Raw genomic sequence first — 60948 nt, 5'->3', positions numbered from 1 at the left:
TGGAAATTTTGGTTCATGGGTACTGTTCACGCAGAATCTCCAGAATTTTTGTTCAACTTTGAAAAATCATAATTAAATCTATAAAAATCCAAATTGAGTGCTTCCAAGTCTCACTGAAATATTATTAAGTTAAATTTAAAGGAAAAATAGTTTCTGGAACCAATTCTACGCCGAACAGTACCAGAATTGTACGGAAATCGACACCCTTCCAAAAGCTTAACACTGTTTCCAGATTTCAAACCCTAACTTTGAAAAATCACCATAAATCGTACACATATCCAAATGAAGTGTTCTACTCATGGATTTAAAGCTCACAGAGTGTACTTTAAGCATGCCAAATTTCAAAACCAGATATGAACAGTAACTAATTCGAAAAAGCCATCAAATCAGCACGTAATTCTTCCAATTTTCACATAGATCTAACAACCAAACTCCCTTCCCCACTCATCAACCATTTTGACCAGCCATCAAAAGGGAGAGAAGACAGATTTTTCAACCTTAAAAGAGAAGGAAAACAAGACAAGAACAGATCTAGAACCAAGATCTCACCTTGAATCCTTGATTGATGACCAAAGTTGATAGCTTTTCCTTGGTTCTCCTTCAAAACCCTCTCTTTTCCCTCTTCCTCTCACTTGGATGAAATTCCATCAGCAATTAGGGGGAGAAGAAGCTCATTAATGTGTACAAAATATCCCACCAACCATCATTAATGTTATGCCAAGTGTCATTAGCCTACTTAATCTTAATCATCTCTCTTAATTAACTTAAATCATAATGTAATTAAATTCCAAAGTCAAGATCCTCTCCATTGGTAGCTTGACACTTGGAAAGCTTTAATTACCATCCATTAAAGGCTTGACAAGTGGTGACTTGTGGCCCAAGTAAAGTGCAAGACTCTGATTAATACTTTATCGGTGCACTTTTACTCCGGGTTTAACTTCTTTTCTCTAATTACAGTGCTCTGGCCTCTGTAATTATTTTCTGTCAGATCCATAAATTATCTTTAATTCTAGAGAGTATCTATGACTTTTCTTAGCCCATAACACTTCCTTTAAGCCTTGCATAAAATTCATTTACTAAAATACCCTTTTATCGGCAAAACCGGCTCTTTAATTTCTTAAAGCCACTCTACTGGCCTTTTGGTTGCGGGACTAATTTTATAAATTAGTACAACCTTTCAACCATTTAACCTCATTTTTGTATATACTTTTGAGGTCTCTTGCTATTTCAAATAATTACCTCAAACGCTATACTTTTTACCGGTCACAATCTCATAAATTCCATTTAAGGGGGTATTTTCATCTTTTCTCTTTATAGAAGAGTCTTAGAATATTATTTCCCATTTTCTGGGATTTTCTTGGAATTTTCTGTACACTCTTCCATTTTTGCCCTTGCTAGTTATAACTTTTTGAATTTACGGTTTTACCCCTGCTTAAGCCTAACCTCATAGAACCATCTCTTTGAGGTTTCTAACTTACCCATTGGCCTGTATCTAGCCTCTTTTCTCTTTTTGGGCCTTCGAGACTTTACTGGAGCCTCTAACCTTAATTATACTCGAGCCCCTGAAAACTTTTATTTTGCAGTTTAGTCCCTGAAACTGCTTTAACTTCCTTTCTCGTCTTTGGGACTTCTGCTCACAGGGGTCTGGTAACCTATTTAATTTAGGCTATTTTTGAAACTTCTAGGCCTAAAAGTCTGGATGTTACACTTAGTGAGATGCAATTGAACTTGACACAAGTGAAACAAGGAAGTGTGGCTAAGTGCTATCAAGGAGATTCACTACATTCATCATTCATTCCATAATAAAATCATAAAACCATAAACAATAGTTATCTTTCCTTAGTTTATAATAGTTAATTCAATTCTGCCACTTTCCTTGGTTAATTTGTAAATAACACCTAGTTAGTTAGTATTTTGTAATAGGCTCTTCAAAAAGATCGACACCTAGGTTAGTTGCCCTATAGTGCAGTTAGCTTAGTTATTGTTTTGAGAGCCCTATGACAGGCCTCATCAATTATAAAGACACTAAAAAACTCAAAAAAATGAATCCCAAATTACCTTCTAATATAGGAAAATTATATATCATAGTCAAGATCATGAATTTAGAGATTTTTAGAGACAAACTGCACCTCAAATGGAGGTCTTACGTGCCTACACGTGTCACATCCTGAAAATTTTATCTGGGGTATAGGGAGTTAAAAATCAGGATGAGGGCCAATATAGAAAGTAGACAGAGAGATGAAACAATTTTTGATGTGAAACCCCGATAAAACTCGAGCTAGCAATTTTAGAATCATCGGTTTGAGAAGGGCAAAACGAAAAAATTTGAGAAACATTCTAGAAAATTCCCGAAAAATGGGACAAATATAAGTTATAGGTTTTGGAACCTCGATAGAGGCCCTAAAAGTGAAAATCATGTGAAAATAAATTATTATGGAATTTTCCAAATATGGAGGTTTTTCCGAAAAATAGTGAAAAATCGGAGGAAAACAATTATTTAATTAGTTAAAGGCCTCAATAATTTTAGAAAATTTATTTTCCCATAAATAATTATGGGAATTTATAAAATTAGTTTTAGGTCTTGAAAGCATAGGAATTAATTTTAGAAAATTTATTTTCCCATAGATACATTAATAGAGGCCTAATCAGGGGAAATTCAAAATAAATAGTTAGAGGTGGAGGAAAAATTTTGAAAATTTCCAGATCATATCCTTATATGAAAAAAGGATTTTTGATAAAGAGAAATAAATTTTTGGAGGCCTAGAAAAATTATGAAAAGTTATTAGTGATAGTAACCGATAAAGTTCCAAAATGGTCTAGGATTATGATTCGGTTTGTGGGCCATATTTTTGGGCCATCCTAAACCGTTTGTGGGCCGTACATTGAGCCTAATTAAGGCCTAATTTTGTGAATATTCTAAAGCATTCAAATTAATTAAAGAAAAACCCAATTTTTATGGATAAATCTTGGAATATTCTAGTAAAAATCCACATGGCATGATCTGAATGTATCTTGCATTGGATGGTAGCCAAGTAACCCCCCTTAGGTAGCATTTAGTCATCTAAAATGAGGAAAAATTGGCAAAAAATTTTGCCTATAAATACCCCCTTAAAATACCTAAAAATGGTAGGAAAATTAGAAAATTAAAGGGAGGTTCTGCCACTTTGAAAACTAGACTTGTAGACCAAATTTATTATGTGATTTGGGGCAAGGAAGCAGCAAGTTTTTGTCAAGAAATCATTAAGGTATGTCTAAGCCTTGCTATAGTTAAGGTTAAAGTTGGTATTGGTTAGGTTTTGCATGAAACTTTATGGTGAAATGTTGCCTCTATTTCGGTCTAAATGCTTGGTTATTAGAGAAGGATAGAAACCTTAAATATGATGTGAAATAAGCTTGTTTAAATGGTGTTTGGATTGATTTTTGGAAGAAAACCAAGTTAGGTTTTCTTAAGCATCGATTTGGCTAAGAGGATATGCTTAAGGGAAGTGTTTGGGTTGATGATTCCAATAGGTTTAAAATGTGTTTTTGTGTAGGGATATGCTTAAGGGAAGTGTTTAAAATCATTGGAATCAAAAATGGAATTTTTAGAAACTATATACTCCTATTCGGCCAAGGATGTTTGATAAGGAAGGCGTTTGATTCTTAAAAATCTGATTGGATATTTAAATTCTACATGAAAAATTATGTAAAAATGATCCAAGAGATTATTGATTCCAAAGGAGGAACAATTTTGTTAAAAATCAAAGAAAAGGAGGGAAACTAGAAGGTTTATGGTTAAGTAATGTATTCAAGTTGTATAATTGCTAATATGGATTGCAATTATACTTGAATTTATAGGTTTTGTGAGAAGAACACAAGGAGAGGCTAATTACATCAAAGAGGCTGAAAATATCCAAGTGTTGAAAGGTAGCATTGAATTATAATTTGAATGTTCATCTTGCTTGTTTAATGTGATTATGTTGATTGCTTTAGTTGAGGAACTTGTACTATGATAATTGTTAATTTGTTGACATTGGATTTTGCTTTGGCCAATGCGTGGAAATATGTCAATGTGAAAGTGTTGATGTTCCTCTCTTGTTATGATGCAAAACATGATTTTATGTGACTTGAGGATGTCTTGAAGTTCCAAAGCATACCACATTATATCTTGCTTGATTTACATGAGAATTATAGTTCATTACTACTAAGATTTTTATGAAATCTCTTTCCTTCTATGTCAATTTATGTCTCAAATAGGAAGTGGCTCATCCATGGACAAAGGCAAGGAATTGGTGTTGGGTTGAAGGAATGATATGAATTATGTAATGTTACATGATGTTATGTAATATTATGATAAACTTTATGATGATGTTGTAATGGAGTATGGTTAATATTATGTTATATCCATATTTGTATGATTTGCCATATCATTGGAATTATTGATACTGGACTGGTTAAATGAAGTGAGGCAAAGAAAAAGAACAAAAATTCAAGAAAAGTATGATAGGGGATAAAAATGCCTTAATTAAGGGCAATCTTGTACCATATAAAATAATGGGCAAATGAACGAATCTAGAATTGAAATCTGGTAGTCTTACAGATCTCATATCTCATTTTTAGCTTTAAATCAAGTGGTAGATCACTAAATTTGGAGTTTTATGCTAAGAGATATGCCCTTCCAAAGTTGGGCTAAAATACTGAAAATTCAAAAATTGGCCAAATGAACAGTGCAACTTGTCAAATTTTCTAGCTCTATTTCAGATGAATATGAGTCCAATGAGTATTTTTTTCCTTTATATGAGGCATAATAAGCTTCGCATAGAAATTGAAACCACTCAATTTCAATTTTTCTACATTTAGTTGTGAATTTTCAAAGTTAGCCCAAAATTCTGTAAACAGTGTATAGAAATTTGAAAATGGAAATCCTAAAGTTGAAATTTTCCATCCTTAAGCTTGGGGAATTGACTTCTAATGGTTCCAATTGATATATAATAAGGTAAATAAGGAGGTATGACAACACACGTCCTGGGGAAAATAAATCCTAAAAAAAAAAGAAAAATCTAGCAAAGCCTACTCTTATTATCAACGTGTGAATGTCACATGTTGTCATGGAGGTCGCCGATGGTGACACGCGCCTGACCTTTGGCATTCACACACCATCGCTTTTCGAGTAATGGTGTCCATGTGGTTAACAACGATTTTGGCCTTTTTTATTTATTTATTTATTTATTTTGTTCTTGGGCGAGAACTTTTTTTTGGCCTCTTTTTGTTTAAAAAAAATGTTAGGCCTTAGGATCTAGTTAGGCCTGACGCAAAAAAAAAAAAAAAAATTTAAAGCCACTTAGCAAAATGCAGCGTTTTGCTAAGTAGAGGAGGAGACCCCTCTAGGTAAAACGATGCCATTTCACCTAGAGGTTGTCTTCAACCTCCAGTCGGGTTATTCTAACCCAGTCGGTGAACAGGGTCAGGTCCATCAGACCCGACACATTCTCTCCTCCATAACTTCGCCGTCTAATGTCAATTTTTTGCATTCTATATATTGTTTTCTTAGTTTTTGCATCCTCTATGCAATGTGATAGGTTTTTGGAGTCTAAAACCTTGATTTTAAAGAGACCCAATTTTGAAAAGAATGAACTTTAAACATTTAGATGCAAAACAATAAGTCTTATGTCTCCAAGTTTCCTTTTTAAAGGTTTTCCAGTTATTCTAAAAACATTTTCTTGCACTTCTAATGTATTTAACAATACATATGTTAATGGAAAATTGAGCAGAGGCATCATACTTGAAGGAAAAACGTAACTCACAACTAGGAAACAACATATATAAATAGAAATTATAGTTGGAAAAGTACAGAGAGGATTTTCTTAATATTGACTCATACCTTGGGCAAGCTCTGTCAGCTCAACCATTCCTCTCCTGAAGGGGAGTCTCTTAATAGTGACTACCTATCTCTTAGGTTATTTTCTGTCATTCCTTACTTCTCCTCTATATCCATTTTTCCTGGAGAAATCATCTCAATGTCTTAACTTTGATTGGACCAATTCTAGTAAGCCGTTACTTTCTAGGTAAGGTTTTCTTTCATAATGGGCTTCGCTTGAACCAATGCTCTATTAAACCTTTTTCAAAACCTTTACTAGAATCTCCATTCTGTTTAAACACTTGTCAGAATCTTTGCTTTGATACCAAAATGTCACATCCTTCCTTTAACCCCTTAAAGTAAGTATTGGAAGCGTTACGATTCAAGCGATTCGTGAAATAAGCGTAAATTGAAATTTTGTAAGTTAATTCTCAGGTTACTATTCACTGGTTAAATTCCAGATTTTCAGTCCAACTTTGGAAAATCATAACTAATTAAAGAAAAATTGTATCCAGGTGGTTCAAAATTCTATTTGAAGCTCTTTTAATTCTCTACAGGAAAAAAAATATAAAACTGAACTTAACCCTTTCCAATTTGTACAGTATATTCATTGAAGTTTACTATTTATTTGGTCAAAACTATACTTTCCAGTTTCTCTGCCCTAACTTTGATCAAGCATAACTCTTAGTGCACACATTCATTTTAGGTGATCTACCACTTGTTTTAAAGCTCAGGATGTGTACTTTAACCATACCAAATTACATGGGCAGATTCAATCATTTGCTTTACTTCCACTTTGCCTCAATTTTGTTGCTCATTTAGGGATAATTTATCCCTTAACATGTATTAATAAATCATAATTACTTATTTCCAAGCATAATCTCATTCCGTCAACCCATAAACTATTCCAATATAGAATCATAGCCAACCATACATACCATCATCATCATTTACCATCACATACCATCAATGGCGCATCTATAACATATATTGTTATATACATTATACAATGTAATATAACACAATTCTTAACTTCTCTTCCTCTTTTCCTTGCTTCCACTTCATGCATCCTTTGGTTGATTATTATCACCTATTGGGGTTAGTTAAGGGAAAGTGAGATTCGGGAGAATCTCAGTAGCAAACATTACCATCAATACATGTAAGATGGGTGCAAGTGTATGACACGCTTACTTTATCTAGCTCATGCTTACTTATAACATTTTCTCATGCTCAATGTTTCACATAAACATGTGTAGCCATAGAAAACATCAATGAAACAGAGCATCATAATTGCATTTACATCACATATCATCATTAAATCACATAATACACATCAACACACAAGCATACAATCAAGTGAAACATCCTTACTCTTACCCCTCAGAGTATGCGTTCAGAAGCAAAATGGATATGCGGAAGCTTTACTTAGGCCCAAAAATTAAAATTTTCCTTTAAGTCCTTGGTTACTGTTCACTTTGTATTTTTTTAGATTACAGGTTCAACTTTGAAAAATCATAACTAATTCTACAAAAATCAAATGGAGGTGCTCCAAATTTCTACTCAAAGCTCTTTCAGTTTTCTTTAAGAGAAAAATATCAAATTGAACTTATCTCTTGCCAATTCATATAGTTTAATCTGTAAAGATTATTGTTTATTTGGTAAATTCTGGAACTTCCAGATTTCTTGCCTCAATTTTGGAAATTCATATCTCCTTGTGTACATATCCAATTAAGGTAATCTATCTCTTATTTTAAAGCTTGGGATGTGTAATATATCTCTGCCAAAATGTGTGGCTTAATTCTTTTATTTGGTAGGTCAAACTGGAGCTGGAAACTGACTGCTCCAAGACCTACGTTTTATCCCTTATACAATTCTTACTTTAATTCTTTTAAGAATCCAAGCATGTATAATTCAATCTCATGCATTCTAATTATATCTCATACTTATTCTTACATGCCACCAATGTTATATACAACTAAATTACATAAATTGGCATGTTTCATAATTATTACATAACTAAAGAATTTAAACATCACATAGTAATACTAACAATTCTCTACTTCTTTGCATCAATCTCTTGGCTTCTCTTCATGCAACCATTGCCTATCATGCTTGACCTAAATGGTTGATTAGGGAAGGATGAAATTTGGGAGAATCTCAGTAGCGAACAATACCATATTAATCATGCTAGATGGATGCTAATGCATTATACGCAACTTGCTAATTCTCTTGTTAATTAGTGACATATTAGCATGCTTAATGCTGCCTATTTAATGCATGGCCATGAAAATATAATCTACTCATCATAAATAGCAATTATAGCAGTCAAAACATGTCACAACATCAACCAATCTGTAGGGTATTGAAAGACGACGCGCAGCGGAAAAATTTTAAAACTTTCAATCCCTTTCCGGATCTACCGATCGCGTTTAAGTCAGGTAGTAAGAAGCATTACCTTTAGGCGTTCGATTCCCTGTATGACTTGATGATTCGGCCGTTCAGGATGCTTCTGCTCGCCTCCTGTGTCGTTCGAAGTCGACAACTCCGGTCGGCTTTCTCTACCGGTATCCACACGAGTAGCCTTCAACCTCGAACGGCGTGCCAGCGCCTGTGTCCGTCTAGGGTTTTAGGAATCCGTCCTCTCTCCTCTCTTTGCCGTCTCTTAGGTGTTAGTTCTCTCTCGCTTAAACCCTAGCTCCTCATATCAAATATATAGGATGCTATATAGGTTTAATTAATAATATTTAATTTCGAAATTAACTCTAAATTAATTCCGAAATTAATACAATATCAAATATTGCCTAATCAGATAAGAGAACAATTAAATAAATATAGTTTAAATTAAATCCGTCCCACAGATTTAATTCACTTATTTATTTAATAAAGAGATGACGGAATTTATATATATTTAATTTATCCTTATAAATTAATATCTCTTATATATATATATACGAATTATATATATATATATATATACACGTCCACCCTATTTATTCATTGAATCTAGACATATCTTAGATTCAATGAATCTGGACATCATAACTCGTGTTGGGCTATTTTGTGTGCGACCCTGTAGGCCCATATGAAGTTGGCAGTGGGCCATTAACTATAATGACTCACAAGTCGTAAGCGGTCTCTAGCAAGACATCACGACTACCCAAAACATATGAGGATCATTGAACGATGCAGCCTTTCATACAACCATATCACGTCCCTTTTGTCACACGACATTTTGGTCATGGATGAGGCACGGAGAACGTCATCCTCCTATTCATGACCGTTACTTTCTCGATCCCTGAGTAGTCCGAGTATAGAAATGGAACTACCTTTCCATTATAGTATGGCCATACATTTCTCAGACTCACTCATCGAGGGGCCCAGTAATGTCTCTCTACAAATGTGAGGGACAAATTCCATCTTGACCATTCACATTCCTCCGCATGAAAAACCACTAAGCCTGAACACAGTCTTTATGATCACTCGGTCAAAAGTGACTTTTGACTAGGTCAAAGCTAAGCGTTTCTCATGTAGGAATCCATGATGATCTCAGGTCAAAGGGCATAGTGACGTGGTTTGTATATGAGAGAAGCTTACGACTTAACCCATGCAGCTCTCTCATAGCGGGTCGGTCCAACACCTTGTACTCTTACATGTGCCTATGACTTTAATTTATATCTCTATATATCTTTAAAGTCATACTGGTCTTATTTCATCTTTGCTCCCACATAGATGACCGACCAGGGACATTTAGGATAAACCATGAGTTATCCAAGGATAGTTACCACAGAAAACATGCAAATAATATGATAACGTAATTGATAAATTCATAAATTAACAATGTTCAAAACATAATGATTGACCCCTAGGGCACAATTTCCAACACAATCATCATGTACATATCAATACACAAGCATACAACATCAAGCAATGTTAATCAGTAAGTTCACTACCTTCCATCATAAGTTTTCTCTTGTTCTTCAACTTGCTCCCTAAGCTTCCCAACCATCTAGCTTTCGATCAACCACATCTAAACCTTCTCTTGGATGTTTCAAGGTCCTAATCACAGCCACAAGGGTCACATTACTCACTAGGACCAAGAGATCATACAAAGTTCAAGATTTGCTTCGCGGGTACTGTTCATCGGTATTTTAGAATTTTTGCTTAACTTTGAAAATTCATAATTAATTATAGAAAAATCAAAACTAAGTGGTTCTAAGTTTGAATGAAAGATCCTTAAGTTCTCTTTAAAGGAAAAATAGTTTAAGGAACCAATTCTGTGTGAAACAGTACCAGAATTGAACAGAAGTTTCCTACTGCTTTAGTGATCTGTTTCCAGATTTTAAAGCCTAATTTTGAAAAATAACCATAAATCGTACACATATCCAAATGAAGTATTCTACCTATGGATTTAAAGCTCAAAGAGTGTACTTTAATCATGCCAAATTTCAGAATCATATGCAAACAGTAATTAATCAAAATAGGCATTAACACAGGTGCTAGAATCACCACATACTTTAATCTTGAAGTTTGAATCTTGTTCCTTCTTCTTGGCCTTCACCCCTACATTTTTCTTTCTAATTTTTGGGAGAATTAGAAAGAAATTGTAAGGGCAAACTTGTGCCTTGAATGGACCATTATGCCTTGAATGGACCATTATGCCCTTGAAAGCTAGTAGAAATTGTAAGGGCAAACTTGAAACTTCAACTACACTTTTACATCTTCAATACATCATCCTTTATATCCTTCTAGAAGAGAGCTAGGTGCACCAATCTAATGGAGAGAAAGGAAGAATAGATCATGGCCCTTGGATCAAACTTAATCTTCAAGTTACCTTTCAATTTACTTGGCTCACATTTACACGGCTTTCTTAATGCCCTTTTGGAGCTCAAAAAATTCTTCTATCTACTTTATAAATTTATTTTAATTCTAGAAAAGATCTATGAATTTTCTCAGGCCATAACACTTCCTTTAAGCCTCACATAAAAATCATTTACTAAAATACCTTTAATCGGCATAATTAAGCCTTCTATTTTATTCTAGCCATTCTGCTAATCTTCTGAATGCGAGACTAATTTTATAAATTATCATAGCCTTTAAGCTTCCTAACCTCATTTTTACGTACATTTTTTAGATCTTTTACTATCTCAAATGATTACCTCAATCAGTGTACTTTTTACTGGGCCATAATCTTATAAATTCAATTTAGGCTACCTCAGGGGTATTTTCATCAATTCTCTTCACAAAAGAGCCTTAAATATTATTTTCTATTTTCTGAGACTTTTTTGAAATTTTCTGTATACTTTTCATTTTTACCCCTATTGGCTATAACTTTCTGAAATTACAATTTAGTCCCTACTTGAACTTAACCTCATAAAACATCTCTTTGAGGCTTCTAACTTAACTTTTGGCCCGTATCTAACCTCTTTTCTCTTTGAGGCTTCTATGCTGAATCACATCTAGTTAGCACTTACTAACATCATTACCTTTGAATTTAACAGTAGGGATTAACACCTGTAACAGAAGAAACTACAAGGATTCAATAAAAAGAAAAAAAAAATACAAGGACCTAATTAAAAATCGAGTAAAACTATGAGGATTAGGGGATTAGTTTTCCCTATTAAATAACCCAAATAAATTATTTAACTTAAATTTAATCGGTATAATTTTTTTTTTAATTACAAAGGCAGGCTCACGCTTGATACAAAATACAAGATCGGACTCAACTAGAAGAGGCATATGCCTCCCTTACTCGTTAAAGGTCCTCTAAAAATCTTTGTCTATGACTCAGACTGACCTTACTTATCAGAGTCGTCTGCGATCCCACTTGATGACCATTTCTAGCCAAAATATCAGCATGCTTAGTGGTTTCCCTGTTGCTATAATTCACTTGAACAAAATGTTTCTCATATATTAGGTGCTTTACCCCTTCAATTTCGTGATAAAAGGGATGATTGGCACTACTATCCCTTGAGAGCATGTTGAGAGCCTCCATAGAATCCTAGAAGAGTTGAACTTTTGTCAGATGGAGAGAGTTGCACACCTCCAAGCCTGTTTGGATCGCTAGCAATTCAGTTGTTGTTACCAGTATAATGCCCAGATTTTTTTTTTGAAACCAACGATCCATTATCCCTTCTCATCTCTAATCACACCTCTACAAGCTGCTTTTCCTGAAGATAGAACTGATGCATCCATATTGAATCTAATTGCACCTAGCTCTTAGGGAGTCTAGACATTACATCTTGTTAGTGGCTGTTTCACCCAAGAAGGGGATGAATTGGGTGAGTTATAAAAATTTTAACGTATTGAAATAGTGCTGTAAATAAAATAGAGAAGGTTGAGTTAGAAGAATTTCACTACAGAGCGAAGACACAAGATTTATACTGGTTCGGTCTCAACCACTTGACCTACATCCAGTCCTCAAAACACCTCTGAGATTTCCACTACGATCCCAAGATTAAATGAGCTCTTGGCACCTCAGTACAGTAATTGATTTCTCAATCACTCCCCCTTACTACCCGTAAGATTACAATCCCTCTAAAGAGTCCACACTCTTGAGTTACTCTCAGAAAATGAGTAAAAAAGATGTATTAAACTCTCTTACAGAGTAAATGAGTAATAAACACTGAAGCTCACTGAAAACAGAGTATTGAATGCCTTCGCGCTTTTTATAGTTGGAGAGATTTGATTAACTGTTAGATTGAAGAGCTTCTAGTCGTTGTAAGTTCGGTTGTGTGTGTTCGGTAGTTTGCCATTAATGTTTCTGACACGGTAGGTTTGAAGGCTACTAAATAACTATTGAGCTTCGTAATCTGTAACAACCTCATAAACAAGTAAGTCTTCTTTCACTCAGAAGGAAATTTGTAAAGCTAACTGATCAAATGATGATTATTGATATTCATATAACATTTAGAAGTACAAAGAATCATTCATCAGATACTTTAAATGTAACCTGTAAATACTTGATCAAAGTCCTGATCAATAAGTAGTTTATCGATCAAGTTTTTGATTAAATACTGATAGAACTTTAGTCACGCATATGTACTTTTATCAATAAGCTTAAGGATTAACAGATGATCAAAGAAGTGATCAATAAACAATGAGAAATGAATACAGTGACTTCAAATGAGATATTTCAAGATTAAAGCTTTTAAATTCACCTATGCCTTTGAATCCTTTCTAAGGGCCTCACAATCAATAGTGAATATGCTTTTATCTCATGCCTTTCTTCATTCATGCTTCGATATTCTGCTGTCCTTGGCATAGAGGAAGCATACCACTCCATCCCGTACCAAAACAGTGCTTTACCCCTAGATGTCTAGTCAACTGCTGCGCCTCAACGCATTTCTGGGAGAACCAGCTAGCTATGGGTTTGAGTGGCATTTCACCATAGAGAATTATGTGTAAAAGGAAGGCTGAGAAAAGCTTAAAGATAAAAGTATGAGAGATTTTGAAATCATCGTGAAAAGCTTGTTATGAAATGAACTTGCACATTGATCGAATAAGTGATCGAAAATTGCTTGATCGATCATGTTATCGATAAAGCTAAGTATGAGGGAAATAGATTTTGAACATCGTTGATCGAACACTTTATCAATAAACGAATAATAGATAAACTGATCGATAAAAGGTCAAGAAAAGTTTTTCACATCGAAAGCACAAGGTGTATAATGTTCGAGTAGTTGATCGATTAAAGATTGATCGATCAAGTGATTGATAAAATAGTGTTTGAAAAACTTAGTTCAAAAGGCCAGAAAAGAGTTTGATCGATCACGTTATGTGAAAACAGAAGTTTCAAAAGATTGGATGATCAATCATTTAATCGATAAATCAATGATCAATCAAGTGATCCAAAAATGACTTAAAATAGTTTAGTGAAGTGATACGGTGATGAGTGTAACACCTTATGTTTACGACCTTATATTGTGCCAAGTTAAGATATTCGGAAGCGCAATTTAAGGTTACCGGGTTGAAAACCTGAATTTGAAAATTTCTTTTCCCGCATTACTATTCATTGTAACCTTAAACTTGGCATAACTTTGGAAAATCATAACTAATTCTAGAAAAATCGAAACAAGGTCGTTCCAAGTCTCACTCGAAGCTCTTAACATCATCTATCAAGGGAAAATGACCTCAGGTTCCACTTTAATCAGAAACGCATCCGCTTTTAATTTCAAAAAGTACTGTTCATTTGGTCATTTTTCTATTTTCCAGGATTTTTGCCTAACTTCGGAAAGACATAACTTCTTACACAGAGCTCCGATTGTGATGCTTTACCACTCATTTTAAAGGGAAAAATAAGATCTATTTGCGTGCCAAATTTCAGGGAAACAGTCAACCAATTGACTAGGGTCTTCGTTGGTCAAATCTAGACCATTTTTATCCCCTTTATCACTAATTCTAACAGCATTTCGTTTTTCACTATAAGCATACTATAATTACATACAAAGCTACTCTATCATTAATATACATTCAAAAAGGTTATCATATCATGTGTTCATGATCAGAGTATGCTTACATGGCTTGAAAGAGAAAGGTTTAAAACCGTATAATATAATACATAATTCATAACTTCCTCAAGCCATGATTATTTCCTTTCCCTTCTCCTTGGCAGTAGTGGCACCTAGGATATCATGTTATAGGAGGAATGAGATTTCATAGAAATCCCAGTAGCATTGAACATACAACCATCAAGTCAATATGCATAAGATGTCATGCTACATGCAGTAAAATAACATTTCTAGTCTTTATGCTATGCCATAACCATTCTGTATCCATGTCATCATATCATGGAGCATATAATCATTCTGGTCACAACTCAATCATGCAAGAGCCAAGACATACATTGCAAGGAGTTCACATCATCTGGGCATAAACATTCTCATGGCACATAAACACACATAGCAGAAACACCAAATACAGGTCAACAAAATAATTACAAGTTCATGCTACCTCAATTCCACGCTTAATATTTCCTCCTTGTTTCCTTGCTTGAGATCCTCCTAGATTTCTAGAAAATTGCCTATCAACCATACAGTAAGGGTATGGTAAATTCCACTGATTATTTGTGTATTTCTGGTCTGATTTTCCAACAATCCTGTCCAATTTACTGTCACAAAATTTTGATTTCAACACCTCATTAAATTCCCCTCATTCCAAGGGTAATCCATGATTTTTCTCAAGTTTTACCTCCCTCTATAATTTTCTAAATTTTATTCTGTCAAAAATCACTATTCTACCGATAATAATTCGGTAATAAATATTCTTTAAGCTAACCTTTGTACATCCAAAGGTGGGAAGTAATTTTATAAATTAGGATAATATGTCACATAATTTATCCCTATTTTTCCTTGAATTTTTGAGGCCTCTATATATTTTAAATAATGGAAATTGGCTAATTTTCCTTAATTAACCAAAAATTCCAAAAATTACAAATAATTCCCTGATAAATTATTTTTAATCTTATATTCATCTTGTAAGCCTCAAACATTATTCTGTACCCTCCTTTCTATTTTTCATGATTTTCTGGGAATTTTCAGGAATTTTGGACATTATTTCCAATACTGCCCTTTCTTGACCGATCTTTTCAAAAATGACCGTTATGTCCCTATCCTGATTTTTCCTCATAGCCTGGATCCTCTACCAGTCTACTATACTATTTGGCCTTAGTCAGTCACAAATCATTCATCAATTAGAATAAAATTATCAGGGTGTGACAATGAGCGATCATTTGATCGATAAATCACTGATCGATCAAGTGATAGATAAAAGAGCCTGTCAACACATCTGAACGAAATATCGATAATCCATTAAGTTATTATGCAATGATAGAGCAGGTTATTGATAAATGTCTGATCGAAAAGGTGATTGATAAATGGTGAATGAAATAGAATGCAACTTAAGTAGAAGAGTTTTACCATTTATCTATCTTCTCATCGATAACCCATTGATCGATAAAGTGATCGATAAAAGCTTACTAGAATTGTGTCTCTTTATCTGTCAGGTGATTGATCATCAAATTATCGATCAATTGATCGATAATTTTCTGCACACTTCTATACTAAACAGTGTTAGCCTTGATTGATAAATTGATCGATCAATATATGAAATCAGATTTATCTAGCAAGTTATCGATTAACTTTACTGTTAAGTTACCTTTATATACTGAAACATTTTATCTATCAAGTGATCGATTAACCTTTGATCGATCAGATAATCGATCAACTTACTAAACTAGAAACTTCTAAATTTGTTATCATTAAAACCTTAAATCTAACACATGTTTGCTGCTACTTGTTGAAAACTTTATACTTCAGCCTCCCATTTTGAATCTCTTCCATTAGTAAGAAAGCACAGTGATGAAAATTCTGTATATGTCTTGAACAATAAAATTTTCCACTGAAATCTTAATTTAAAATCCCCAAAATAATCAATGAACAAATATAAACCCATTAAAATTCATTAATAATTTATCTTTAAATTTTTATGGTCATATATTGTCAAAAATCACTAATTACTCCATATCCAAGCCACAAAATTTTTCTAAACATTATAATAATACTACTAATATAAAACTCTAAATATATAGAAAATATTCATAAAGAAAATTTGATTAAAAAAAGGTACTTTTGTGTACCTAAATGATATTCAAAACTTGTTCAATCCTTTAGAGACCATGCACTCTGCAATTCTCTCAGCCTCTTGCTCTCTCTCTCTCAGCCTCTCTCAAAAAAATGAAAGGAAAGCATAGAGTTATGGATATTTAATACACTCACGTTTAATTCTTCTCATCATTTTTCTTTTGCTTATGACTCTCCTCCCTTTTTTTTTTATCCTATAACTTCTTACCTCCTTTCTTTAACCACGCCATCCTCATTTTTCCTTCTTTTTTAATATCCCCACCTTTTTCACTGTTGGTGGAAAAAGATGGGTGGGTTTTTTTCCCTACTTTTTATTTTATTAATTAATTTTAATTTAATTTTAATTTATTTTTTTTCAATTTTCAAGACTATTTTATTATTATTATTTACTTAATTTCTAAAAATAAAAATTAGGATGTTACATTGTATACTTGTAGATTGATCATAATTAATGACAAATGATTTCATAATTTTATATAAGTGATAATTGACTTTTAATATCACATTATAACTAAAATGTATAATTGCAGATGAATTGATGATATTATCTTGCATTATATCACATTATGTAACTTGAAATCATATTTTTTTCAAATTTATGTCTATAGATAAATTGATAAATGATAGTGCTATCAGTGATAAGTGATGAAAGATGAATTTAATAACGAGTGCAGATAATGACAACGGATTATGCATCAAGATGTAAAATAATGTTTTGTAGCCAACTTTTATTTACAACTTTATATACATGTAATTACACCAATTTCACAATACATCTGAAAAAAAAGACATACAACTTGCATGTTCCAATAACGAACTAATTATTGGTATGTATTGTCACATTTACAAAAGTTCCTATCACATCCATTAAAAAAAAAAAGTTTCTACATCATCCTCTATTGTCATTATTTTCATTCTCTCATACACATGCATGACTACTTTTTTTATTGAGCTTTCTTAAATGTTTTACACTATTATCATCTACGATGTCTACAAATGTAAACATAGATGATTGTTTGAGAATTTTAAAACAAATTAGATACTTTCTTTTGCAACAAATGATGATATCATTGTCTTCAACTATTCATAACTTGTGTCTTCCTTTATGCTTCTTATTCTTGCACCACCCCTGACATATCACATATCACATATCACATATCATCTACATCATTTTCAAACTTTCCCTTACATGAAATAGACAAAATAGATGCCTTTCGGATCACTCGTCATCTTTAATATAAATCTATAGAACACAGCCATTATTAACAAGTCAAATAGCTATATTGACAATTATTGCGACCTGCATTGATAACACGTTTTTCCATTCCGTATTAGAGGCGCTCTGCTCACAACAACCATAATCATTTTCATTCATTCCTACTTAATCATAACCAAACACAGCAAGACCCACAATATACTCAGAAACAGAGTACTAATTTATTATTCTACCTATCCACAATAAAACCCAAACTTAAATTATCAACACAACATAGTAGAGAGGGAGATGAATGTTGCGGACCAAAAAATCTATGGAGATGATAAAGAAGGAGTTATTTCAACTTTAATGATGGTGATGGGGAAGATGATAGATGAATTTTGTTTCTTTAGTCTGAATTTTTTTTTGTTTCTTGTGAAGCATGTGGAGGAAGACATGCAAAAATGGCCATCTCTTTCATTTTTCTGTTTCTAAATCTTTAATGACGAAAGGTAATTGCAGCTCTGGATTATTTTGCAATGAGGTCCTATTGGGACTTATAATCTATTTATAATTTTTGTGGGACCTTTTTACAGTATTTATTCTTTCTTAGGACCTTAATGCCATTTTGCCTAGGTTTAAAACGCTTTGTAATTTATTTTTATCACAAGGAAAAATTGGAGTAACTTTTTGATTATCAAAATTTAGCAAAATAAATTAAAAGTACCTTTTAATTTACTTTGGTAAATGTATACTTTTTTATTAATTAAAAATACTTTTTGATTATCTTACATTTAGAACTTGTTATTTACAGGTGGATTATGAAAAAAAATGTTCGTCCTAACTCAATTATTATCCCATTTCACATGTTATGAATTAGAAAAAAAATATTGTTAATTTCAATTTAAGACTTGTTATTTTATAACCAAGATTTGTTATTTACAAATGAAGTGTTGTCATAATCTGAAATTGAAGTAAAGGAGTTAAATTATATTGTCTCGTTTATAGTACAATGTTCATAAAACTTGTTGGCTCAATAGTCATCTTTAATTTTAGAATGCACCCGGTTGGGATCAAATTCCACCAACCCCACCTTAAAAAAAATTCCTCTCACTTTAAAAAAAGATCCTCCTATTGGCGGGGTTGGAGTGCCGATGGCAGAGGCCGGCGAGTCTCCAATGGAGATTGTTTGCTTTTTCTTTCTTTTTTTAAAGAAATGGGTGTATTTTGGTAATTTTGATTAAATTGCAAAATTTCAATTTGAGCTTTGCACTTTAGTTGGGATTATATAAATTCAAGTGTTTGAGTTGGCATTTTAAAATTTTTAAGGTATTTAATTGTCATTTTTGCAATATTCTAAATCCCCAAAAAAAAAAGGGATGTTATGTAAGTAGTGAAGTGAATAGTGAGATCACTAAATAAGATGCTAGCTAGTTGTTATGAGATCTAGAGAAGATATTTATGATTAATAACTGATGATTGATATAAGGGAGAATTATAATAAGATCTTGAGGAAGAAAGATAATTACTAAAAAGTCCTTATAACATCTCAAACAGCTTGTAATGACAAGTTTTAAAATAGAAGTGATTTATTTTGTAATTATTTTTCTTTCTTAAGACCACATTGTAATCCTCTCATGATGTAACCATCTCCTTACATAACCTCAAATAATTGAAGAAGAAATTATAATAAGATCCCACCTAACACAATTAAAAATAAAAAGGTCCTTTGAAATCATCAAATTATTTCGAAGTCTCAAGAGATCTTATTGCAAGAGATTTTATTTGTTTAATTACCAAATTGTCCTTTTTTTAGGTGTGCATTGACAACTAAAGAAACAATTGTAAACAATTTAAGGTATAATGATTAACAACTATTGCGGCAGGTATTAACAATACATTTTCTCAACGCATCACGAAAATATAATGTATGAGTTGTAAATATTTACCGCAATAGTTGTTAATCGTTACATTTTAAGTTGTTAATAGTTATACATTCAGTTGTCAATGCATTTTTTTAAAAAAGATAAGAGTAATTTGGTAATTAAACAAAGAAAATATCTTGTAATGAGATCCTTTTAGACTTTAAATTAATTTGATGATCCCAAGGATTTTTTTTATTTAATACCTTATTGCAATTTTCTCATAATTAAACCACTTTTTGATGCACCCATCTTTCTCTTTTTGTTTTGTTTTGTCTTTTTTTTTTTTGGGTTTTCTTTAACATAATCCGTCATCAGATGACAAGTCTTGAAACTCATGTGCACCAGTCGCTTCTTAGAACCGCCCCCAACCTCTCTGAGGCTGACTGGGTGACCCAAGCGGCCAATCAATCATTGAGAGGCGGTTCACGGTGGTCCACACTATTTCCATGGCTATCTCCGACCATTCCAATGATTCTCAAACTGAAACTCCGCTGCTGCTGGATACCGTCGACGGTGCCGTCGATTTCAAAGACCGTCCAGTACTCCGAGCTTACTCCGGTGGTTGGCGAGCAGCGGCATTCATTATTGGTAAAATCTCCAGCTTGCTTACCACTTCTAGTAATGAATCCACTCTTAGAATTGTTAATTCTCGTTTAGTTTTGCGGTTTTTCTCATAGTTGTGGAAGTGGCGGAGAGGTTTGCTTACTATGGAATCGATTCGAACCTCATAAATTATCTGACGGGGCCCCTGGGGCAATCTACGGTGACGGCGGCGGAGAACGTGAATATCTGGTCTGGAACGGCGTCGTTGTTTCCTCTGCTTGGTGCTTTTGTTGCCGATTCTTTTCTCGGTCGTTACCGAACCATCATGCTGGCAACCTTCATCTACATTTTGGTCAGTTTTTCGTCTTTCTACAACTATACTTCTTGATCCATGAGATGGTTGGAAAGATGTTTTAGAATCAGGCCAAAAACTTTCCTCGATAGAATTTCATTAGGTGATTCCACAACTTCAGAAAAGGTTTTTGCTATTCTGTTACGTTCAGTTATGTTTCGTAACTGATTTATTGACAACGAACAACTAATTAGTAATAACTAACTAACCACTTCTGACTACCTATAACGTTTCTTATGACTGCTACCAACACACAATCCTTCAAACAGCACTTCTTACAAGTAACATTGTTGATGTTTCTTTTGATGGGTTGCATTTAATTCGCATTTGATATTTCTAGCTTTGTAAGCTCATTAGTCAACCTCGCAGACAAAACAATGAGTGGGAACTCCCTTTGTCTCTCATAGAGTAATGACTGGGTTTTTTCCCCGATTAAATCAGTCATTAAATAAGTTATTTAATTGATTATATAACAATTGACATCCTGTGTAGTGTAAATTTAGTAAAATCGATGTATTGAGCATGGTTAAAACTTGTAGAGATAGTCACCGAATTGATTGATTGTCAGTGCTTTCATTCTTTTGTTGATTCATGTTGCTCCTTTTTTTTTTTCTTTTCTTTTTTTAAGTTCTTCTAACCATGATTTGGCTCCTGGTTCGGTTGAATTTTTCAGGGTTTTTATCAATGGATATCTATTTATTCATTCTGGCCAAAAAAAAAAAAGAAATTTATTTTATTCATTGGAACTGGTTTCTGGCAAGTCCATATAAAATAATCAGTCTGAAGTTTACGAGAAATGATCTTGAAAGTCTGTTTACTTGTGTTTGAACATGTGTCATTTAATTGCTCATCTGAATTTTGATTGGATTGAATTGCAGGCACTGAGCTTGTTGACTCTATCAGCTTTGCTTCCTTTCAGCAATGCTGATTGTCAATTTGCTAATAGCAGCTCTTGTTCCGAGCTCCAAGTAATTTTATTTTTCTTCTCTTTATATCTTGTTGCTCTTGCACAAGGCGGACACAAGCCATGCGTACAGGCTTTTGGAGCTGATCAGTTTGATAGGGAACATCCAGAAGAACGGAAGGCCAGAAGCTCATTTTTCAACTGGTGGTATTTTACTTTCACTGCAGGTCTCTTAGTAACTATTTCAATATTGAACTATATCCAGGATAATGTTGGTTGGGCTTTTGGGTTTGGAATCCCTTGCATTGCGATGGTTATTGCATTGGTTGTATTCTCTTGTGGAACTTGGAATTATCGGTTTAGCATCCAAGGAGATGGAAAGAGCCCATTTTTGAGAATCAGTAAGGTGTTCGTTGTTGCCCTACGCAATTGGCGAACTACACCCTTTGCAATAGCTAGTGAAGAGGAAGCTCGTGGTATTATGCCTCATCAAGGTTCTGAACAGTTTAGGTAAGACTAATGAAGATGCTGAAAACTATGGTAGCAATTGCAACCAAAACCTTTCTAAACTTCGTAAATCATTACTTTGCCTCACAAATTCTTGTTCATAGTGATGAGTGGGACCATAGAAAATGAAGACTAGTATCAGGGGTTAACTGTTTTGTGACTTTCATTGGTGACAGTTGCTAATTTAAGTTACATTTTATTATTTAATTGCAATTAAGAATAAGCTGTTTTATTAATTTTTGGTAATGTTTCTGTGGGTTTAAGATCAACTATAATATTTTGTTTTAATTGTGATATAGTGAGCTTTTTTTCTTTCCCCCAAAAGCCTTTATCCTAAGATTATTTAGAATGTTTTGTTTGGATAGGCTTTATCACTTAGTTATTTAAGAGCTTTGATCTTTCTCTTTAACCATCTATAAATGTAATATATTTTATGATTTTAGCCCAAAAATACAGCCACTCTTTTTGAAAAAGCAAAAAACTTCGTAGAAGTGGCTGCATCAGTCAATAGACCTCTTTCCTCTCCAAGTTATCATTAAACTGGTGTGCAAACCTGCAGAAATGAACTCGCTACACAGACTAGCAATACTGAATTGTTGCACAGACCACTGAAAATGAAATGGCAGTATAGACCAGTGAAACCATCCCCCCAAGTTGTCCCTAATGACAGGGAACGGTTTACAAGATTAAGAAAAGATTAAAAAAATACAGATGTTGGTAATTTGAATAAGAACTACTTATCCAAAGCAGTTGGTATAGAATTATATGTTAATGGTTAGTGTAAAACAAAAGCTGTACTTTTTATGGTTAGTTAAAAACCACACATTTCTGGCTGGCGTGGTTGGCGGTTGTTGTGAGAAAACCACAATTGCTTGGTTAAAGGAAACACCGGAGCAACCAATTCCAATTTAAAAAGCACAGAAATTTAAAAAAAAAAAAACTGATGTTGGTTATCGGAGTAAAAAAAAAAAAAATCCTATCCTTTGGTGGTTAGTTGTTAATGAGAAAGCCACGTGTAGACAATGTGGAGGTAGTTTATAAAAGTTTGATATGCTTGAAGATGTCCTTTGGTATAGGGCGATGCTTCCAAGAAAATGAATCATAGGAAAGGACGTCTTCACCAATGCATATTAGGTAGGTTCTATTATTGATAGAAGATCAACTTTATCATAATGCACTTAAGCTTGGGGAATCGTCATCACATAGAGAAGAAAGAAGCCAAAGTGGCAACAGCCATTAAGTAGTGCAAAGGTAGATTTTAGGGCCTTTGCTCACAAGATATGCGAAATAATGGATGAATTCAGCATTTGTATGGCTAGACCTGTGAAGATACTATAATACGTCATTTGTTAATATTTCTGAAAGTCCACTAGACCATGGTTGAACCAATTTTGTTGAGATTGATCGGTATTCCATTGAAGAGAAAACTGAAGCTGCAGTTTGTGAGTTGACTAAACCAAGTGGTTGGATGTCTATTCTCCAACTTTTTATTCCTTATATACGCTAAACACATCAATAGAAACACGCTTGGGGGGATAGGAGAAAATTCATTGTGAATGACCCTATGGGAACAGTTCAAGGAAATTCAGAAGCAGGCTGAATGGTTATAGTAGCTAGTGGAAGATTATTTTAGGGGTAACATGCTTTGTGGAATTCAGGTTTACTTTATGGACAGAAGACTTGAGGGGGAGAGAGAGAGATGGCATCTCATAAACATGGCATTTGCTTGCTTCTTGCTTCAGTTTACTAAATAATACTCACTCACATGTTATTTCATATGATTGGGTTACAATTTATAGAGTCTGGATGAGAGAAATCAATTCAGTTATAATCAATCAGTCATAAATTACAAATATTACAATATCACAAGAAATCAGGAAATTAATTTCTAGCTAATATCATGGGTAATTAATAGAGAGAATCAAGGGAGAAGATCAGGGGCTTTCTAACACTCCCCCTCAAGCTGGAAAGTAGATGTCAACCATTCCCAACTTGCTTCGAAGCCCTTCAAACTTGACTCTGGCTAAAGGCTTGGTCATGATGTCCGCAATCTAATCAGTTGAGCGCACATAGCTCAAGTTAATTGTGCCATCTTTGACCTTTTCTTTGATGAAGTGTCGATCAATGTCAACATGCTTTGTTCGGTCATGATACACAGGATTCTTAGTCATTTCAATGCTAGCTTGGTTGTCACACCAAAGGTTCACAGGTCCTTCATAGGAAATTCTCAATTCCTTCAGGAGTCTTATCACCCATATTCCTTCACATACCCCTAGGGCTACAGCTCTTAGCTCAGTTTCAGCACTACTCCTTGAGCCCACATTCCTTTACATACCCCTAGGACTACAGCTCTTAGCTCAGCTTCAGCACTACTCCTTGAGATTACTGTCTGTTTCCTGCTTTGCCAAGTGACTAGGTTTCCCCAAACATAAGTGCAGTATCCTGTGACAGATTTCCTGTTATCCACAGCTCTCCCATGATCTGCATCAGTGTAGACCTCTATGTTCCTTGTACTCCCCTTTTTAAAGAATATTCCTCTTCCAGGATTGAGTTTGAGGTAGGTTAGGATTCTGTATACCGCTTCCATATGTTCTTCCTGGGGTTGATGCATAAATTGGCTTACCACTCCAACTGCATAGCTAATGTCAGGCCTTGTATGAGTCAAGTAGATCAGTTTACCCACAAGTTTTCTGTACCTTTCTGAGTTAACTGGTACCCCGTCTGGTTTCACTTCCAGATTACATGACTCTTACATAGGCGTCTCACTAGGTTTAGCCCCAAGTATTCCTGTTTCGTGGAGCAAATCAAGTGTGTACTTTCGTTGAGCCACACTTATACCCTTTTTGGATCTAGCAACCTTCATTCCAAGAAAGTACTTCATTTGTCCTAGGTCCTTCACTTGGAATTCCCTAGCTAGGGCTTTCTTGAGTTGGGAGATAGAAACCTCATCACTGCCAGTTATGACTATATCATCTACATACATAATTAGGATCGTTACCTTTCCATCACTGTGTTTAACGAAGAGAGTGTGATCAGCTTGTCCTTGGATATAACTAAACCTTTTGATCGCCTTAGCAAACCTGTCGAACCACGCTCGTGGAGACTGTTTCAGGCCATATAATGATTTCTTCAGTTTGCAAACTGAGTTGGGTGGAGCTATTACTCCATCTGGGATTTCCATGTATACTTCCTCCTCCAAATCTCCATTTAGGAAAGCATTCTTCACATCTAGTTGATGTAGGGACCAGTCAAGGTTAGCAGCTAGGGACAGGAGTACCTGGATGGTGTTGAACTTTGCCACAGGAGCAAACTTTTCTTGATAATCAATCCCATAAGTTTGGGTGTACCCTTTGGCAACTAATCTTCCTTTGTACTTGTTGATACTTCCATCAGGATTGAATTTAGGGGTGAAGATCCACCTGCAACCCACCGCTTTCTTGCCCTTAGGAAGTGTGGTAATATCCCACGTGTTATTTTCTTTTAATGCTCTCAACTCTTCATATGCGGCGCGTTTCCAATTAGGATCTTTCATAGCCTGTTGAAATGTTTCTGGAATCTTTACTTGTGAGCTATTCACCACAAAGGTTTGCATTCTAGCAGATAAATTGCTATAGGAGACAAATTTTTGAATAGGATGCTGAATACACGATCTTACCCTCTTTCTAAGTGCAACAGGCCATCCTAGCTCTTCAGGATCCAACTCTGGATTGGAATCATGTTGCTGCCTTAGAATGGAAGGAACCCTACTACTATTGTCCTGTTCACCTAATTGAGGACTTGAGCGCTCTGTCACCCTTGCATCAATTTCAGCATTGGTTTCCATTGGGTGAGGAGTGTTTGTGGGGTTTTGGTGCTCTAATGGAGGCGTAGGATTAGGGGTTTTTGGTTCCGGTTCTGGTTCAGGGATTTCTTCTTGTGGTATAGAAGGTTCAAGAAGGTGTGTTGGAGTTGGTCATAGGTTCAGGTGTAATTAGCCATTCTACTCCATAGTGCTCCTCTTGAATGGGTAATTTGGGATAATAAGCATCATCCTCATAAAAGACGGTGTCTTTGGAGATTATGAGTTTTCTGGTAGTGGGACAATAACACTTATACCCCTTTTTGGTGGAGGAATACCCGAGGAAGATACATTTTTCTGCTCTAGCACCTAGTTTGCCCCTATCATGTTTATGAACAAAGACGACACACCTAAAGATCTTTTGAGGAATGGTATTCATGATAGGTGAGGTGGGGTAGGTCTCAAGGAGTTTTTGAATGGGGGTACTGAAATGAAGAATTTTAGAGGCCATTCGATTGATAAGATAAGCTGCGGTTAGCATAGCATCTCCCCAAAACAGACTTGGAACATTTCTTTCTATCATGATAGCTCGGGTTACTTTCAAAAGATGCCTATTCTTTCGTTCAGCAACTCCATTTTGTTGAGGAGTATAGACACATGAGGTTTGGTGATGGATTCCTTCCTGCTCAAGAAATTCCCTAAAGGCTCCACTCACGTACTCTTTGGCATTGTCACTTCTCAGAATTTTGATGAGAGTTTGAAATGGGGTTCTCACAAAAGAGTGAAAGTTTTTGAAAATTTATAAAGTTTCGGATTTCTCTTTCATAAGGTAAACCCATGTGACCCAGGTGTGATCATCGATGAATGTAATAAACCACTTTGTGCCTATTCGGGTGTTGATTTTGGTTGGTCCCCAAATGTCGATATAGATCATTGTAAACGGGGTAGTAGGTTTGTAAGTATGTTTGGGATAGGAGGCGCGAGTTTGTTTGGCAATTTGGCACGTTTCGTATTGGAAAGGAGAAGAATTTTTATTGAATAAAGTTGGAAACACATGCTTCATATAATCAAAGCTGGGGTGGCCTAATCTTTGATGTCACAACATTATATTTTTATTCTGAGAATTAGAGCTAACCATAGCTTTCTTTACTCCTGCAGTCTTCATATTCTTTCCTCCATAGTAGTAGAGTCCATCCTATTCTTTAGCAGTCAAAATCTTCCTCCCCGAAGTCGAATCCTGAAAAACACACTTAACATCATCAAAGATTAGCTGACATACTTGCCCTTTAGTCAATTTGCTCACAGATATAAGGTTGCAAGTAAGAGCAGGAACAGACAAAACATTATGGATTTCCAGATCATCAGATAGGGCCACAATGCCAACACCCTCAACTTTAGTATATAGTCCAGTTGCTACTTTTACCCTAAGGTTCTCATGGCAATATTTGAGGGTTTTGAAGAGGGACTTATTACCAGTCATGTGGTTTGTAGCACCGGAGTCAACAATCCAAGTCTCATCATTAGTTACCATGCATTAAGGGCTATAATGGAATTACCTAACTGAATCAAGTTCACGTTGGGGATAGATTTTGATTTGTTTTGTTTTTCAAGTATCTTACGAAGCATTTGAAGCTCTTCTCTGGTCAACTGGTCTCCATCATCACCTTTTTCTTCAAAGGAGGTGTGGTGGCTCTTTCTATCTTCCCGTTGTTTCTGCTTCCCTTGGGTTGGTTTCCCATGTAGTTTCCAGCATTCGTCTCTGGTGTGGCCTTTCTTGTTACAGTGATTGCACCACTTGTTTCCTTTCTTCTCAGATCCCTCTAATGTTGGGGACCTCCTCGTGACTAATGCTGAGCCATCTACTGGAGTTTGGTTACCCTAAGTGAGGTGTCTCCGGTTTTCTTCGAACTTGACCATACTGAAGACTTCAAATAGGGATGGAAGTGGTTTTAGACCCATAATTTTGCCTCTTACTTCTTCAAAAACATCATTCAAGCCCAATAGAAAGTCATAGGTTTGTCCTTTTTCCACCAATTGTCTCGAGTAATTAGCATCATCCATATCCTTCCAAGGATGTACTTCAAAGAGATCCAATTGCTGCCATATCTTTGTCAAAATGCTATAGTATTGTGTTATAGTTAAGTTTCCTTGCTTCAGATCTTTGAGCTGCATCCTTAGATCCAATAAGGCTATGTTGTCTAATGTAGAGTAAGTCCTCTTAGCAGCGTCCCAGATTTCCTTAGTTGTGCTTGCCAAGAGGTATCCCTCACTGATTTCGAGAGTCATTGAGTTGCATAGCCAAGACATCACCTGATTATTTTCAGCGAACCAGGTGTCAAATTTGGGATCATTATGTGAAGGTTGTTTTGCCTCTCCATTGATATACTTCTCCTTACGCTTCTCACGTAGATACATTAATACACTTTGAGACCATTGTAGATAGTTGCTACGATTAAGTTTGTGAGCCACCACCACAGCTTGATGTTCAGAGGTTAAGGATGGTTCTGGATCAGTGGTTTGAGAGGCGACCATTGGTGAAGAAGGAGTGCTTTGAGTATTCGAAGATGTATCGGACATAAGGGCCATTGGAATATTGCGAACAGACCTAAAAAGGGGTGGGAATTCTGATGGGTTCATTTTCTGGATATCTGGGAGGTACTGTCAGTTTTCGACGGCGGTGCGTGGAATTCACGCGCAATGGCGGCGGCGGCGCGTGGGCTTCACGTGCAGTGGCAACGGCGGCACGTGGGCTTCACGTGCAGAGCTTGTGACGGCGCATGGGCTTCATGCGCAGCTCCGTTGGGCGTCGTCTTCAAGGGATGCGCTGATCAGAGGATGCCGGTGAGGACTGGAGGGGCGGTGTCGTCCATGGTCTGCTCCTGGCTTTAGATCTGGGATGCCTCACTCTCTCTCTCTCGCCTCACTTTCTCTCTCTCTGTCTCACGGCAGACGCTTAGGAATTTTTCTGGGTTCGGATTGAACCCTTTGCTCTGATACCATGCTTCAGTTTACTGAATAATACTCACTCGCATGTTATTTCATATGATTGGGTTACAATTTATAGAGTTTGGATGAGAGAAATCAATCCGGTTACAATCAATCAGTCATAAATTATAGATATTGCAATATCACAAGAAATCAGGAAATTAATTTCTAGCTAATATCATGGGTAATTAATAGAGAGAATCAAGGGAGAAGATCAGGGGCTTTCTAACACTTCTTATTTGTCCTTGTGTCTTTATCTAATTTGTTGTGGCCAGTTTCGTATATTTGTGGATTTTGTTGCTCTGGTCTGTTAAAGCTTGTGTGTCATAGTGTTTGTGAGGTTGGAGTGTTCTACTCTTTTGCCTAAAGAAGTAACCATTTCTGGTATCAATATCAGTAGAATATTGCATTCTGTTGTTTTTGGTGGATATAAGCAAGAGATTATATCATATTCTGATGTATTATTGTAATTAGTTTTAAATATGAGGATAGGTAACGGCACTAGCCGTTAGATAGGTTGTTAATTCTATTTACCGTTAGTTTGTTAAGATACCTTCAGCTAGGCCTATAAATAGACAAGGAAGGATATCCTATTGTATGATTTGAGCTCAAGTAATAATAGTGCACTATTCAAATAAGTCTCTGCCTTCTCTCGTTTTCCCTATTGTTAGTCTTTTCTCTCTCTAAACCTCTCTTTTCTCTTTCTTTTATGGTTCTACCCTCTGATTTCTACTTCTATTTCTCTCTAAACTCTTCTATCCTTTTCTTTTCTTACGTTAATCAATCATATTCTCTTTCTAATTCAGTAAAACTCTAGTTTGGCCTGCTATAATGCTTCTTAGGAGATAAGGATTGTACACATGTTCTTCTCCCTGTTGTTCATGTGCTGCTATGCTTATACAAAGCAAGTTCAATTATTTAACGTGCTAAATGCAAATAGCAGATGTATTCTTGCTTCTAAATATAAATGATATTAGGCATCAAGGTTATTGACAAATGGATAATTTATTGAAAATCAATGTATCAATCCAAATAGTCATGCAATTTTGTTCTAGATTTTGGTTATCATGTTCTTTTGTTAGTTTTATATTTATACTTTTTATTTTTCATAATCATTTTCTCTAGTGAGCAAGATCCTTTTCTTTATCATGCAAAATTCCTATCACCGTTGTGACATGCATTTACACTTTTTTATTACTTACAATCATTTTCTCTATTGAGCCAGTTCCTTTTCTTTATCAAGCCATATTTCTATGACCCTTACAGTAAATGAGGGATGGTTTATTCCATAACAAAGCTTTCTTGAAATGATTTTATCTACACTGATATATAGGACATTTTATGATTTTCTCAAATATGGATGACAGGTTCCTTAACAAAGCACTAGTTGCCCCAGATGGTTCTGGAAAAGATGGGAAAGTTTGTGATGTTTATGAGGTTGAAGAAGCAAAGGCAATCCTTAGACTTTTTCCAATATGGGCCACTAGTTTGATTTATGCTGTTGTGTTTGCTCAGTCTCCTACTTTCTTTACGAAGCAAGGTGTTACATTGGACAGGGAAATTTGGCCTGGTTTTCTTGTACCAGCTGCTTCTCTTCAATGCTTCATTAGTCTTTCCATTGTAATTTTCATTCCTATCTATGATCGCATTGTTGTTCCTATAGCGCGAGCCATCACTAGAGAATCCTCTGGCATTTCCATGCTACAAAGAATTGGAACTGGGATGTTTTTTTCTATTATTTCTATGGTTGTTGCAGCCTTTGTCGAGATGAAAAGACTCAAAAGGGCTCGAGATTATGGGCTAATTGATATGTCTGATGTGACAATTCCAATGAGCATCTGGTGGTTAATTCCTCAGTATGTCTTGTTTGGAATTTCTGATGGTTTCACAATGGTTGGTTTGCAAGAGTTCTTTTATGACCAGATCCCAGATGAATTAAGAAGTGTGGGCCTTGCCCTTTACTTGAGCATTTTTGGTGTCGGGAGCTTTCTAAGCAGCTTTGTTGTCTCCTGCATCGAAAAAGTGACAGGTGGAGATGGTCACAATAGTTGGTTTGCTAATAATCTTAATCGTGCTCATCTTGATTACTTCTATGCTCTGCTTGCTGCTCTTAGTATGGTGGAGCTGGCTGCCTTCTTGTTCTTTTCAAAGTCCTATATTTACAAGCGAGTAAACCCCTAGAAGAAGAAACCTGCTATCTGAACGATGGCAAGCATCTAGGAAGCAACAAAAAGACTCCCGTTTGCTAAAGCGCATCCCAAAATTGAGAAATTCATTATTTGGGCCTTATTGGAGAGAACTTGCTGATCGATTCTTGTTCTATAACGCGGCTATCCTTCTGCAATATTCAACTTGTATATATAGTAATATATGTTCAGTTGTACACTATGATAAGGAATTAGTTTGATTATATTCGCTCATCATCTTTTATTTCCCATGTGAATCTTCAAGTTCTATCATTCACTTGTGCTTTCCTATTCTTCTAGTTTTTAATTTTTTTTTAAAAAAATTGTCGTTTTACAGCACTCTGACATTCTACTGTGTTTGTGTTTTCCACGCAGATGCCTACAGACCTCATGCTATGCAGGGGGTGTATTTTTTTTTTTTTTAACAATTTAAACTAGTGCCACCTTCCTCACGTGTTGCACGGAAAGCATTTTCTTCTAGAATAGACTTGTCTTATGTGAGTGAAAAAAATAATAAATTTAACTTTCATTTAAAATAATTTAACATCACATTGTAACAGAAGTGGACGCATCACAAATCATAAATACGAAATATTCTTTCAGTCTTAAATATAAGACTTATTTTGTAGTATAATTTGCATTGTAAAATAAGTTTTATATTTAGAATCGAAGAAGTACTTCACATGCAAACTTAATCTTGTCTCTGTGAATTGCTAAGAATCTCTTTGTACACAAAACTAATTTGAGTCCTCTTTTTCTTGTTCCCAGACCATCTATGCATTTAACTCTAGTCTCTAGATAATGCAACATAGGATTCACTATGAGTGAAGACTGGTTTTGATGAGTAGAGTCTAAAATGAAATAGAGATTGCTCTTAACTTTTATTGATTATTAATGCAAAAGATAGAATAATAGAAACATGATAGGTGAACCTTCAAGATGAGCTTGTGTGGTGGTGATAACCTAAAACTTTTAATTGTGTTGAGAAATATGGAAAATTTCTTCATAAATATTCGTTGTATTCTTTTTAGGTCTAATTCTACTATCATGCACAACTATTTTCAATTCATTTATGTATTTCATCTTTACGTTTTTTAGTCAACTAAGCAACTTATATCTTCCACATCAGAAGAAATCACATAATCATGAGAACAATTTATCCTTACATGCTTCTTTTCTTATTTAATATGTTAAAATCATATCATCTTGTACTATCATTAGGACTCATTTTATTTTTATTCCATTCAATAAAAAAATTCACACCTCTAACGCCAAGCAAATACTATACCAAAAATCAAACAAGTTCATAAAATCACTAAAGCATCCCAGTAATGCATCTTTTTGTATTATTTTAACTTGTGGGCGGGAGTTGACTTTTTTTTTTCCCCAACATAGTTTTATCGACATCTGAAGTTTTATATAAAAGTCTAAAACCATATATTTCACCCTATTTTTATGATAAGATCCCCACCCCCCAAAAAAAAAAGATAATGAAATTGTATGCAAAAATTTAACTGAAAATGAAAATCCACTCTAAAAAAATCTGGAAGAATTAATTAAATTTTGAAAAAATCGTTGGGCTTATATAACGTACTCTCTTTGGCAGCTTATTCAATATGCAGGGAACATGTACCCAAAAAATATGGAGAGAACAATGCACAATATTACATAACGGTATTCTCTTTGCCACAATATTTTCCTTTTGTTATAAGAAAATTCTTTAATATTTTCCAAGTCAAAACTTGGTTTGAAAGTATTTCTTTTTTGAATATCCTCAAAATCACTTTTTTTTAGTATAATTAGGCTTTAAATATTTTTAAAGTCACCGTCCTCGTCTTTTGGGGATGGAATCATTATTATAATCTCATAATAACTCTAATTTAATTATTTATTATTTTTGTTTAATTATTTGAGGCCTCCAAACATTTAAAATAATTAATTTTGTCTGATTTTTAAAAATACTTTTGTCTAATTTTGGTTTGATTTGGTTCTGTCACAAAATTCTTCTGTTGCATAATTCATCTATTCTGTATTTTCATTAACTGTCATCACTTGCATAATTTCTTAGGCTTGGTTTTCTGTGAGCCTAGACCATCTCTGACCTCATTTTGCATATTCATAAGGTGTTTTTCTTGGAAAGAGATCAATCTTGGCTTAGCTGATTGAATTTGGAAGTAATTCGTCCTGTCATTTGCAATATTTTGGTATCAAGCTCGTGTTGTGGCAAGGTTGTCGTGGCTATTCTCTATGTCACGACGTTCTAGTGAATTTTCTTCATATAATTGCTAGTGCCACGACGTCCAGGTTAATTTCTTTAGCCGATTTTGATTTTGCCGCGACCACTGTTGTTGCCGTGACATGCTAGTTTCGTTCTTCAGTTCAATTCGCCTCTGGAGAAGTTGCAACGGCGACACTTCTTGTTGCTGCAGTGACCTCTTTTATCGCACTCTATTGCTGATTGAATCTATCTTCCTTTAATTGGCTTTAGTGCATGACCAAGGACAACACATTTTATTCTTTAGATAAGGAAATAAATAAAACACTTAGATTTTTAAAAAAGAATAAAAATTTGGACCCAAGCATAGGTGCACACTCTCATTCATCATCTTCATTTAGTGTTAGTGAGTCAATTGAACTTGCATCTAATTTTGAATTTGATCTTAGTCAATTTTGTGATAATCACTTTGTCATGGAAAACCAAGAAAATCAAGTTCCTAATGAAGGTCCAAATGATGGTCCCAATAGAAATAATAACAATAATAATGATAATAATAGAAATAATAGACCTCCCAATAGAACCCCTAATAGCCAAAATCCTAATGAAGAGGAACCTGAAAATATGCAATACTATGTCCCTAGGAATCCTGATGATGATAATTAGAGTACTATATAGGGAGTTGAATAATTCAATCATTAATTTTGCATCTAGAGGATTTCGTGCTCATGATTTTGGTTTTCAAATCAAAGGTGGTTTAATTAATACCTTACCCAAATTTTATGGACTTCTAGGTATGACCCATATCAATATTTGGATCTTATGTATTCAGTTTGTACAACCATGAAGTCACTTGGAGTTTCCTTTGATGATGCCTTGAGGAGTGTGTTCCATTTCACACTAGAGGGTAATGCTAGGCAATGGCTCACCACTTTTCCTACATTATTCCACTTTAACGTGGAATCAACTCAAAAAAGCCTTTTTGGATAAGTATATTTCAAGCTTAAGGACTTCAAGACTAAGGAAAGAAATCTATAGAGTATCACAGTAAGATCAAGAATCTCTCTATGAACCAACAAGTGTTGGTCCAAGTGAAAGAGACTTGGGTATCTTAAACATCATGTCCTGGATTCGATCTTTGAGACGGTGTGGATAGAAAAAACACTGTTGGGAGGGGTTCCTATTACAGCACTTGGTGGTACCTCGAGAGATTAGTCTCTTACCGTTCGAGTGGGGGGATACTCTGGGCAACCAAAAAAAAAAAAGAATCTCTCTATGACTATTGGACAAGATTTTTGGCTTTATTGAGCAAATGTCCAGACCACCAATGTTCTAAGTCAAACCTAGTAGAATATTCCTATGAGGGACTTTTGGTGTCTTACAAGGAGAGCATTGATGTTGCTGCACATGGCTCAATCATAGAGCTTACTCCTAATAATACTTGGAGCCTGTTGGAAAGAATGACCAATAATAATCAACAATATTACACAAGGGAGTCTCAAAGAGGACATGTAGCTTCCACAAGTTCTTCACTAGACAATTTGCTAGAGAAATTGATTCATCCTATAAGATTGATTGTTTAAACTCTCAGTCATACAGAGCCAGCCCTTTCTTAACCCATTTCTCATTTGAAGGAAAAAATTTCAAACCCGACCCTCACAATTTTCATGTTTAAACAAGCCGGCCTGATGGGCTCGATCCTTTTTTTCGGCTCTAATCATAATGATCATCTCAAACTTTTCTATGGGATAATGTGTTTACTAGGAGCTATTTGGCATACAAGACATCAAGCTTGGCCTTACTTACATGACTTTTGAAAAACCATCAAACTCTGTGCCCACAAATTGCATTCCTATTATAATGCCTAAAGATGATTTGAGAAATCTTGTAGAGTGGAGTATTATCATATGCAAGTTTAAGCATCTCAAAAAGCATTTTTCTCAATGTGTTATTTGTTAGCAAGGATATGCTTTAACAGAATTTTTATGGAAGAATATTGCTGAGCATGATCTACCATTCTTATTTGACTGCCTCTGAAATTCTCTACTTTGGATTTGTAATTCTGATATAAGCAAATTGGAAGAGCATCATGTTTTAAATCTTATTTGGTTTGATAAAGTTTTTTTGACATTGAAGGTAACTTATCATCAATAGTCTTTAACGATCACTTGGCAGGAGATCCTATTTCTTTTTCATGATTTTCATTTTCTTCCTATTATATATTAATTCCTTTTAACATATTTTCTAGTTTTTTGGGATAGTCTTTTTTCCTTCTTGTTTTTAGTACTACGTAAATTTTAATATGTCATTTTGCCTTTTCTTTTAAAAAAAAAAGCTCAAGCAAATGGGCTCGGTCATTTTTTCACAATATTTTTGACCAGCCATTTTATTCACAATATTAATCTTAAATGTTTTGCAAAATATATTAAATTTCTTGATGTTTTGAATTTATTGTCCGCTAGTTTAAATCTAGATTCAAATGTTAGGGGTTATTGCAGATAATATTCTAGAAGCCGAGGAATAATTCCACAAGGCTTTATTTGGGATCCGAACCACAAAAAAGTAATGGCGAACAGATCCACCTTGGAAACAAAATTGTCATACACGTCACTTGCACGAGTCCTCTTACCCCCGCCGTTTCTCATCCTCCTCCACGCTCCATAAAATGCGCGCCATCCTCAACTTGAGGCCACCCTCGCCATGTCTCTCCTCTTCTTCTCTTCACACCACCGAACACTTCTCTTCTTTTCTCTTCAGCTTCCGGCCCAGCAAACGCATTCACTTTCTATCTCCATGTTCTTCGCTCAGACAAACCAAGAAACAGCAAGTGAGGAGGAGCGATACTCCCGAAAACGCTCCGTCTGGTAGTAGTATAAACCGGCTATTTAACCCTAAGAGCGCTGACGATGGTGGTGGTGGAGACAAGAATGAAGAAGATTCTGGATTAGAGGGTGACACTGCGTTGAAGGGCACTCTATTGGGCGGCGTATTATTGCTGGGCGTTGTTGGGGGCATCGCCTGTGTTGGTTACATTTACAAGGACCAGATTAACATCTTCTTGAATCAGTTTTCCACATTCATAGAAGGTAAAGTATCCCATGAACCTCAAGCCTCAAGCAGTGCGATTCACATTTTCGTCACTTGAGGTCCATTGGAGGTTTATGCGATAAGTTGCTAATAGAATTGTGGTTATGATTGGGAGCACCTTCTATAATTCGAGATAGCTAAGTCAACAGATGCTCCAAAATTTTTTCAGCTATCATTTGTATCATAATTTAGAAATTAACAGCTTCTGAATATTGTTGGACGTTACCATCTACAGGAAGTGAAACAATATTTTTTAAGAATTTGATGTGATATTTGGAATGGGAATTTATCTCGGCATACAACTGGAAGTTTTCTAACTCATGTCTCATTTATCTAGAGATCTCTGGTTAGGCTGATTGTCATCCCCGAGTAATCGAATTTGGATGAACCTGCTAGTATTTTATGCTAAATATGTTAGATGCTATATATGTATCTGGATAGGCAACATCTTCCTGGTTGCTTAAAAGCTAGAGCTTGCAGAATGTGATTTTTATGGTAAATGATGTACTATCTATTATTCTGTAGATTTGTTGTTGAATAAATTCGATGAATTAGGTCACTAACTTCTTTTATAATTCTTTTAATGGAATGTTTTGATTGACTTAACTAGTTGACACGCTTACTGCAAAGAAGAATGGAAGAGTAGAATTTAAAGAGAAAAGAAAAAGAAACAAAAGGGTAGCTTAAACCTACAGTTCTCCATGACAGGAGAAAAAGCAAATACCAGAGGAAAGATAGAGTATTAGATGATATAGGTTTTCGTTTATTCTTTTTTTTTTTTTTTCCTGCCTATGTTTTCATTTATTCTTTGAAGCTTCCATGTGAATAACATGTAAATTGAAGCCCATCTAATGAAAGGCAAGCATGCAATTCGATAGTCCAAAATTTAACCCTTTGTGCGACTGTCTGTGGTTGCTTGGCTTCTCTTGCATACTCTCAAGTTTCTGGTGACCCAAGTGCCAGGTTGAACCAGGTTCCCACCTTTTGACATTAGTCTGTAATTTGGGCATATAACATTTCAAACAGAATTCATGCCTTTTCCCCTTTCTGTTCATTCCTCTACCCTCATGTAAAACAAATTCATTGTACTTGTCAATTGCGATGTGCTTTATGGGGACGGCTCACGAAACACGGGAGAATTAAATCAGTGGACTTTGATATATTTCAAAGACCTTTGTCAATTATTATTTTGTTAAGATTACTAGGATTAATAAGCCGTTACTTGAACTGACTTTATAGTTTGGGTGTTAGGAGATATTTGTAATATTCCAGATCCTGGCTGTTGTCTGTATTTATGCCTGAGTTTAAGATAGTAAAGTTTTCCTATTGCTACGATTTCTATAAGTATCCACGTGATTCCTTAAAGAGCATGATTCTATCCTCAATTTTTTTTTTTTTTTAAATTTCACATGTTTCCATATTATTTTCTGTAAATTTGACTTAACCCTGTTTGGTGTTTAACAAGCAGGCTATGGTCCAGTTGGATATGCATTGTTTGTGGCCGTTTATGCTGGCTTGGAGGTGAGGATGCATCTACTGTTTCCTTGAACACGTGCTGCTATTCAGGCTTCTAGTATGACAGATTTGTAACTCAATTCAATGCAGTATTTGATAGTGTTAAAATTCCTGCATCCTTTGTTTCTTTTTATTAATAATTATAGTCTGGAAACTGCATGTTACCAAGTGAATCGGAGTAGTTTGATAATGTTAACATGCCTGCATCCCTCTTTTCTTTTTATTAACTATAGTCTTGAAAGTGCATGTTACCAAGTGAATCAGAATAGTGTGCATGCACTGTTTATTCTGGAGTTCTTTTCTTTTGGATGAAACCTAAAGTGATTCTTTTCATTTGTTGAGATCTGACTTTGCCTCCTCAATTATGGTCCCAGGTCCTTGCAATTCCTGCCATTCCTTTAACCATGTCAGCAGGACTTCTTTTTGGATCTGTTATTGGAACTATCATAGTCTCTCTTAGTGGAACGGTGAATCATTATCTCCCTCTCTACACACACACTCACACAATCAACTCATATACAGATATAGATGTTTAGATCCAATTTATGCGATTGTAAAACAAAATCAATTTCATATTATTCAGTATCTTTATTCAGCTCTTCTAAAATGGATTCTGCATGGTTAATGCAACAAGCTCTGAATCTGATAGGAACCAAGAGCAGAAACAATGGGTTTACAACTAATAAAACAGTAAAAGGGGGACCTTAACCGTGGAACAATGCTCAAAATGATTAATCAATAACACTCTTCCTACTCAGTGTGAGAAAGGAAGTCACAAAACAACTCACACACTCACAATGCATACATTAGACCTGACTTTCGAGAGGTCAGCTCTCTCCTCACGATTCTCTCATACAAAATATGTCTTACCTCTCTCAAGCTACATCGGCCAATATATTCAAAAGTGACCAGCACAGTCTCCCAAAATACCATAACCTAGTACACAGACCTAAAAGACATTGGACTATGCTACTTTCTTCAAAAAGGTATGAAATAAAAGTCAACTCCCTGGTTGCTTAAAAAGGACTGTTGCCTTTTGCTTGCTTCTGCATCTGTCGCCTCTTATAGGTATTTTTAAATAGGTCGGTCTTATCATTACCCGCCCCTATAAGCTTCACCTTGTCCTCAAGGGGGAAGGTAGGAAATTGTGAGGCAAAGAGAGTTGCATCTTCCCAAGAATTTTCACAATCCGGAAGATCTTTCCACTTGACCAGCACTTCAACTTGACCATTTAAAAGCTTTCTGACCTTGCAAATATCTTGAGGCTGAACCTGTAATTCCAGATGTTCAGTAAGGAACGGGGGAATTGTTGGGTTCACCACTGCTTGCTGGACGGATTTCTTTAGGTTGGAGACGTGAAAAACTGGGTGCACTCGTGCTGTAGGAGGGAGTTCAAGGCGATAGGCTACTGCTCCTATTTTTTCCAGAATTTTAAAAGGGCCATAGAACCGTGGACTGAGTTTCTCATTCACCCTTTTTGCCAAAGTGCGTAGCCTGTATGGCTTAATCCTCACATACACCTGCTCTCCTACTTCAAACCGAACGTCCCTCCTATGTTTATCTACTTGTCTCTTCATCTGTTCTTGTGCTTTGAGCAGGTTCCCCTTAAGTAGATCAATAATGGCATTGCAGTCTTGGATCTGCTCCGTGACTGCATCAACAGTGGAGGACTCATTCTGCAGCTTCAAGAAGGTGGGGGGTTCTCTTCCGTAGACAGCCTTGAAAGGGGTCATATTGGCAGCACTTTGGTGTGTGGTGTTGTACCAATATTCAGCCCATGGTAGCCACTTAGCCCAGAGCTTGGGTTTGTCATTAGTAAAGCACCGTAAATAAGTTTCCAGCCCCCTGTTGAGTACTTCTGTCTGACCATCTGATTCTGGATGGTAGGCAGAACTAAGACACAGCTGAGTGCCTGCGAGTTTGAACATCTCAGTCCAAAAGTGACTCACAAACACCCTATCCCGATCTGATACAATAGTCCTTGGGAACCCATGCAATTTAACTATTTCATGAATAAATAATTCAGCCACATCTTTAGCAGTGAAAGGGTGTGTGAGGGGTAGAAAATGGGCATATTTTGTGAGTCTATCAACCACCACCAAAATAGTGTCATACCGTTTTGATTTAGGGAGACCCGTAATAAAATCCATGCTTATATCCTCCCACACAGCTTGAGGAATTGGAAGTGGCTGCAACAACCCTGCGGGAGTGAGAGCCTGGTATTTGTTCCTTTGGCACACTGCGCACTGAGCCACATAAGCTTGAACATCCCTTTTCATACCCTCCCAATGAACAACACTGGCCAGCCGCTTATAGGTCCTTAAGTAGCCCGAATGACCTCCGATAGGTGAATCATGGTATTCTTTGAGTAATAGTGGGATTCGACTGGAATGTTTGGGCAGCACCAATCTGCCCTTATAGTGCAAACAACCTTTAACAAGGCTGTATCCTTCAACTCCTTCCGGCTCGGCGATGAGTTGCTGTAGGATGCCCCTTAGTTTGGGGTCTGATTGGACTTCTTTCTCCCAATCTTCTAAATCTGCACATTGCCACAGCGAGAACCCCCTCATCTCTTTGACATCTTCTTGTCGTGAAAGCGCATCAGCGGCTCTATTTTCTTTGCCAGGCTTGTATAAAATTTCAAAACGAAATCCCAACAGTTTAGAGACCCATTTTTGCTGATTTTCTTCTAGGACCTTCTGCTCCAGCAAATATTTTAATGCCCTCTGGTCAGTTTTGATTACAAATTTCTGTCCCCAGAGGTAATGTCTCCATTTTTTGACTGCCATCACAATAGCCATGAGTTCCCGCTCATAAACCGAACATTGCTGTGCTCGATTGGAGAGTTTCTGGCTATAATAAGCGATCGGTTGCCCCTTTTGCATCAACACAGCCCCAATCCCAGTACCAGAGGCATCAGTCTCGAGCTCAAAAGGTGCTGAAAAGTCCGGCATTGCCAACACCGGCAGTTGAGTCATTGCAGATTTTAATTGCTCGAATGCAGCAGTAGCTTCTTGGGTCCAATGAAAAGCATCCTTCTTCAGCAAATCAGTGAGTGGTCGAGCAATCTTCCCATAATTCTTGACAAACCGCCTATAATATCCGGTCAGCCCTAGAAAGCCTCTTAAAGACTTAACATTCTTGGGCACTGGCCATTTGATCATACTCTCAATTTTTGCGGGGTCGGCTTGCACTCCTTCCCTTGATATAATATGGCCAAGATACTCAATTTTTGGCTGTACAAAGCTGCACTTCTTAAGATTAATCACTAGCTGATTTGCCTTCAAAATCAACAGCACCTTCTCTAGGTGCTTCAAGGGGTCTCAACATCACAGCTATAGATGAGTATATCATCAAAAAAAACTAACACAAATTTTCGTAAGTATTCTCTAAATATATCATTCATTAGTGATTGAAAAGTAGAGGGGGCATTTGTAAGACCGAAAGGCATCACCTTAAATTCATAATGGCCCTCATGAGTGCGAAAAGCGGTCTTGTGTTCATCTCCTGTCTTGATACGGATTTGATGGTATCCCGACTTCAAATCCAGTTTAGAATACACTGTTGACCCTCTTAATTCATCAAGCAGCTCGTCGATGGCGGGAATAGGAAATTTGTCAGGCACGGTTATTTTATTGAGAGCACGGTAATCCACACAGAAGCGCCAACTCCCATCTTTCTTCTTGACCAGAAGCACCGGGCTCGAATAGGGGCTGTTACTCAGCTGTATGATCCCAGCATTGAGCATATCCTTCACCATATCTTCGATAATGTTTTTCTGTGTATGTGGGTATTGATAGGGTTGATATTGGGTGGTTGTTCTCCTGGCCTTATTTCAATCGCATGGTCCTGCGGACGGTGTGGAGGCAGATCCCCTGAGGCTCTACAAACTTCCGAGTATTTGTTTAACAGGTTCTGTACCTCGGGTGACAAATGTGCGTTCTCCTTCATGTCCCATTCAATTCCCCTGTACTCGATTAGGAAGCCCTGGCCACTTCTTCTGACTGACTTGAGCAGTGATTTTAAGGAAGCCTGGGTGCGTGAAAGAGTTGGTTCCCCTTGCAGGCATACTCGGTTCTCCTTCTTACCAATTTTCATGGTCAACTGCCCCCAGTTTACCTTGACCTCGCCTAGGGACCTTAACCACTCTACTCCAAGCACGGCGTCTACCCCACTTAAAGGAAACGGATAGAAGGTTTGAACCACCTCTAACTCCTGTACCGTCAGTTTCACATTTTTGCACCGTTTCGTCCTCCTGAGAGAATAACCATCACCCACTGTAATGGAGTACTCTGAAATTTCGTCAACATCCAGGTTCAGTTTGCTTAGTAATTCTTCAGAGAGGAAGTTGTGTGTGGCCCCACTATCAATCAAGACGATAATCTCTTCCCCTACTAAACGGCCTCTCACCTTCATGGTATGATTGTCACCGAACCCAGCCATGGAGTTTAGGGACAGCTTCATTTGTGTTGAACCTTCTCCATTCCCCTCGTCTCTTAAACCGTCCTCAATAATATCTTCATCATTTTCAGGTTCCATCTCCAGTACAATCAACTGCAAATTCTTATTTTTGCAGCGATGACTAGGTCCGTATTTATCCCCACACTTGAAACAGAGTCCCAACTCTCTCCTTCGATTGATCTCTACATCAGATAGCCGGCGAGAGCCTGCGTTCGATCTGACTGAAGCTGCAGTGGCACTACTCGCGACCTTCGACTCCCCTGTTCGCTGCTCGCTCTTCTTCATGTTTTCAGCATTAAGGAGTGACGTTGCAGAGGCAAATCCTCGTGTGGGTTCCGGTATATGAGTAACACGTGAAAAAAAAGGTTGGTTGGCTACCGTCTTAGGCCCACTGGAGACCTTTTGGGCTCGGTTGACCCTAGGGCCCAATTCCTGATCCATTATTCTGAACTTCTCTTCTACGCAGATTGCCTTCTCCATCAGGTCGCCGAGAGTGGTCACCTCCGTCACCTTCAACTCTGCTCTGATTTCGGCCCTTAACCCGTTAATGAAGGCGCCGATGAGGCATTCCTCCGACGCGTCCTTAAGTAGCGCAGAGAGGCGCTCGAACTCTTCCACATATTCGACCACCGTGTTCTCTTGCTTGGTCGCAAACAGCAACTGATACTCCCCCCCTCTCTGTGAAGAATGAAAACGTTTCAGTAGCTCATGCTTGAAGTCAGACCAGCTTCGTACCGGATACCTTGTCTCTCTCCATTGGTACCAGTTTAAGGCCTTCCCTTCAAGGCACACCACTGCCGCTGCCAACCTTTCCTCCTCATGGACAGCATTGACCTGGAAGTAGCGTTCAACGCGAAAGAACCAGCTGACTGGGTCCTCACCGGCGAAAATAGGTAACTCGAGTTTCCTGTATCTCGTCAAGTCCCTTTCTCCCCCATGACTGTCCGCCTCCTCTTCCGTTCGAAGTGGGGTCTTCTTTATGGTTGGTGATTCTGCCGTTTTCTGCATTTGCTCCAGAGTTGCGTCCATCCTCAATATCATTTCCCTAAAGACCGCCATGTCCCTCAGCAGTCCACCAAACCTTTCCTGCATCTCTGCCCGCAGTTCCTGCACCCCCAGTGCCTCCTTCTCCGCCATACTCGTACTGAAACCCGAGAGATCTCACCGCTCTGATACCAAATGATAGGAACCAAGAGCAGAAACAATGGGTTTACAACTAATAAAACAGTAAAAGGGGGACCTTAACCGTGGAACAATGCTCAAAATGATTAATCAATAACACTCTTCCTACTCAGTGTGAGAAAGGAAGTCACAAAACAACTCACACACTCACAATGCATACATTAGACCTGACTTTCGAGAGGTCAGCTCTCTCCTCACGATTCTCTCATACAAAATATGTCTTACCTCCCTCAAGCTACATCGGCCAATATATTCAAAAGTGACCAGCACAGTCTCCCAAAATACCATAACCTAGTACACAGACCTAAAAGACATTGGACTATGCTACTTTCTTCAAAAAGGTATGAAATAAAAGTCAACTCCCTGGTTGCTTAAAAAGGACTGTTGCCTTTTGCTTGCTTCTGCATCTGTCGCCTCTTATAGGTATTTTTAAATAGGTCGGTCTTATCAGAATCACACATGATTTAATTATGGTTTGATGAAGTTATCAGATATTAGAAGTTATCAGATGGTCTATTATTGACTTTTTATATTGGTGACATAGCTTCAGTTTATGCCACTGATTTAGTTTCAATTAATTCTATTTGACCAAACCAATATAGACAACGTCCACTGGTGAACAATTTATGCCAGAAGGCTTGTTTAATTACTGTTTTCAAAACTACTGCTTTTTCCCTGAAAAAGACAAATAAAGCAAAAAAATTGTTTGGACTAGTGTTTTCTCTTTGCTGTTCTCAAAACTTGTTTGTTCTTCTATGGGTGTTTGTTTCCTTTAAAAAAGAAAAGAACAACTTGATTGTTCCTTTTTTCCTCTCCTTTTGTCTTTGTTCTCATTTGCCATTGACTATCATTGACTACTGCTGACAATTTTGCTTCCCACTTCCATCTGCCACTGATTGCCATTGCCCACTACCAACCATAATTAACAACCACCCCCACCACTGCCTGTCATGAGTTGCCACTGCCTGCTGTCATTCTTTGCTTGCCACCACCATCACTGTCTATTGTTGACAATCACCGACCACCAGCAGCCACCAGCCACAGGCCACCACTATTTGCCATCATTCACCGTTGTACTCAAAATTTGTTTTCAAATGGATTTTTAACTTTTATTTTTTGTCTTTACATGTGATTTTCAAAACAAATGATTCAAATAGATCTTTTTTGATTTCTTATTCCCAAAACTTGTTATGAAAAATAATTTTCCAAAATTGTTTTGAGAACCTAAAAATAAAAAACACAGTCAAACAAGCCCTTTTAACATAGATAACTTACTGCAAGGTAAAACCTGAAATAGAGGCCCAACTCGATGGGTACTGTATAACTCATTTCGTTAGGCCGGTTGTGTTATAAAAAATTCAGCCCAAATAAAAATGGGCTTTTGTCCGCTCAGACTATTTAAGCAAAGGGTGAAATGTGATAACTTATTTAATTCATGAGTTGGCCTGTATAACAGTTTTTTAACCTAAGGACACAGCCACACAAGCCAAAATCTAATTTCTTAAATGTGGTGTGGATGAAGAATTTAGAGTATGGTATGCTATTGAAAATTTTAGATTAGATTATGTGAATCATGTAATAGGTGGCTTTACAATTTGTTATGGGGGTTGCATGACTTAGATTTATGTTTTTAGAAATTATTGAAATGTATGAGAATTAAAAAAAAAAAAAAAGATTTGTTGGTTCGTGGGTTGGCTTGTATTAGCCCATCAATCATCATGGTCTAGACCCACATGAAAATGGGCTGGCACAACCTAGCTCATTTTGCACAGCATCTCATTTAGGCCACTTCATATGATTGGAGATGGTCCATATTCCCAGTGCTATCACAGAGTCTATTATTGGGTTCAATCTCATTTTGTCGATCATGCTTTTAAATTCTCATAAATATCGATTTTCTATGATTCAGACACTTGCTTAGGTAATTAAACAGTGCTTTTGTTAAATTTTTTAAAGTTAATAAAGCATGAGCTACGTATTTTAATACTTGATAATGCTTACAACAACAATAAAAAAGTCTTATCTCATAACTGCGTGATATCAACTTAACAATTGCTTACAAATGAATGATTGGATCATTGAAAATTATATTCAATGTGAAATCAATTTGCTCAACTTATGAAATCTTACACATTAATGGCAACTGATCCCAAATGTAGGAATGTATTTTCTTTTGTCTAATATTTTTGGAGCATTCCAGGTGGCAGCTAGTGTTGCTTTTCTGATTGCAAGATATTTTGCCCGTGAGCGTATTCTAAAATTGGTGGAAGGAAATAAAAAGTTTCTAGCTATTGACAAAGCAATTGGGGAAAATGGCTTCAAAGTTGTGACCTTGCTTCGCTTGAGCCCTTTACTTCCATTTTCTCTGGGGAATTACTTGTATGGATTGACATCTGTTAAGTTCATTCCATATGTGTTGGGAAGGTATGATGCTTAAGACTGATTAATGCATTATTGAGTGAATTTCAATGCTTATCTTCAATCAGAGGATTTATCTTTCTTTTCTTGAAACCTAACTCTGCATATTGCTGAGTTTTCAACTTTCAACTTTATAGTCAGAAAATATAATGTGCTTGGTTTTGTCAACGAACAACTTGAATCGAAAAGCTTAAGCTATTAGGTGAAGACCCATGGATATGAATAGTATTTTTTTGTTATCTCAATCAGGTTAGTTGTGCTTGTAATGAAGGAAAAGAACAAAGTTTTATAAACTTGATTGAGCTTCATTCTCCCTGTAAGTAAAAATAATTTTTTTTCCCTTTCATGTTTCTTTAATGCATATGCAATTTAGATTTGGTTCCCTCGTATCCCTATTTTATATGGCATGTATCTTCTTCGAGCAGCCATTAAGTAACCAATAATATACCTTTTTCTGATAAGTGATAAAATACTTGCAGCAAGTTTTACCTGAAATACTTTGTAGTTACATCTTATTTTCTTTATCGATGTTAGATGTTATAACAGAAACTTGTGGGTGAAATGGTTTCTTGTCATGGTATTTAAGCTTCTATATAATGATGCAGTCATGAGTTTGATCTTTACTTCCCCGTATTCTTTTAAATATTCAAAACAAGTCTCAGTAAATGTTATAATGTACCTATCTTTAATTTGTGCTCACTTTTACCTTAAAAGGAGTTTTGTTTCAGGAGGCATGTTGGAGATGATAATAAAGCAAATTTGACTATATACTGAGCAACATAAATTTTTAAACAGTTGTGGACAAGAGAAACTCTTTGATGTTAATTATCTGCTAATACTCGGTAGTTACTATTTGTGGCCCCATTTTGAACTGGGAATGCTGAAATGTAAGGATGGCACTTTTATGGTATATTCAACCGAAGAACTTAATGGTAATGTCTCCACATGGTTTATTGATGTGGTAATGTTCACTAATGATTAATTTATTAACTAAACTGTTATAAGCTAAGTGTGTACTATTTTTGTTATATGATAAAAATAGTACTCCTCCGGTCTTAAATATAAGACTCACTTTTTACTGTAAATTACAATAAAAAATGGTTCTTATATTTAGATTTATACTACAAAATGGGTCTTATGTTTAGGACAGGAGGAGTATTAGTAGAGATAAAAGAGAATTGCATCCAAGCAATGACAATTGGATACCCTGTGAGAGTTTGCAGTGCAGAATTGAATGTTTTATTAACCAAGCGCTGATCAGTACGTAGAGGGAGAGGTTGACAATCCCATACAATCCTCTCTCGATGATTGACAAAATAAAGTGAGGGATATGATTTAATGACAATAAAGATAAAGATAACAAATCATAAAACAGAGATAGGGTTACAAATTAAATGGGCTCAATGGACGAAAGCCCACTTCCAATACCCTCCATTATCACATATCTTAGAAAACCAAAAATAAATGAAGATCTGAAGGCTTGAGAGGCTACAAAATACAATAAATCCATCCAATCTCTCTCCATAACAGACACGAAAACATTAAATCAGTTCAGGAAAAAGCACAATACTCTCTCATAACAAGTGTAGGGAAAGCCTTTGAAGATGCGGGCAGTTCAGTTTTTAAACCAGTTACTCATTTTGATTTAAACGCTTGGTTTTTCTGCATTTCTGATTTATTAGTACAATAATCAACAATTTTGATGCAGTTGGCTGGGAATGCTTCCAGGGACATGGGCTTATGTCAGTGCTGGTGCATTTGGACGAGCAATAATTGTAAGTTTGTGCACACTTACCCCATGCTCCAAAACAACTGAAGTTTCAGTAAACTGTTTGTCCATTTTAAACTTTTGCCTTTTGGCGTTTTGTCTTTCATTTTTATTTTCTTTTAGTCCATGTTGCGATATTGGTACAAAATGGTTTTAGAGCATTAGATGAATGGTGCTGAAGACTTTGTAGGCACTGTTTCTAGCGAAATATGGCTGCAACTAACAATGCCATCAAAGCATACTGCAACTGGCAAAATGATAGATAGTGGGTTCATGACTGAAAGGTTTATATGGATTAATGTTTTTCCAATGTGATAGATCAGCTGAGTTACTGTTAACCGACCTTGGGACGTTAAAATGCCTGAACAATGATTATTACTCTAAGCACATTATATTATGATTTAACAAGGTTTAGAAACTAAACTTTCATGTTTAGATTTATTAGGTAATGGTACGACAGATTGAATGGAATTATAAGGAATGAAATCGACCTAAGGAAAAGCCAATTGTTAAACTCTTCCATGGCACTTGGTTACCATGACTTGATTACTATGAAAGGTACCTGGAGGCAGTATTTGGCTTGCAGGCTGCTTAAGGAGGAAAATTTTTCAACGTGCTTGCAAGACATATCATGCTATGTGATGTTAGAATCAGGAACTTGTGAAAGGAGTCCAGTTAACACTTAACAGTTTTTTGTTAACTCAGAAACTTGACAGTAGCACCATTGTGGAATTTGGAATTACAAAATAACCCAAAATGAGCATTCTTTTGGGTTTCTGTGTGCTTTGTAGCAAGCAAGCATGTGCTGGTGTATCTATGAAATGAAAGGAGTTCTTCCATGTGTTTTGAATCATGTTTTAATTGAGCTGCTTGCTTGCCAGTATAAGGTAAAAAATGCATGCAGATATTTCCTGTATCCCGTTAGTGGCACGATAATTAAGATGCTGGAGTCTTGATGGACGGCTAGGAATAGCTACTGTCCCTAGATGTGTTGTTGCACATGAACCTCTCTTCTATATTAAAGTAAGGTTACTCTATTTATTGAACTTAATATTTAATTTGGATTAGAAGAAGTCTTATAAACTCATTTAAGGGTAGTTTGGCAAACCCCTACAATCACTAAGAGAGAATGCTTTCATGCAAGTCAAGACAAAACACATATACTTACTCTGTATACCGTAAAATCACTTCCGAAAAGCTAATCCAAATAACCCTTTAAAGTAATGAAAAGCAAGCACTGCTCACAGTTCAACCATATTTTGAAGAAAGCTACTAAACAAGGCGGAAAAACTGCCTCTTTTAGCCACATGCACAGCACATTACATGTTTACTACAGTCTTTTTTTAAATCACATTTTGATGTTATTATTACACAGACTGTGTTGGTTTATTGTTTTCGGGAAACTGTACTTTGAAGTCTGTATTACAAACTAAACTGTGCATAGGCATATGATTTTGAGTTTTGCAACTGCTGTTTCTTGTTCTGCATATGGTTTATAATCTAAACGAAGTCCAAACTTTTACAAGCCAAGAAGATAGAAGAAGCTGTTATAAAAAGGGTGTTTATCAGTAAAAATAGAAATCCTTTAGCTGTGACAAAAATTAAGAAATATTTGTGTCATTCCATTGCTTACCTTAGTTTGTGCATCTTGCTGTTCTAATTCATAAACACTGGCCTTTTTTTTGGGCCCCCCCCCGGGGGAAAAAAATGAGGCATAGAATTCGAGGAAAACAGCAGGTTTATCTTGAATCTCCTGAGCAGTTTCTTCTGACTTACTATCAAGGTTTTGTCAAGGAAAGGAAAAATTTTTGGCCAGTTATTCTGTTATCTGGTATATCTGTCAGGGAAAATTCTGGATTTTCACTGTTATCTCGTTACCTTTACATCTACTTCTGACAAGGGTGGATTTTTACTTTTTGCTTCTCTTCCATGCTTCGTACAGGGATCTTTATGAGTGTCTTTACTTCTGATAGGCTGAGAAATTGAAGCTTTGCTTTGCTTTTGAGCTGCTTAGATTTCTCTTATGTCCTATTTTTGTGTTTTATGGAGGAGGATACTCTAGCTTCCCTTTTAGTTGTATTTCTTCTCTAGTTGAAAGTGATGAGTCTGGAATAGAATGCTGTGAAGCTACTCTAAATGATGTCATAGATGAATTACTATTAGCAAGGACCCAGTGATGATAATCATATTGTCCAAATCTTGGATGCATTGATTGTAACTAACAACTAATAATGGTTGAACTGATATGAAGCCATCCTAATCAGTTATTGATGACAATCGTCTTATAAAGAGGCATGCCGTTATCATTACAACGACAAAAATAACAAAAAGCCTTATTCCACTAGGTGGGGTCAGTTACATTGATCACATGACGTCTTCTTGTTAACTAGAAGTCATTGAGTGTTCTTCCGAGTCTTTCTCTGCTCTTTTTTAAATGGTTCCAAACTGTCTAATCTACTCTTCTCACCGGTACCTCTAATAGCCTTTTCTACACATGCCTAAACCACCTCAAACGATGTTCTACCATTTTCTCTTCGATAAGTTCCACACCTACTCTTGTTTTGATATTTTCATTTCAAATTTTCTTTGTTCTTGTGTGGTCACACATTCATCTCAACATCCTCATTTCTGCTATTCTAACTTTATGCTCTTGTTTTCCCCTTAGATCCGAACATTTACTACCATATAACACAGCTAGTCTTATAGCAGTGCGATAGTATCTTCCCTTAAGCTTCTTAGGTACTTTCTTATCACAAATAACTCTGATAGCCTTCCTTCACTTTAACCACCCAACTTGTATTCTATGAGAAACGTCTCCATCAATAATAGATCCTAGATATTTGAACTTTGACACTTGAGGGATGATTTGATCTTCCAACTTAACCTCCAAATCACCATTGACTTGCCTCCCCCCAAAATTACAATGCATGTATTCTGTTTTTGACTCCAAGGTCTTCCATAACTTCAATCTAGAGTTAATCTCTTCTCTTGATTCAGTCATGAGAGCTATGTCATCAGCAAAAAACATGCACTTAGGGATTTCTTCTTGAATTGGCTCAATTAGAATGTCTAGAACATTATTATTATTCAAAGAAAAAAATTCAGTTGAGTTATGTTACAAGAGAACATTTATAGACCAATTGTAAGATTTGAACTTATGCTGTTGTGTGGTATGGGCCTCATCCTTACCAATTGGACTTTCCTTGGTTGCTATTTTGTTTATTTATTTACTTCTTTTTTCTTGTAACTTTTTTTGGGGCTGGAGGTAGGATGGTTTCTGTTCGGATGGATTTTTTTTTTTTGGGTCCTAGTTCTTTGGTTGTGTGAGGGGGCTGTTTAATCCTTTATCTCTTTGTACTATCTTATTGCTTTCTTGAACTTTGTCTCAAGAGGAAGAGGTGAAATATAATTGTTAGGCTTGGATGGTGAAATTGTCATTCTAGGTGAAACAATCCTTTGTGTTGCCTGCATCAATCATGTTGGAATATATTCAAGTGATTTTGTACCCTTTATTCACTCCCCTTATCGTGTAGTTATTAGTCTTATTTGTTTTCCCTTTTATTTATTTAAGAGTATTTGCATTTTTTTGCTTCTTTTAGTAAGACATTATTCTTTGACATTTCAGCAAGAAGAATCTGATCTTTCTCTAACCGGAGGAAACAGCCAGCTGCTGACTGTTGGCTTGGGATTGTTGGCCACTGCATTAGCTGCTGCTTATGTCACTAAGCTTGCAAAGGTATCAAATCATGACCTTACTTACTGCATTAAAAACTACCATAAAAATGAAAAACGCAGGACCAGGGGAGAAAGTTTGTTTATTTCAGGATTCTTAAAACCTGTCACTGAATCAGTAAAGACACTGACTCTTGATTATTGATCCAACCAAAAGATTCATATTTGTGTTTTATCTTGTATATTAAAAATCTTGTATGATATATATAAAGGTGTAATACCCAGGCACTTATAATAACCAGTTGTGGCTGGTCAAATAGAACGGATTCAATTTCTCAAACCTTATGGGCCGGGGGGGGGGGGGGGACCATATACGGAGATCTGCCCCGTTCAACAATGCTCAAATCCAATGTGATAGTATCAGTCACCAGGTAATTGTATTAAAACAGTAACTTAACATTAAAAATATACTGATTAAATGTGGATAAAAGTGGACGTCTATATTTGGTTTTTCACTTCCAATCACGCCTGGATTTTGTTGCTAAAATACCTCATAATGATTTTTATGAACTGAGATGAACACGGTGACCACTATATTGATGATCATTGCACTGAATATTCTAGGAACTGTTGAGGCAGTTTTTTTTTTTTTTTCCAATTTTTGTTGGTTAATTTGGTTCTATAATTTGCTCTGGTGAGGAAAAACCCCCATAGTGTACTTGAGATAAAGAAGGAAATTATATTTTATCCCTCGATTAAGGCATAATAACAATGTTAGTACATAAACTTTAGGAACAGTAAAACCTAGCAAAACACCTGTAAAATTTTGGTTCAGGAGCTGTTTTATTCTGTTTGCATGTGCTGATAACAATTGATCAAGTTATTCCTTTTTTAGTAATATCATAAGGGTTACTAACACTCCATTCAACTCTTGCCACCTAGGGCTAATGAGGTGGCTGGTTAGGTCTGACTTTTTGGAGGGGGTTTAGAATATCTAATCTTGTTATTGCTAATGTGGGTTATTATTTGTTAAGTGACCCTTTTATGTGGCATGTTGCAGGATGCTGTTAAAGATATCGAATAGAAAAATCAGCTTTTGCCAATGAAATCGAGCTCACATGCCACATCGGCAAGCAGATATCTTGGTAAATGAGAGGAAAAGAAAAGCGTCATGGTAAATGGAAGAACCAGCATGTGTGTGTGTGTGTGTAAAGTTATTTTTAATGCAATTGAGTAGGATCTTCGTTTCTTTATCCCCATCCCTGCTCCCGAAGGGTGGGGGTTTCTAACATTGTACATTGTACATTTTATCCACTATAAATAAAGAGTAATGCTAGCTGCACATCGAAGTTGCAAATTCTCAAAAGGGGCAAGTGCCGACCATGTTTCAAGAGTTTTTAGAATAGCATCAATTATTGTCGTAATAAAGATATTGATTCCTTATAATGATAGTCATAGGATTGGTGAGTGGGGCAACGATGAATGAGGAAAACCGTTTGATCAAGTGTAGAAACATAATTGGATCTCCATATGATGACCAGCAAACTAAATATCATGTTTAATAGTGTGTAACATTCCGAGCAAATCTCAAAACTTCTCACACATTGGCTGTCAAAGATAATATTTAGGTACTTGACTAGAATTCTTGGACTTAGATATCCAATTGGAGCATCTGGTGACTTTGATGACATACTCGGTCCTTGACTTTGCTGGGAACTAAACTATTTAAAATAACAAAAATCATCAGTAGAATATGTCAATTCTTTGCAGTGGTGTTGTCACAATTAAATGAGACTGGATGGTTCGGTTGTCACCCAATGATACAAGCGGTCCGCTCAAACAGTTTGGACCATTTTATGAGTTCAGTCGGATAGAGCCACTTCGAACTGGCTGTTGATCAAAAACTTGGATTTGAGCCCAAACCGGATGGCTTTACACAAACGCATGAACTGAAGGTACCAGCATCACAGTCTAAAATCATTAGAGCGGTTACACATAGAAGATGAACATAAACATCTACGTGCACCAATCCTACCAATCTAAGGAACATAGATGATACTTGAACTAAACCCATAAAACCTTACGGCCATGCGAAAGGGAATCTAAAGGGTCTGTATTGTGATTGTGATCTATCTACCGAAGTTAACGTCTGCCTCCCTGTAATGAAGATTTGAGAATGCTGAAAATGAAGCAAAGTCTGGCGCAGAAGCTCAAGCACTGCAAGTCATTTTGCAGGTGAAACTAGAAATTTCTCCCTGTGCATATATGATTGGATTTAAAATAAGTGAAATATCTTTATAAGGTATATTACATATTTAATTCAATTAGGATATGTCATTCTATTTGTATTCTTCGCCACTTCTGATTTTTATTTTTACCTGAATTTGTCACTTATTGAAACAATTAGGATATATTTTTCTGAAAAATTCATATTTTTCTGTGTATTTTAAAAAATATAACGTTTCTTTTATAAAATAAAATAATTAAAAAAAAAAAGGCATATACATATAGATTGTATTCATAGCCCTTCTTATTCCAAGAAATTCTCATTTCTCCCCACCCCAAAATATTCTTCTTTTGCTGTGTATTTTTAAAAATATGTTTTTTATATAAAATAAAAATAAGGCACATATATGTGGAGAGATAGCATATAGGCATACAAATTTAGGTTATTTGGCCATAAAAATATTAGATCTGTATAAAATTGAATGGATTGAATTACTATTAATAACCCACTATAATTATATGAGAAACTGATGGAGAAGATAAAGGGATGCATGAAGCTAAAATAAATTTAGATAAGAAACAAAGTATGGATCTGTAACCCGACTCATTTAAGCATTAGTGGGTATTACGAGATTTTATAAGTATATTAGAAGATTCAAGTCAAAGTTTGATTCCCACGAAAGGTACCTTGACAAAAACAACTATCACCCTGCCTTCAATGATTTTAAGCGCATTCCTTTTATAAAAAGCTTCGCGACCACACGTACATTCGCTTCTTTTCCCAGCCAACGTTAGAATGATCATTAACTTCAACAAACCAATGTGCATCAAGAAACAATTCATTCCAAGATATAGTGCTAACAGGTTTTCAGCCAACATATTGCAGCAAGACATTTCTTCCTCTCTTACTTTTTCCTCTTTGGCTTATGTTAAATTAGTACATAGGATAGAGTCGAAAGATCTAATGACTCTCCTTGTCTGTTATATTTTAGCTACGGTGACTTTATCTTGTTACTTTTATCATTTTAATGCATTTTGATCCTTATCAAAAAGCAAAAACAAACCAGTGTTTGTTACGACTAGATAGCCCCCAAACTTGTTAGAGGTGATTCCCATATGATAAAGAAATCTTGCCGAACGGGGATAAGGCACTATAGTGACTCATCTTTTCTATACCATGCGGTGTTATATTCCTTGCATCCCAAATGATATGAAGAATTACCACAGTTAACGCCTCCAGTGAGGTCATCTCCGTACCATTTTCTCGTATCTACCTGCACTAACCACCTTTCCAACCAAAACGTGAGACCATCCGCAGCTATAACATCTGACCTGATCTCCAAGGACGAAGTAAAAACCCTAAAGCTCGATACAACTAACATTTCAAAAATAGATGATCAATTATTTCTGCTGCAAAACCACATAAATGGCACAAAAATGTTAGGGACCGAATTTAGTTAAAGAAAAGATCAAGAAAAATAAAGACGGAAAAAAAGAAAAAATTCTAAAAAATTCTTCTATTTATAAGTAAGGTAAGGATCTCACACTCACTTATGAATAGACCTAGGAGAATCTCCCACACAACAAATTACTCTCTAAAATATTTGATGATTTATTCCTGAGGCAATGTGCCTATTTACAGAGAGCAAAAGTGAAAAAAATAGTTCAACAGAATATTAAAGGAATTCAAATGAAACTGACTAGACTGCTCCTAAGTTTTAGTGGGCTTATCCCACTTATTCCTGAACTAATTAAAACAAACCAGAAAAATAGGAATAGTAAAAATAAAAATAAAATCACAAATAATCAGCAATAGACTAGACGTTGAACCCCTCAATCTTTTCTGCCACGTTTCTATCTCCTAGAATAATAAGTCAGCTTGAATCTCGCAAGAGTCTTATAATTACTTTTCCCCTAAACTTGTCCTCAAGTCAAAATTGAGGAAATTGTGCAGCTAGTAAATCATATTCTTCCCAAGCAGCTTCTTCTGATGTCTGTCAGTCCATTGTACTAATTCTAGGTTTTTGCTAAGCTGTCTAGCGATGTTGTAACACTCTCAATGGGGTAAGCATCAACTCCATTTATGAAGATAAGGGCAGGGGAGCTGGAATTGGAGGCAAATTCTGTCCAATAGTAGGTCTTCTCAGGGAGACATGAAATATGGGTGAATTTTAGTCATTGAAGGGAGCTCTAACTCATATGACACGTTCTTGATGTGACGGAGGACCCTATATGGCCCAAAAAAAATATGGGAGACAACTTTTCAAGTCTTCTTTTTGCTAACGATTTTTGGAGTTATAGCTGTAATCGTAACCACACCACATCCTCCGGTGCAAATTGGAGATCTTGGCGGTGGCGGTTAGCTTGAATCTTCATGCGATTTTGCGCTGTCAACAAATTATCACGAAGAACTTTAAGCATGTCATCCCTAAGCTCCAGCTTTTCGTTTCTCCTTTGAAATATGGAACTATGGAGGGGGTTCTCTACCATACACAAGTTTGGATGGGGTCTTTTCTACAACTACATGATAACTAGTGTTGAAAGAATATTCAACCCAGCATAAGAAGTCACTCCACTTTTTAGGTTGCTTATGAGAAAAGCACCTTAAGTAAGTTTCCAAGCAGCAATTTACTACCTATGTTTGACCATCTAATTAAGGATGGTAAGCTGTGCTCATATTCAAGCGGGTTTGGCTCAAGCAGAACAGCTCCTACCAAAATAAACTCAAGAAAAGAGAATCTCGATTAGAAATTATGGAGCTGAGCATTCCATGGGGGCAAACTGCTTCTTTGCAGAATAGGTGAGCCACGAACTTAGTAGTGTAGGGGTGTAACATAGCCATGAAATGATTATATTTTGCTTAATCTATCAACTACTACTAAGATCCCGTCATAACCCCTGGATTTTAGAAGGCCAGTAATGAAATCAAGGGATATGACCTCCTAAATTGGCTTTGGAATAGGGAGAGGTTGAAGGAGACTTGTAGGAGCTAAAGTTTGGTACTCATTTTGCCGGTAATTTGTGTAACTCTATATAAAATGCTTGACATCCTATTTTATTGCCTTCCAATGTAAATGAGCACTTAACCGCTTTAATGTTTTTGGATAGCCATTATGGCCTCCTATAGGTATGGCATGTGCTTCCTCTATCAATTTATCATGGAGTTCAGCTTGGTTGGGAATGACCAACCTTGATCTGTAGTATAGCTTACCATTCACTAGGCTATAGGCAGAAGTTGGATTCGGGTTTTGCTGCAGATTATCAATTATAGTTTTTGTGTTTGGGTCTTCTAGTAAAGCTTGAGGGAGTTGGGCAATATCATTCCCTATGGGAACCACTAATTGGCAGAAACCAGTTTGTTGAGGCTTTTTGAAGAGAGAATCAATAGCTGTATTGTTCTTCCTTGATTTATATGTAATGGAAAAATCAAAGGGCAATAACTTTATGAGAAGTCGCTACTACAAGTTAGCTACAATCTTTTGATCTAGTAAGTGTTTTAAGCTATAGTGATCTATTAAGACAGTGAAATAGTGTCCTATGAGGTAGTGCTTCCATCTTTGAATTACAAGAACTAGTGACAACAAACTCCCGATCATAGGCTGATTTGAATCTGTTGAAGAAAGAGAAGTCTTTGCTAAAATAGGCTAGTGGATGCCCTTCTTGCATAAGGACTACCCCTATGGCTTCCATGGATGTATCACATTCTAAAGTGAAAGGAAGATTAAAGGGAAAATTGTACACAGGTTCCAAGGAGTAGAATTTATTCATCTAAGGTCCCAACAAATATCAAAACTAATAGCAGGTCTCAAGGAACCTTAGAGTATTATATTGTAATTGTAAAATGACATCACTATCCCTTCTAATCTGTGGTTCCCAATTCTCAGTTTTTTTTGCCAATATGTTTGACAACCTCAACAGCGAGTATTAACAACCCAATAGGAAGCTGTTGACAACCTAGGCAGTACCCAATTCAAATTTCAAACACACACTCCCTCTTACCTCAGCTTGTGTTCGAACTGCTCCTTCTCTCATCGGCAGCGTCTCTCGTACTCATCGTCTCTCTATTTACAGTTACTTCTTAGTGTTGTCTCTCCCTTCATAGTCACTTCTTGTGGTATAATTGCTCCCCTATTGCGTTGTCTCTCCCTCTTGCAATCGGTCTGCCATCTGCCATTTCCCCTTGTCACAATGGGCCTCTCGGTGTCTCTCCCTATCCTAAACTATGCATTGCCATCTTGCTGTATTCCTCACCCTAATCGTGCTGTGGCATTATCACTCAATTGGCCTAAAATCTCTCCCCCACCCTAACCACATCATTGAGTAGAAAGCGTTGGGTCTTCAACGGCACCTTCATTGACAACCTCAATAGTGATTATTAACAATCCAAGGGGAAGCCGTTGACAACCTAAGCAGTGTCCACTGAGAACTAACTTTATAGGATCACATAACCTCCACATAACACCAAATTATGACCAAATAGTATAATACAACAACTTTAACACTGAAATGGAAAGTTTTTTGAAGGCATCACCAACTTTAACTAAACCCAATAGGGCTATAGTAGAATTTTAATACGAAGATCCATTAACAACCTCAATGGCAAGTACTAACAACCCAAGGGGAAGCTGTTGACAACCTAGGTAGTGTTTGTTGATAACTAACTTTATAGGATAACACAACCTAGCCATGTTTGATTTCTATAACAGTATTAAATGTAACATTTTTTCTTTTTTATTAGGCAGGTATTACATGATTAGATTTAGATGTAAATGAATAATAATGTCATTTTTTATCATTTGATATATACATTAGCCTATTAGGTGGAGCAAACTTCTTTTTGAAGGGGAAAAAGTTTTAAATTACAATTACTTTTGATGAGTGTATATTTTTTGCCGTTGTAGATGAAAATTCACAATCAACAAGGGATAGTCTAATAGAAGAACAACATGTGTAAGTAGAATTTACTTATTTTAATTTTGAAGTAATATTGTCGGTTGTTGATTATTCTGCTTAGGTTGTCATTTCAGTGATCAAAGGTTGTCATTAACAACTCTATGACTTGTCTTGTTATGCAGGATGGAAGACTTATTCAAAGGCTCAGATGCATTGTCTATGTCTCTGCTCAATGTGTTGGGTGAAGGCCCACTATTATTGCCATGTGGTTCACAAATGATACCAACACTAATTTCTAAAATGAATTCAACAAAATGGAAGGATTTGGTTATTGGAGAAAGACAAATTTTTCCTAATGCGGTGGCCCTTCAGCAAACACTATATAAGTACAGTATTGCTATGAAGTTTTCATACAAATGATTTTAGTGTTAAAGTTGTTATTTGGTTAAAATTTGATCCTATATAGAGGTTATATTATCTTATAAAGTCAGTTGTCAACAGACACTGTGTAGGTTATCAACAGCTTTCCTTGGGTTGTTAATACTCACCGTTGAGGTTGTTAATGCATCTTTGTAATAAAATTCTGCTATAATCCTATTGGGTTTAGTTAAAGTTGTTATAGCCTTGAAACAACTTGCCATTTTAGGGTTAAAGTTGTTATATTATACTATTTGGTTATAATTTACTCTTATGTGGAGGTTATGCTATCCTATACAGTAAGTTGTTAGCGGATACTGCCTAGGTTGTCAACAGCTTCACATTGGGTTATTAATAGTCGCTGTCAAGGTTGTCAATCATATTGGCAGAGAAAACAGTGAATTGGGAACCTTAGATTAGGAGGGATAGTGATGTCATTTTACAATTACAATATAATACCCTAAGGTCTCTTGGGACCTGTTATTAATTTTGACCTTTTTTGGCACTTAGATGAATAAAGTCTACTACTTGGGACCTATGTGTAATTTTCCCAAGATTAAAATTAGGCAGCCTCAAGATCAGTGTAGTGGTCAATGTATGTTTAAGTGTTTCAAAAGTGGATTGGGCCTGTTCTATCCATGAGAAGGCATCCTTTTTTGTCAATTCAGTCAAGGGACCAAATTTAGTTAAAGAAAAATCAAGAAAAATAAAAAAAAAAAAGAAAAAAATTGTTCTATTTAGAAGTATGGTAAGGATCTCATACTCACTGATGAATAGACCTAGGAGAATCTCCCACACAAGAAAGTACTCTCTGAAATATTCAATGATTTATTCCTGAGGCAATGTGCCTATTTATAATGTTTACAGAGAGCAAAAGTAGGAAAATAGTTCAATGGAATATTAAAGGAATTCAAATGAAATTAACTAGACTGGTCCTAAAAGTTTTAGTGGGCTTATCCTACTTATTCCTCAACTAACTGAAACAAATAGTGAAATTAAAAATAAAAATGCAAATAATCAGCAATAGACTAGATGTTGAACTCCTTAATCTTCTTTAACACGTTTTTGTCTCCTAGAATAAATCAACTTGAATCTCATAAGAGTCTTATCAAAAAATGACTATGAATATGAGGTTCATTCTGAGTATGTCTAATTGGAACGATTAGGTTTAAAACTTCTAAAGAATGCAAAATCATCTTAGAAGGAAGATCTAGTTTACACGACACATGACAAATATTAGGTGGGTCTTGACAATCTCATCAATGAATGACTAACTAAAAAGTCTCTTGACAAAAAAAAAATTAATTACAATTAGGGGACCATGAGAGATAATCATCATTGATAATCAAAACATGAAAAGGAAGTCCTCAAAATCTACTGACAGATAGTCTGGCCTAAGAGCTGGATATTCCATCCTTTCACCGTTATGCTTAATATGATCAGACACATGAATATTACACGGTAGGGAAGACACTATAGCCACCACAAATGGTGGTTGTTGCGCTCGATTCCTAGTTTCCCTGTAAAGGAAAACAAAAGAGGAGTTGATACCAAAATTTTAATAGGGTGATTTTTTGGAAACCTTTTACAAAATTTACAAAAACATAGTTGGGTCTGGGAGTCAATTGTGTGTGGGGAAGGTGTTAGGCACCCTACAGCACCCATTCATAAGAATGGTTACCTTAAGTTGACTATAAAAACAATATGACCTTTTATTCTATCTTAATGACCAAAAAAAACTTTTTATTTACAAAAAGAAAAGCAAAAATAAAAGAGGAAAAATAACTTATTTACAAAGCTAGACTTGACCTAGGATAAAAGCCTAAGTCCTATGTACCTTTTAGAGGAGTCAAAACCCTCGTAGGTCGGGGTATAAATACGTGTCCTTGGGTTGGTGTTTTTCAGAAAAACATTTATTTCAATTATTTTAAAAAGGTATTTTTTGAAAGAAATTTTGGATTACCCTCCCTATGGAGATTCTATAACCTCACATAGGAGGATAATCGTTTGAGCCTGCAGAGGTTTTAAAAACCTCACATAGCTCTGGAAAAATATCTTGAATTATATTTTTTTTGTTTTTTATGAAAAAGATGATTTTTTATTTTATTTTCATTTGTCAAAAGGGGTCAAAATCATTTTTCTCATTTTATTAAAAAAACTTGAGCAAACACATTGGTATACCTGCAAAGATTCCCATAAACTCATGTAGTTTACCAATGAACCTATATACCTACGGGGATTCTAAA

At 36.0% G+C, this 60948-nt stretch overlaps 2 protein-coding genes across 4 annotated transcripts; both read left to right on the top strand.

Annotated features, from left to right (window-relative positions):
• Positions 1-19935: 19935 nt before the first annotated feature.
• Positions 19936-31141, top strand: LOC114755496 (protein NRT1/ PTR FAMILY 5.10). Of its 3 annotated transcripts, none has more exons than XM_028944374.1 (4): positions 19936-20181; positions 20271-20488; positions 21367-21599; positions 30030-31141. In XM_028944374.1, the coding sequence occupies exons 1-4, from the start codon at positions 20040-20042 to the stop codon at positions 30841-30843; spliced, it is 1407 nt and encodes a 468-aa protein (XP_028800207.1). In that variant the 5' UTR covers positions 19936-20039; the 3' UTR covers positions 30844-31141. The 3 variants fall into 3 exon arrangements, with proteins under 3 accessions (XP_028800207.1, XP_028800206.1, XP_028800208.1); XM_028944373.1 differs by having other exon boundaries at positions 19940-20181; positions 21367-21902; XM_028944375.1 differs by having other exon boundaries at positions 20163-20181; positions 20251-20488; positions 21367-21902.
• A 4521-nt stretch (positions 31142-35662) lies between these two features.
• On the top strand, positions 35663-52532 carry LOC114755497 (TVP38/TMEM64 family membrane protein slr0305). Its single transcript, XM_028944376.1, has 7 exons — positions 35663-36149; positions 37619-37671; positions 38040-38132; positions 45509-45732; positions 47435-47501; positions 51120-51230; positions 52227-52532. Exons 1-7 carry the CDS (start codon positions 35729-35731, stop codon positions 52248-52250), a joined length of 993 nt encoding a protein of 330 aa, XP_028800209.1. The 5' UTR covers positions 35663-35728; the 3' UTR covers positions 52251-52532.
• The last annotated feature ends 8416 nt before the right edge of the window (positions 52533-60948 follow it).

This window comes from Neltuma alba, unplaced genomic scaffold, assembly GCF_004799145.2.
Source record: "Neltuma alba isolate B1F8T4 unplaced genomic scaffold, ASM479914v2 tig00010280_pilon, whole genome shotgun sequence".
Lineage (NCBI taxonomy): Eukaryota > Viridiplantae > Streptophyta > Magnoliopsida > Fabales > Fabaceae > Neltuma > Neltuma alba.
Note: the sequence above shows the minus strand (reverse complement) of the source record. Positions and strands in the feature narration are given on the sequence as shown.

Excerpts from the sequence above, each read along its gene's own strand:
- LOC114755496 (XM_028944373.1), top strand. The coding sequence starts at position 20,040 with ATGGCTATCTCCGACCATTCCAATGATTCTCAAACTGAAACTCCGCTG. Across the intron at positions 20,489-21,366 it reads CAACCTTCATCTACATTTTG|GCACTGAGCTTGTTGACTCT; the intron begins GTCAGTTTTTCG and ends ATTGAATTGCAG. Across the intron at positions 21,903-30,029 it reads CAAGGTTCTGAACAGTTTAG|GTTCCTTAACAAAGCACTAG; the intron begins GTAAGACTAATG and ends TATGGATGACAG.
- LOC114755497 (XM_028944376.1), top strand. The coding sequence starts at position 35,729 with ATGCGCGCCATCCTCAACTTGAGGCCACCCTCGCCATGTCTCTCCTCT. Across the intron at positions 36,150-37,618 it reads GTTTTCCACATTCATAGAAG|GCTATGGTCCAGTTGGATAT; the intron begins GTAAAGTATCCC and ends TTTAACAAGCAG. Across the intron at positions 45,733-47,434 it reads ATTCCATATGTGTTGGGAAG|TTGGCTGGGAATGCTTCCAG; the intron begins GTATGATGCTTA and ends ATTTTGATGCAG.